At 38.9% G+C, this 68,877-nt stretch overlaps 1 protein-coding gene across 1 annotated transcript; it reads right to left on the minus strand.

Moving 5' to 3' along the window:
• Window positions 1–7,052: 7,052 nt before the first annotated feature.
• On the minus strand, window positions 7,053–36,294 carry VCPIP1 (valosin containing protein interacting protein 1). Its single transcript, XM_004011714.5, has 3 exons — window positions 33,339–36,294; window positions 23,491–23,577; window positions 7,053–12,219 (listed from the first exon to the last, which is right to left on the minus strand). The coding sequence occupies exons 1-3, from the start codon at window positions 36,049–36,051 to the stop codon at window positions 11,348–11,350; spliced, it is 3,672 nt and encodes a 1,223-aa protein (XP_004011763.2). The 5' UTR covers window positions 36,052–36,294; the 3' UTR covers window positions 7,053–11,347.
• Window positions 36,295–68,877: the final 32,583 nt, after the last annotated feature.

Here is a 68,877-nt window from a genome sequence, read left to right on the forward strand (position 1 = left end):
ACAGGAGCGGACTGGGAATTTCGCCCAGATAAATGAGTAGTCAACGGCAGAAGGTGACCTTCTCTCGCAAGAGAGACGAGAGGAAGTGGGGAACCGCCCTGCAGGACCTTCTAGCAGTTACAACTACTCTAGAGGTTTCAAGTCTAATACCTACGAAATGCTCAGTTCAAGCAGCATGAAAGTAGATTACAGTAACGATTAGAAATGGTAAAGGATGCAAATTTGCAAGGTAACATGCTCTACTGCATAGAGCACGAAACCACATGTTAATATTGTAACAGACTTATATTTTGCTATTTTGAAAATTTACACATCAGTTTTTGCAAATCAGAGATGCAGGTGCAAATGTGTACCAAGAAGAGCTTGCATGCACTACTTTCAAAACTTAAAACACCTGCCTTTTTATAGTTCCTTTTTCTCAAGGTATGGATTCTGGTAAGGTAAAACAGTCTTTCAAATCATTCCTTACTATGTCGCTAGTTCACTTAAAAAAGAAAACCTAATTTAGAAAGTAATGTCTTTTGAAAACAATGTTTTCTTTACTCCTGGGCCATGCATTACTCCGCTTATTTACATCCTAACAAGAAGCAGAGTTTCTGCTATATTTTAGGCTGTAGTCGGTTTTATACAGAATACTATTTTAGAGCTTGAAGAGAGTTATTTTAGATTTTGACAGCAAAGCGAATTCTTTTCATGTTAGAGATAGAGAAAAATATAATTCCTCAGAAAGATAACATTGCAGATTCATTTAAATTAGTTACAAAAAAACAAAATGTGGGCTTCAAGTGATTCACAGTTGTTTGAGTACACATACTCAAAGATACCATAACCTGTGACTTGGGTTTTTTTTTTAATCAAAACATATCTTTAATAAATAAATTTTACTTCTCAAAACTCAATAATGAGAAAAGCAATAAAAAATGGGAAGTTAGGGCAGACGCTTCACCAAAAAAGATATACAAATGGCAAATAAGTAGCATGGAGAGGTGCTCCACATCATTAATCATTAGAGAAATGCAAAATAAAAGCTCAGGAGGTACCACTGAAAAGCTTTTAGAATAGGAGGGGGAATACTGTACTAGTGTTGGTGGAAATGAAGAGGCTGAGCAAATATTAACTTTCATACATTGCTGATAGGAACACAAATGAAACAGCCACTTTGGAAAACGGATGTTTACAGTGGCTTTATTTGTAATCACCAAAAGCTGAAAACACAAGGAACACTGTCACACATGTACTCCTCAGCATCCCAGGAGTTCGTTTTGAATAGTCTGTAAATGCTTCCCAAGTCTTTCCACAGAAATACAGGGGAAAATACCAAGGGGGGCAAAGGCTGGGGACAAGTGCTGGAAATTTCCTTGAAAACTGTCTTAGTTTTAAAAACTCATTTGTAACTATAAAAATGAGTTTAAATTGTGAAAGTAAAAATGAGTGATTTACTTTCTCACTCCAAATCTTTAAATAAATCACCTCATTATTACTAATAGTAAATAAATGAGCAGAAGGTACACCATGCTTATCTTTCACATGACTGTACCAGCTTCTTATCCTAGAGGGGCCAAGTACCCCCAAAGATTTGCCAGTGTTAGTGTGAAAAGCTTATGCTGGTTTAATATAGTACCTAATACACTGTAGTTTCAGTAGAGCTGTATCAACCATTTCCATGATTAGATTTTTGTCTAACTATTGTTAGATTGTCCAGCCCTTAGAATAGTGATGCAGTCAGATGCGCAATATAACTGCAAAATGAATGGAAAAATATAAATAAGTACATAAGTAAATATGCTTACCAGAATGCAAAATGTACAAATTAAACCAGATTTGAAATACCATTTTATGACTACTAAGATAGCAAAATTTTTCTAAATCCTGCCAACAAAGTTTGAATAATTCTTTGATGTATTAAAACTGGTATAATCCTTTTGGAAAGCAATACAGAGCAAAACCCATAAATGTGTGCACAGCCTTTGACAAAAACTTAGCTTTAGAAATATAATTCAATACAAGCAAAAAAGATGGGCTTCAATGCTAATAGTAGTATATTCCATTAGAACCCCAGTTTGGAAGCATTCACATTTTTAGACTAGTTTAATGGTTGTTGGCAGAAAAAAAAAAATTGTATAGCCAGTAAAAAATAGTGTAATATTAAGGCAGTGCCATTAAACGGCTACTACACTACTAGGCCCTCCTTGGTGCTTCACATGCATTAGTCTTAGGTAACATCCACAACTGCTATAATCGTAACAACTCTGAGGAGAAGGGGACGACAGAGGATGAGATGGCTGGATGGCATCACTGACTCGACGGACGCGAGTCTGAGTGAACTCTGGGAGTTGGTGATGGACAGGGAGGCCTGGCGTGCTGTGACTCATGGGGTCACAGACTGAGCGACTGAACTGAACTGAACTGATGAGAGAGTTACTGTTATTTTCAACCACTTTATAGATAAGGAAAATTGGGTACCAAAAGGTTAATTTGTCCAGGGGCATAACTTGACAGAACCAAGATTTAAATTAGAACCCAAACTCTAAATCACTCTACTACCTTAATATCTATGGGCATTCAACTATCAATATAGTGTAGGTGTAGAGACAGTGTGATATAGTGCAAAGAAATAGCAGCAGAACTGTATAATTAGTATGACATCATTTACATAAACAAAAACTCAGGGGAGTGTATATGTGAAGATGTGTCTAATAGTCTGGAAGGCAATCTGTGCAGCTCTATGGAAATCAAACTGTTGAACAGTGTTTTATTTTGCAGAGAGGAATGAAACAGGAACAGAACAGGCTTTAACTTTTTACCACATGTACTTCTGTATGATTTGACTTTGTTTTTAATCATAAATTCCATGTTTCTTTTTTAATTTAAAAAATTAGTTGATGATAAACTCTAAAAATTGCTGAAAATCCTAGAAAGAAATAGAACAAATATGGTATATAAAACTTGTCCCAGTATTGATAATGCTAAATAAGCAAGCTTTGGCAGAATAATGAAACCGTATATTATGTATTCAATATGAAAACCAAATCAGGTTTAGAACTCTATTTTGAGGGAACTTCCCTGGTGGTCCAGTGGCTAAGTCTATGTATTCCCAATGCAGGGGCCTAGGTTTGATCCCTGCTCAGGGAATTAGATCCCACATGCCCCAACTAAGAAGCCATGTACAGCAACTTAAGACCTGGTGCAACCAAATAAATATTTTTTAAAATAAATCTGTCTTTAATATGTACATGTATTATGTACGTCTATCTCCCCACTTTACATTTACAAGTCTCTACTGTACATTTAGGGTGCTATTTTAAATTTAATGGAAGTTATAAATAGAAACCATACTAACATAAGCAGCTAGAGAATTCTTAGTTTGGCTTTGAAAGGCAAAAAATAAGGGTGGTTGAACTGCAAGAAAGAAATACTATAAGAAAAAAAATATTTTAAAGTATCCCAGTTTCAACTCTGTATTCCTTGCTTCTATCCTTTTCTGGTAGATAGAATAATGCACCCCCTACCCCCTGAAGAATTGATGCTTTTGGACTGTTGTGTTGGAGAAGACTCTTGAGAGTCCCTTGGACTGCAAGGAAATCCAACCAGTCCATCCTAAAGGAGATTAGTCCTGGGTGTTCATTGGAAGGACTGATGTTGAAGCTGAAACTCCCAACACTTTGGCCACCTGATGCAAAGAGCTGACTTATTTGAAAAGACCCTGATGCTGGGAAAGATTGAGGGCAGGAGAAGGGGACAACAGAGAATGAGATGGTTGGATGGCATCACTAACTCGATGGACATGGTTTGGGTGGACTCTGGGAGTTGGTGATGGACAGGAAGGCCTGGCATGCTGTGGTTCATGGAGTCGCAAAGAGTCAGACACGACTGAGCGACTGAACTAAACCCCCCAAATATGTCCACTTCCTAACTCCCAGAACCTGTGAGCATATTACCTTAATGGCAAAAGAGCCTTTGCAGATGTAATTAAAGATCTTGACAGAGTTTGGAATATCTACATGGACCTAGTGTAATCACAAATGTCTTTTAAGAGTGGAGGACGTAAGCAGAAGAATCTGAGAAATTGAAGATGTTACACTGTTAGCTTTAAAAATGAAGAAAAGGGTCATGAGCCCAGGAATGCAAACAGCTTCTAGGAAGTAGAAAGTCAGGGAAACGGACTCTCCTTGAGGCTCTGGAAAGGAACACAGGCCTGCTAAAACTCTGATCTTAGCCCAGGGACATGCTGTCTGTACCTCTGATCTCCAGAACCTTAGAATAGTAAGTTTGTATTGTTTTAAGCCACTAAATTTGTAGTGATTTGTTACAGCAGCAGTAATACAATAAGAGAAATAGGAAACTACCTGCTCTGAAATTTTCAACATTTTTGACCTGGCATAATAAAAATGGTGCTTTCTCTTCAAAGTAATCTTTAACAGTGTGTAAATTTTAGCCCTTACAGCAAATGAGCCTACTAGCTGAGGATTTTAAATGAAAGTTAGGAATCCAAGATAAGGGAGAGGGTACTTCCCAAAGGGAAGTGAATTTAGAAAATTTGGGGAAATCTGTAGTGATTGAAGGTCATTACTGCCATTCAGACTGCCAGGCCTAGAAACAGAAAAATGAGAGTGAACAAGGAAAAATTATGTTGAGTTCTGGTCAAAGTTCAAACAGGTAGTTAAGTGAAAAACCTGATAATTATTTAAGCCTGGAACCAACTCCCTTTTACTTATAAACACAAGTATTCAAAGTATCAGAGGATTTTGCACACTTTTAAAATACACCGACTATATCCAGAAGCACAACTACTATGTAAACCAGGGCAAGACTGTATTTTACTTTATTCAGACTTAAGAGTTATTTGCCTATTTTAGAAAATCAACCAGTGAAGCTATTAAGACACTCAAGATTTTAAGACATTAATACAGCCCACCGATCTGTATTTGCAGCTATTGTCTACATATATATCAGTTGGATTAGTTGTGCTTCAGAGAGGTTTTATTATAAATCTCTTGTTTCTCATAGGTAGAGCATTCAACTGGCTTTTTAAATTATCTGAATTTTATTTCAGTAGGATATAAGGACTAGAATATATTATCATAAAATGGGGATACTGGCTCCAGTTGAAAATATTGATCTAAATATTATCTGAAATCCATCCATATTCCTCTTGTATCTGCAGTATTTTGTTCTTTCCTTTCAGTCAAACATTTTGTGGCAGGGAGGGAAGCTCCTATTGCTTAAAAGGTGTCTCGACTACCCAATTAGTCTTAAGTCTTTTCACAATCTAACCTTTACCACCATCACACCATTGAAATTGTGGCTGTAAAAGTCACCAACCCCTATTAAAAACAATGGACACTTGAAGAAAGGAATCTGTTTTGCCTGAACTTTCTATAGGATTTGACATCATTACTCCCTTTTGCTTGAAACTTTGGAAAGGATGGGCTTATACCCGTGTCATTTGTGTCAATAGCATATGCCGTCAGCAAGTGAGACCACGATGACACAGTCAACAGAACAAGACAGTAACAACTGTTAACAGGTTGTAGTAGAAATGGAGGTCTTCAGAGGCTCCACGACTCGCCTTAGGTCAGAATGTGTTAGTCACAGAGCACAGACTGTCAGTTCAGATTTCCAGTGTTGTGTGTGGTCATAAAGCTCTTGCCTAAAAACTGAAACATATAACCATTCAGTTTTTAGCTCATTTATTATATACCTCAAATAAAGCAAAGTTTAACATAATGTTATGCCCTGAAAGTGAATTCACTCAGTCGTGTCCAACTCTTTTGTGACCCCATGGACTGTAGCCTACCAGGCTCTGCTGTCCATGGCATTTTCCAGGCAAGAGTACTGGGGTGGGTTGCCATTTCCTTCTCCAGATCTTCCCACCCCAGAGTTCAAACTCGGGTCTCCCAAATTGCAGGCAGACTCTTTACTCTCTGAGCCACCAGGGAAGCCCTAGGTGTGATTTATCCCATTTAAATGGCAACTGAGCTCGAGTTACATTGATGAGTAAATAACAGTAATAGCAAACATTTTACAGTTTACTATATATCAGAGAAAATCACTCAGTCGTGCCCAACTCTGCAACCCCATGGACTATACAGTCCTTGGAATTCTCTAGGCCAGAATACTGAAGTGGGTACCCGTTTCCTTCTCCAGGGGATCTTCCCAACCCAGGGATCAAACCCAGGTCTCCCACATTGCAGGCAGACTCTTTACCAGCTGAGCCACCAGGGAAGCCCTTACTATGTCAAGCACTGTTCTAATCATCTGTTATGAGTTCACTGGTTTTTATCCTCACAAAAACGCCAGGAGCAGATGTTATTATTATCCTTCCAGAGATGAAACTGAAGCACAAGGGTCACATAGTAAAGAGTTGCCAGGGCTCAGATCTATAAGGCTGTTCACTGACTACTAAGTTAAACAATCTAACAAAATGGACATTAAGCATATACCTTAAAATTTAAAATATCAGCTGTGTTGATTGTTAAGCTATACAACACAAAAACAAGTTCTCTTTATTAGAAAGTCTTTAACAAATGTGATTTGTTAAATCATGTGATTCAGTAAGCATCACATGACCCAATTATGTAATATGTCTAAGGAAACAAAGCATCACATGACCCAATTATGTAATATGTCTAAGGAAACTTTGCTTGCTCTTTTCTAATTGGATCCATTTCATTTGCACTGAAATCTGCATTAAGGGGAGAAATCCCTGTCCCTATATGATATTCCACTGAAGGAAGTTTTTTTTTTAAAAAAACTTTATTATACTAAGAATTCCTTTATAAAACTGAACTATATTTTCATGCATTTTAATAATTAGGTATGATTCCAGGAAACTAAAGAATAAAAATTATTTTAAAAAGTTAATATGGAAAAGTTGAGGGGGAAATCAGTATGTATTATAGTTTTATTACTGATATAAAATTTTCAAATACTATACAGTGAGGTGTGTTGTAGAACTCTATATAGATATCATACACTATTACCAATTATTACTCAAGTATAATATATACAGCAATCACAAAATCAGAAAATAATGGATAACAGCCAGTGCCTTAGGGATGGTAGAACATCTATACTATTTTATTCAGCAGTTAAAGCACTTGCTACTTAATTTTTTCTAAATATTTACACTATTACACTTATTTTTACATATTCTAAATAACATTTCCCTCCAAAAAGCAGATCCTCCAGCTCTTGGCACTAATTCTCAAAGTCAAATGAACCTAAAAATACTGACAACCTTTTCAGGCTTTTATTGCTCTACCACAGGCATAAAAGCTCAGGAAGGGACTTGTGCATTCTAAAGAAAAGTATGCAATACCTTAAAATTTCAAATACTAAGTAATTGATACTCACAAGCACATAACATCAACTAAAACTTTTTACTAGTTTTCCTTTTCTTTTACAAGAGAATAATCATCGTATTAATATTATACTACAAAAGCATGTAGATTCCATAATTTAAAAAAATTAAATGTCAGATATACAAGTAATGGCATTTTCTCCAATAATTCACAATTTTTACAATTTCTGCTATTTTGGAACAAATGTTAAGTATCATTAAATATGAACTGAAACACTTAGCATCTCAAAGAATTATTAAGAATGGCAGAACTTACAATTAACTATAAATCTTACATTGGTAATATAGCTCCCCTTTTGTTAAGTAAACATTCTCCTGTGGTGTTTTCAAGTGAATACTTCTGGTTTGCAAAACTATAATGTGAAGAGCCTGAGGTTATGCAATTGTGTTAAATTACATGATAACCTTGACATGTAGGATATATCTATACCCCAGCCTAGAGTATGTATCTGTTACTCTTATAAAAGGTGATTTTAAAGTCATATTAAATGATGAATGGAGTTTAATTCAGTTCTGCAAAAGCTTTTATGAAAATCTTAATATGGAAACTTTGTTCTGAGAACCATGAATCTTAAAATTCTGCTCTGCGGTATTTTATGTATGGACCAATTAAAATTCTTGTTGAAAAATAAAAACAAAATGGTACTGATATTCTGAAATAAACATTTTATATTGTTACTGTATTGACGAAAGCTTAATTAAAACAGAAATTACAAGTTTATTTCATACCTAAAGGTTAGTTATTAGTGAGGTCTAAATTTTTTAGAGAAATGTTCACTAGCAGCCAGTTAGTAGTTAACTACATAAAATAATACTGTTATAAATTCTGCATTTAGTAGCTAACAAGTGATGTCAGTACAATTCTCAAAAACCTGTCATTAGTAGTGAGTTGCTAGCAAGTGATCTTCCCTGAGGTAAGAGATCATATGCAAAAGTTTGCTAATTTCCAATAAAGTTAGATTCTTAAAAATAATGGCAATGAGGACCTGTGTGGCTAGGAACCATAGATGCATTTCAGATTGACATCTTAATTGCAAGTAGTAGACTTGATTGCAAAAAACCAAACTAAAACTCATCAGAAGATTTAAAGCAAATTTCACAGTCAATAGCACTTGCTAAATGTCTCAGGTCTTTAGCTTAACTTTTCCAATAAAATACCTGAAATACAGTGAAAGGAGGGGAAATGGGCCTTAGACTTGCTCTTTAGTTCCTGAGTAACCCTTCCCTGGGTGTTCATTATATTCTAGCTCATATTTGACAGTGTCTTGTTTTCTTCGATTTCAACCAGTTTCTCACACCAGTATTCTAGAGACACATCATCTTCAACTCTACCTGGACTGTGGGTCATCAATTCAATCTTGGTATGACTAACTACGCTTCAACTTTCAGTTAAACACTGCAAATGTAATTTAACTATAGGATTGAATTACAGTTATTATGTTTCATGGAGAGCTAAGAAAATATTTTAACTAATTTATGATCCCCAGTTTAGACTCAAAGTTGTGGCAATCACAAAAGGTAGTTCTAAAAATCATTTCTGTAATTTATGTATTTGATGATGGTAACCATATGGAAGGACAAATAATGAGTCTAGAAATTAAAGAAATTCTAAGACTTTTTTGTGAAGATGATTCCTGGCCCACTTCTCAAATCCATTAATTCCTGCAACCATATTTCAGTTGATTTAAAATAATGTCAAGAAACCTGACCATTCTCAGCATCAAGCCTTTTATTCTTTATCAAGGGAGAACCCAAACTATTATTAAAATATTCACACCTAAACCAGCTTCTAAACAGCACTGCCGTAGCAAGAGAAATTAACACTGTTGTCAGAGATTGAGCCTGCCTTCTACTGTCCACAGGTGCATTCTAACTTGATAAAGGGAGATTTAATAGGGAGATAAAATGTGTAGCTTATGTTTTTACCTTATGCTATTAAATGTATTTGTCAGTTATCAAATATACTGAGCCACAGGTGAAGAAAATATTTGTTAAAGAAAAGGTGATTATATCGTTTACCTGGAAGCAATGCATTTGTTTGTGAAACAGTTTTCCTGTATTTAAACTAAAAAAAAAACAGGGGAGGTGTTCAGTGGCTGAAAAGGCCAAAAATAATTATAGTGGTTAGTGATATCTGTAATTTTTAAATTTAATAGAGAAGTCACCTGCATTAACTAAATGGGAAATACTATTTGGGAGCCACAGTTGTTTATGTAAAACTAATATACAATATAAAAGTTCTAAAATTTCCTTCTATTTATAGACATAGAGAAAGGTATTTGAAAGCAAATTTAGAAGAATGGAGATAAAATTTGATTTTAAACAGGTGATAATGTGATAAAACCCAAATGTGTATCTTGCTCAGATATCACCTGCAAAATGTCTATAGTTTCCATTCTTTCCCTAGTGGATTCAGGCAGAGACATTTTCATAGAAAGAAACCAAAACCTCCCTTATTTGGAAACACAAGTACTGTCTATATTCCTTATGAGTCAATTGGCTGAGATTTTTAAACACCCGATAATACAATTTCTGATGTACATTTTCTTAAAATGCAAACGGTCCTGCATCTATCACACGAGCAAACAGAGAGAGCCAGGCTTTGAATGCTCTAGATAAGAGATTGTATTAACATACATTTTGTCTTTCATCCATTCAAATTCAACTTAATTTCAGTGAACAGAGGAAAAAGATGTATTAACGTGTACATTTCAGAATACAGATTTGCAGAATAGGATAAAATAGTGCGATGCCAATCTCAGGATAAACATTCTTTAAGGAGTAAACATGAAAGCTGCTTCTTGAGGAAACAGGCACTAAAGGTTTGATGAATACACTATTTAAGCAAATGCCCAGTTGATCAGGGTATGATGCAGTCAAGTTTGCATCCAAATCCAAGTGAAGCTAACAAATGAAGAAAATCTAGTGGATTCTAAGAAAAAAAAAAAGGAAACACTTTTGGTTCAGAGGGGCTCAAAGACATTTAGCATATACAAGCTTAAATACCATTGATCAAAATTGTAGAACAATGTAACCCATTCATAAAGATAAATTCTTATTTATAAATTCTCTGTGAATCTGACAAACTCTGAAAATTAGAGATTAACTACTGCTACCATTATTTTTTTAATTATTTTTCTACCACACTTTGCAATCAACTTTTCTGCAAGATTAAAGAACAAAAATTTGGTGGTACTTGACCAGGCCAGGATTCAAATAATGGTAACATATTATCAACACCAGAGCACACAATTGGCTGTGCTGGCTCAGACAGCAACATTACTGAATCACATTGACTTTATCATTCTAGAATAGATACTTTCCCCCAAGCTTGCTCAAATCAGCAAAATGTTATATATCATTACACTACATTCTCAAGATATTTTCCAAAATGTTATATATCATTACACTACATTCTCAAGATATTTTCACAAAGAATACATATCTCTATGAATGTGTTTACGTTCACAGAAATGTCAGGATCCCAGTGTCTAACATATCCTTTATGAATTTCAAGATACAATTTAGTTCAGATAACCTTCAAATTTACATAAATCTTTTGACACGCTAGTAAGTATGTGGAATGGTTATCCTGATGACATCAACATTAGCAAAATCTTATCTTCCCCCAGTTCTAGCCTTTTCAGAAATCAAACAGATATAGCAAGAGAATCTTCATGTTTGCAACATTAAGACTTTCATGGAATTAAAATTACAAAGAACTTCCAATGAACCACATATATGGAAGTAACTCATTTTAGCAGATCTAATAACTATTTTACAGGAATTCAGAGCCAGCCTGGGCAGCAGTATATTAAAAGCTATTGCCAATCACACACTTGCTATCATGCACTGAATAACAAGATATAATCTTTGAATTATATACGTACAAGATTTTTTAATGACTAATCAAGTTATGTGGCCCAGCCAACAAATATTACATATTCACAATAAACATTCTGCCTTTATTAGCCTCTAATTAAATCAAGAGTGATCCATTGGCTCAGTTGTGTTTGTCATCTCAGCATCTTGACTATCCATCTCTTCGGGCTCCTCCACGGAACTTCCCTTTTGTGCTTCTGACCTTTCAGCAAACGCTGCTTCCAGTGCCTCTGCCACACAGCCATCGGCTGTTTCTATATTCAAATTTTCAGTGTCACCAGTTGGAGAAAAAGATTCAGGTAAGCCAGTCTGAAGACTACCAGACTTCACAGAAGAACTCACAGCTTCCACTTTCTTTTGAGGAGGATCAGATGGTGACTGCTCTGTACTCTGATCCCGCAAGTGCTTGTCCATTGACGCCTGAATAGAAGACACCATTTCCTGCAATTTTTTCCGCTGGGCCTCAACCATATCAGGATCAAGCTGCCTGCTGTCTCTCATTGTAACTACTCCAGGAGCTATTCGAATAAGCTCACTGTTACTAGGAGCAGCTGTGAATACAGAAGGCTCTGTTTTAATGGAACTACTACTAAAGTCTGTCCCTGTCGTATGCTTCCTTACAACTGCAGTCTCCCTGGCTCTTGGGTCAATGTGTGGGGTACTGGATGCAGTTCCTAGAGAATGCCCTTTCCCCTGAAAGGCTGTTACATTGTGAAGTTGCTCGGATTTCTTTTTCACTACTCCACCACTACCTAGTTTTAATAACCCATGTGAGGGGCTTGATTCCCTACTTCTTGTAGTAGCCTCTGCTCGAACCTGACTTACAGCCTCTTTAACTAAATCTTCAACATCAGGACCGATGGGAAAATGTCCTGCAGCGTCCACACACAACTCCAGTCTATCTTCAGAAGCATTGTAGACAAAGGTTTTGCCAGGCAGATGTGGGAAAGTACAATGCTTGCCATCAGCCATACCTTAAGAAAGGAAAAAGAATTTAACACATTAAAATCTTACTTTAAAGGTGAAGTAAAGACAATTATAATTGAAAGAGTAAACCTCCAATAATAATTTACAGGTAACAGCTTTCAAAACAAAATTAATTAGCAAATAATTTATTATACTTATTAACAGAATTTAATACATTACAAAAAAACAAAGAAATACCACCATAAACCTTAAAGTAGTTTCCCAGAGGGTCTGAAATATATATATCATTAACCTATTACAAAGTTAGGAAAGTTAGCCTTGAAACAAACAGCTGAGTTTAATAAAAACACTAGCACTAGTGTTAGTAAAGCATTTGCTTAGAGTAAAGCAATAAGAAAATGGACTTTCATTTAATAAAATTCAAATTATAAACTTTAAAAATTCCTATAAGGGCAAAGTGTTACATACACATGTTGCATAATACTGAATTAAAAATCATAGTAATTCTATTAAATTACAGAATGCCAGAATAAAAAGTTTCCTCTGTGTGTATATATGTATTTTTCACGAATATAAAAAGTATAACTTTCAAAGTAAGATATTCCATAATTAAAGTAGTCGATGTGGGGGCACATTTAGGAAAGTTAACATTAAGGCTTAAGTATAATTGCAAAGACTTATGTATAACTGCAAGAACTGACATCTGGTCACAATAAATTAATAATATCTTCTTCAACTCCTCTGAAATAGCTGTATTTCATGTTACAACTCTTATTCTCCTCTGGCAGATGAGAACCACCAAAGTAAGAGTGAGCTGTTGATGCACCTCAAATGGCCCAGTGTGATACACTTTCTCATAGTCAGCTGATGCAGCGGTATAGGGTAAGGACTTTAAAGCAGGCTTCCCTTCATTTTCCAGCTGAAGAGTTTGGTCTCACTACGTGGTATTTCGAATGTTTACACTTTTCCCAGCCTGGGCATAAAAAAGCTGCATATGTGTTTTAAGCTATCCAATATCTTTTTACATGTTAAGTTTGTACACTGTAAGTATACTCCAAATATGCAAAAATTAGAGTTTTCAAATTTTATGAAACCATAGATTTTTCTATGTTTAAAAAAATGAAATAGAGAATTTATAATAACATATGGGTATGTTTATAGCAAAATATAAAGCCAAAAGCAAACTAGTTTAAAATGAAGGAGACTGTTAGCAAGCACTACGGAAATTCAGAGAAGGGAAGGATGAGTGATATCTGGAATGCTTTGTGGGCATTAGGTAGTCTTAGAAGTATTAAGAATAGTTTCTTCCTTTCTGAAAAAAGCTACAGAATGAGAGTAAGTTCAAATAAACATTCATTTTGGTGGTAAGTTAAAGATCCAACGAGAATTTCCCCTTAGCAACATTACCTCTTAACAACATTTTTGGCAGAGAGAACTGACAAAAACAGATGGACAAACTTTAAAATCAGAGATGTCTAAATCGTACCTTTCAGAGTACAACCCTGAATTCAGTTTTACCTTCTACCAATCCCCTACCTCAGAGAGCTGTAAACCATGGCCTAGGAAACAAAGGTAGCAAAGAAGACAGACTTTTGAACGGTAAGGCCAGGGATTCCCTGAGGCAAAGGTTTCACACAATTATTTCAACAGAGAATAGCTACTGAGTCTCACTGTGCCAGGAACTAAAGTAAACCCTGAAGATTAAAAAATAAAACATAATTATTAGGAGATGGATATAAATAGATAATAACACAATCAGGTAAGTATAACAATGGCAGTACTTCAGTTCAGTTCAGTTGCTCAGTCGTGTCCAACTCTGCGACCCCATGAATCGCAACACACCCTGTCCATCACCAACTTCCAGAGTTCACTCAGACTCACGTCCATCGAGTCGGTGATGCCATCCAGCCATTTCATCCTCTGTCGTCCCCTTCTCCTCCTGCCCTCAATCCCTCCCAGCATCAGAGTCTTTTCCAATGAGTCAACTCTTTGCATCAGGTGGCCAAAGTACTGGAGTTTCGGCTTCAGCATCAGTCCTTCCAATGAACACCCATGACTGATCTCCTTTAGGATGGACTGGTTGGATCTCCTTGCAGTCCAAGGTCTCTCAAGAGTCTTCTCCAACACCACAGTTCAAAAGCATCAATTCTTCAGCACTCAGCTTTCTTCACAGTCCAACTCCCACATCCATACAAGACCACAGGAAAAACCATAGCCTTGACTAGATGGACCTTTGTTGGCAAAGTAATGTCTCTGCTTTTCAAGATGCTCTCTAGGTTGGTCATAACTTTCCTTCCAAGGAGTAAGTGTCTTTTAATTTCATGGCTAGAGTCATCATCTGCAGTGATTTTGGAGCCCCCCCCCACCCCGAAAAAAGTCTGACACTGCTTCCACTGTTTCCTCATCTATTTCCCATGAAGTGATGGCACCAGATGCCATGATCTTTGTTTTCTGAATGTTGAGCTTTAAGCCAACTTCTTCATTCTCCTCTTTCACCTTCATCAAGAGGCTCTTTAGTTCTTCTTCACTTTCTGCCATAAAGGTGGTGTCATCTGCATATCTGAGGTTATTGATATTTCTCCCGGCAATCTTAATTCCAGCTTGGGCTTCTTCTGGCCCAGTGTTTCTCATGATGTACTCTGAATATAAGTTAAATAAGCAGGGTGACAATATATAGCCTTGATGTACTCCTTTTCCCATTTGGAACCAGTCTGTTGTTCCATGTCCAATTCTAACTGTTGCTTCCTGACCTGCATATAAGTTTCTCAAGAGGCAGGTCAGGTGGTCTGTATTCCCATTTCTTTCAGAATTTTCCACAGTTTATTGTGATCCACACAGTCAAAGGCTTGGGCATAGTCAATAAAGCAGAAATAGATGTTTTTCTGGAACTCTCTTGCTTGTTCCATGATCCAGCGGATGTTGGCAATTTAATCTCTGGTTCCTCTGCCTTTTCTAAATCCAGCTTGAACATCTGGAAGTTCACGGTTCACATACTGCTGAAGCCTGGCTTGGAGAATTTTGAGCATTACTTTACTAGCATGTGAGATAAGTGCAACTGTGCGGTAGTTTGAGCATTCTTTGGCATTGCCTTTCTTTGGGATTGGAATGAAAACTGACCTTTTCCAGTTCCGTGGCCACTGCTGAGTTTTCCAAATTTGCTGGCATATTGAGTGCAGCACTTTCATAGCATCATCTTTCAGGATTTGAAATAGCTCAACTGGAATTCCATCACCTCCACTAGCTTTGTTCGTAGTGATGCTTTCTAAGGCCCACTTGACTTCGCATTCCAGGATGTCTGACTCTAAGTGAGTGATCACACCATCGTGATTATCTTGGTCATGAAGATCTTTTTTGTACAGTTCTTCTGTGTATTCTTGCCACCTCTTCTTAATATCTTCTGCTTCTGTTAGGTCCATCCCATTTCTGTCCTTTATCGAGCCCATCTTTGCATGAAATGTTCCCTTGGTATCTGTAATTTTCTTTAAGAGATCTCTACTCTTTCCCATTCTATTGTTCCTGACAGTACTTAATTCACTAATTACTTGAGGATTATATAACTCATGCAAAGCACATACCACAGTGCCTAATATACATCAGGCAGTCAATAGTTTTAATTTCTCTTAGATCAAAAGGTTTTGTAATTGCTTCCAGGTTTCTACTGTAAAGCTTTCCCTTGGCTATTCCTAGAAAGAATCATAGCCCCAACACATTTATCACAGTATTACTTAACAATGAAACAATGGAAACAATCTAAGCTTTCAACAAGAAGAGAGGGGTTAAGAGAACTGCGGTCTATCTATGTAACAAAAGTAATACGCAGCTACTAATACTGATATAAATAAGTAACCTATGATGCCTCAGATAGTAAAATATGCATGATGGTAAAATAGCAGGAAAGTACTGTAATTACAATCATGCCAAAAAATGTATGTATAAGAGGAATATTTAGCAATTTTAGGTCATGTTCCCCATTTCTATACTTTCTAGACTTCTTACACTGTTAAAAAACTTTAAAATATATATCAAAAAATCAATGCAAATACTGTGTTGTGATTAAACATAATCATTTAAGTTTTACATAACTTACATAGTCCTCTGAATTTTAGGAATCAAGGTACATTAAAATTTCTATATCTTATATCAACAATTCCATTGGACGTATATACCAACAGACATGCATAATTGTATTTATAGCTACATTCTTTCTTACATCAAAAAACTGGAGACTACCTAAAATGAATCAGAACAATGGATGAAGTATATTAAAATGATAATAGAATACTTTGCAGCAGTGAAAATGAACAAACTAGTTGAGCCCATGAATTTGAATGAATCTGAAAAAAGAGCTGCAGAAGAGAAAGCCACAGAGAGAATGTACACAGCATAATTCCATTTTTATAAAGTCCAAACAAAGCACTAAACATTGTAAGGTTAGATACCTATAAAAGTATTAAAACTAAATTTTCCATTCATCTCTGCATTTATCTCTGTATAAACATCTGCAAGGAAACTTACTACAGTTTAAGCAAATTAATTTAAAAACACCTTTCCAAACATAAACACTAGGAATATTAAAAGCTGATTTGTTATATTAGGTAATATGTCTGTTCAAACATAGATACAACCATCTATCTGTTAAGAGTGGATTTGAAAGTAAGAAAATTATGTTCTTTTTCAGTTTTTGGAGGGTAGTGGGTGTATGTTTCGGGGGTAAGGAGGGCATGTTACACTTTTGAGTCTTTGCTCATGGGATGAGGAAAATGATCTGTCAAACGAATCTGTCCTAAAAATACAGATAATATTTTACCACAAATATCAGATGAAATTATATTTGAAAGGTAAAATAATTTTCTGATGGTGGCCTATTTCAAATGGCTATGTGATGGTCAAAAAATAATTCTGCAAGTTACAGCTGGGATTAGCTAAGTAATTATTAGGTACCAGGCGTTGGCTAACTGCTTTATGTGCACAACCTCAGTTTATCCTGGTTACAATCCCAAGATTATCACACCTGCTATACAAACAAAGACACTGAGGCTTAGAAATCACACTGGACTAAGCAGTAGAGCCAAAATTTGACGTTAGATGTTCTTACTCCAGAGCTCTAAACTACCTCCTAATAAGAACAAACACCGCAGGTAACATTTGAAAAAAATATATATAATGACTCTACTGACATCTAACCCAAACAAAATTCGCCCATTTTTAAGTGTATAGTTTAATTTTTTTTTTTTAGTATATTCAGAGTTGTATAACCATCACAACAATCACTTTTAGAATATTTTCATATTTCAGAAAGAAACCCTGAATGCATTAGCAGTCCCTTCCATTTCCTTCCCCCATCCCATTCCTGGCTCCAGGCAACCACTGACATATTCTCTAGGTGGACCTATTCTGTCATTTATATGACTTTTCGTGTAAGTGAAATAATACAGTATATGGCCTTTTGTTTCTGGCTTGTTTCATATAGCATATTTTTAAGGTTCATCCATGTAGACTGTTGGAGAAGGCAATGGCACCCCACTCCAGTACGCTTGCCTGGAAAATCCCATGGATGGAGGGGCCTGGTAGGCTGCAGTCCATGGGGTCTAGAAGAGTCAGACACGACTAAGCAACTTCACTTTCACTTTTCACTTTCCTGCACTGGAGAAGGAAATGGCAACCCACTCCAGTGTTCTTGCCTGGAGAATCCCAGGGACGGGGGAGCCTGGTGGACTGCTATCTATGGGGTCACACAGTGAGACACGACTGAAGCAACTTAGCAGCAGCAGTAGCAGCATGTAGACTGTATCAATACTTCATTCTTTCTACTGCCAAGTAGTATTTCATTATATGTATATGCCACATTTTACTCATCTCATCATCAGCGGATAGACAGTATGCTTTCCACTTCTGACTATTGTGAATAATGCTATTATAAACATTTGTGTACCAGTTTTGTGTGGACAGTGTTCATTTCTTTCTGGTACACATGTGAAAGTGAATTGCTGGGTTGTACAGTAACTCCATCTTAAATCTTTTGAAGAAACTGCCAGACTTTCTCCCCAAGCAACTATACCATTTTATATTTCCACCACAATGTCCTTGCCAATAGATCTTATTATCTGTCTTTTTGATGACAGCCTTACTAGTGAGTGTAAAGTACTAGCTCATTGTGGCTTTGATTTGCAATTCCCTATGGTTAATGATGTTGAGCATCAGTGTATGTGCTTGCTGGCTATTTATATATTTTCTCTGCTGCTGCTGCTACTAAGTCGCTTCAGTCGTGTCCGACTCTGTGCGACCCCAGAGATGGCAGCCCACCAGACTCCCCCATCCCTGGGATTCTCTAGGCAAGATTACTGAAGTGGGTTATCATTTCCTTCTCCAATGCATGAAAGTGAAAAGTCAAAGTGAAGTCGCTCGTGTCCGACTCTTAGTGACCCCATGGACTGCAGCCTACCAGGCTCCTCCGTCCATGGGATTTTCCAGGCAAGAGTACTGGAGTGGGGTGCCATTGCCTTCTCCAATATATTTTCTCTGAATAATGTCTATTCAGAGTCTTTGCCCATTTTTAATCAGGTTGTGTGTCTTTTTACTGCTCAGTTCTTTATATTTTGTATACAAATCTATTACCTGATAGACAATATTCAAAATCTTCTCTCACTCTGTGGGTTATTTCACTTTCCTGTTGGTGTTCTTTGCAGCACAAAACTTTGCCTTTTATCTACTTTTTTCTTTTGTTGCTTGTACTTTTGGTGTCGTATCTAAGATTTTGCCTAATCCAAAAGCAAGATGTTTTATGCCTCTGTCTTCTTCTAAGAGCTTTCTAGTTTTAGCACTTATACCCATTTTTTACACATTTTGAGTTAATTTTGTATTTGGTGTGAGGCAGAGGTCAAATTTCATTACTTTACATGTGGATATTCAGCTGTCTCAGCACCATTTATTGATAAAACTATTCTTTCCCCCATTAAACTGTCTTAGCATCACAGCTAACATTTTTAAAATAATTTCAAACTGAAAACAAAAAACTATTTAGAAAACAATCAAGAGAATCATCCTCATACCACCCACAACCCTCCTACACACAAAAAACAACTGAGGGAAGTTATTTTCAGTTCTGTGAAAGACACTGCATAAGGACCCCAATTACTGGGGGCCTTATGATCAATTACAATTAAATAACAACTTAAAAAAAAACATGAACGGGTATCAGTATATTTCAAAAGGTAGAAAAAAGTGACAGATGAAAAGTTAAAAAGAAAAGGATGCCAAAAAAAAGGCGGGGGGGAGCAGGGGGATGCTCAGAGAGAAATCTATAGCTTTAAATGATTATAGTAGAAAAACAAATTTTAGAATCAATAATCTAAGCTTCTACCTAAATAAGCTTGGAAGTACAAATTAAATCCAAAGCAAGCATAAGGAAGGAAAAGGTATACATAACAGCAGAAATCAATGAAAATGAAAATGAAATCAGAGAAAACCAATGAAACCAAAGTTGTTTCTTTGAAAAGATCAATAAACTGATAAATCATTAGCTGGACTGGTCAGCAAAACAAGAAAGGCAGAAACTGCCAATATCAGAAATGACAGAACTATAGACCTTACAGACATTAAAAAGACAGTAAGACAGTATTATAAACAACTTCATGCCAATAAGACTACTAACTTAGATGAAATGGACAGATTTCTTACAGGCAAAACTAACAAAGCTTATTCAAGAAAGGGATTAACCTTAAGAGCACTTCATTAAAAAAAATTAAACTCACAGTTAAAAACTGTCCTATAAAGAAAACTCCAAGAACAGATGGCTTCACTGGTGAATTCTACCATTTAAGAAAAAAATAATATCAAAGCTATAACACTTCCCAGCTCTATTTTCTGAAGCCAGAATTACCCTGATTAAACAGTCATTACAAGAAAACAAGAAAACGAGATGGTTAGATGGCATTACCAACTCGATGGACTTGAGTTTAAGCAAGCTCCATGAGCTGGTGATGGATAGGGAAGCCCGGCGTGCTGCAGTCCATGGGGTTGCAAAGAGTTGGACACAACTGAGCAACTGAACTGAACTGATAAGAAAACCACATACCAGTATGCCTCATGAATATGCTCACAAAAACACTCAACAAAATACTAGCTGTTGGAATCCAGAATGTGATGTTGGTTCAACATTCAAAAATAAATCAATGTAATTCACACTATCACCAAACTAAAGAGAAAAGCCTTAAAATGTTATTTCAATAGATGTAGGGAAAGAGGATCTGATAATATTCAACATCCATTCACAATACTATGAACTCATTAATGAACTGATAAAGGGCATTTCTGAAAAACCTACAGGTTTGAATGCTTTCCCCCTTAGACCAGGAACAAGGCAAGAATATCTACTCTCAACCCAAAATACAGTAATCCAGACTGTGGTATTGGTGGAAGGAGAAACATACAGATCAACAAAATAGAAAAGAGATCCTAGAAATAGACTCACATGAATAAGGTCAACTGATTGCTTTAAAAGTAACTTTACTGATTATATAATTCACCTTTTGCAAGTGTCTAATTCATGGTCAATTGATTTTTCAAGTGTCTAATTCATGGTCGATTGATGTTTGAATACAAGTATCCAATAATTCAGTGTATAAAGTATACCTTTTCCAACAAATGGTGCTGGAGCAACTACTGGATATGTACACACACACACACACACACACAAAATGAACCTCATCTCATACCGTACAACATATTTAAAAAATCAATTCAAAATGGATCATATACCTACATATAAATTAAAACTGTAAAACTTCCATAAGAAAATACAGAAGAAAATTTCTGTGACTTTGGATTAGGCAAAGATTTTTGGATAGGACACAAAAAGTATAAATCACAAAAGACTATTAAATTGGTTATCAAAATTATAAACCTTTGATATTCAAAAGATAATGCTGAAAGAATGAAAAGACAGGTTATAAACTGGGAGAAAATATATCCAAAATACTTATCTGATAAATGATATGTGCCCAGAATATCTAAAGAACTCTCAAAATTCAATTAAAAAAAATTTAAACCAATTTTAAAATGGGCCAAAAAATAACAAGATGCAAATAAGCACAGGCTCCCCTGGTGGCTCAGACGGTAAAGAATTCACCTGCAATGTGGAAGACCTGGGTTTGGAAGATCCCCTGAAGGACGGCATGGCAACCTACTCCAGTATTCTTGCCTGGAGAATAATCCCCATGGGGTTGCAGAGTCGAACATGACGGTCGACTAAGCACAGCACAGTACAAATAAGTACACAAAAAGATGCTCAGTATCAGTTATTAGAGAAATGCATTTTAAAACCATTATGAGAGAATAATATAAATTTATTAGAATAGTTTTAAAAATAAACACCGATACTACCAAGTGCTAAAGAATACAAAATGATCCAGTCACTTTGGAAAATGATCTGGAACTTTCTTATAAAGATGAGCATATACTTACCACATGACTCAGCAATCCCACTCCTAGGTATTTAGTATTTACCAAAGAAAACTGAAAACATCCGTTCACACAAAGACCTGTACACAAATGTTTTCAGTGGCTTTCTTCACAGAAGCCCAAAACTAAAACCAAACTAAATGTCCTTCAACTGGTCATAGGATTTTTAAAATGTGATATATACACACAATGGAATACTACTTGGCAATAAAAAAATAAACAAAAATGAATAACCTATTAATACATGCAACCAGACAGATGAATCTCAAGCATTACATTAAAAATTGAAATTAACAAAAATTTTTGGTAAAGAGGCAAGATGATAAATATTCTAGGTTTTGCAGACCATATAGTCTTTGTCACAACTATTCAACTCTGCCAGTGCACTGTGAAAGCAGTCCTATATAAGCATAAGAGTGGCTGTGTTTTAATAAACTTTATATACAATAGGCAGTGAGTCTGAAATAGCCCACAGGCAGTAGTCTGCCAACCCCCATGTTCAATCAAAAAGCCAGATACAAAAGATTAAACTATATGGCCCTATTTGTATGGTGATATGAAAAAGGAAAACAAATAGGGACAGAAATCAAATCAGTGGCTGTCGGGGCCTAGGGACAGAGGTAAGGGATTAATTAGAAGGGCACAAGGCAACTTTTTGGAATGGTAGAAATATTCTCTATCTTACGTGTAGTAGTGATTACATGACTGCATATGTTTGTCAAAATTCATATGCCCATGTACCTAAAAAGGATGAATTTTATTATATGCAAATTATGTTTCAATTATCTTGTCAAAGAAAGGAAGGGAGGGAGGGAGAAAAGAAGCAAGCCAACTGGCCATTTTCTGGTCCCTGATTCAATAAATCAAAAGAAAAAAAAAAAAACACTTTTTTTTAAACAATCAAAAATCAAGGGAATTTAAATACTGCCTGGTGATATTTTTAAAGACTATTGTTCATATCTTTTAGATGTGATAATGGTATTAAGGTTAAAAAAACAGTTCTTACTTTTAGAAATACATACTGAAGTCTTACAGATGAAATTATGTCTGAGATTTATTCTGAAACAGTCCATTTGAGAGGGGATGGATAAAAATGTACTGATAATTACTGAACCTGGGTGGTAGGTAAATAGGGGTTCATTACATTATTCTTGCTACCTTTATATGTGTGAACATTTCTACAACAGCCAAATTGGGTTTTGTTTTTTAACAAGGAATAAAAAGTACATGAGAAAGAAAAAACATAAAATAGAGATTATGCACTTGGTCTAAAGAGGTCAGGTAGGTAAAAAAGTGAGAAAGCCAGACTGATAAAAGTCAGAAGCCAAAAGCATTCACATTAAATCTTTGAAAAAACATATGGTGTCTAAACATACACACTAGCAATCTCTCTCTTAACACCTTAAAACTCTGAAGATAACAGTTACACACTTGCACATATCTTTATAAACAATACATATACAATGTGAAAAGAAGTTATATATAAAGCGAATTATTTCCTAGACTCCAGAAAATACTGAGGTATATAGTAATCACAGTCCAACACAACAACAGCAAAAAAATGCTGCATTATCTGATTCTGGGATGGACACTAGCACTGTAAATAAACTGGCCTCTAATTCCACAATTTAAATGAGAAAATAGGAAAAAGAAAGTGATAGGAGATTTTTAGTAATATTATAGCAGAAAACAGTTGACCCTATCAGGATAATTCATTCTAACTAGGCAGACTGATAAAGAAGAATATATACCCTAACACTGGAAATCATTTTAGAAGAATATTATCTGAACTTTCTTAAAACCTTATAATAGCTTGAGTGGAGATATTATCCAAGAATAAAATCAGAAAGCAACTATACCCATGGTTTTCTTCATAATATTGTAGAATACGCCACCCTGCTGGAACATGTGAGGAAGACCTTTTGCATAAGACCATACATCTTCTCCTGTAAAATAAAAAGATACAGTATTAGCAGAAAACCAGAGAGTTCAACCCAGGTTTGCTTTAATATGGATGAGCCTCAAACAGAGATTGTAAGGCAGATATTCTAAATGAGCAATGCAGTCTAGTATAATATATCATCTAGGGAGCAATGTGAAATGAGGGACTATGGCTCCTCTAAATGCGACAGCCATTGCCAAGTGCTGTCACAGAAGAATATAGGTCCAATGGTTCAAGAACAAATGGCATTTTAAGAGAAGCCAGAAATCCAAATTTCTAATGTCAATTCTCCCAGTTTTTAAACACAGGAACTAATTCAAAAATGACTTTAAAACTGCATGAGTCAATACTGGGCATATTAAACAAAATATACATGAAGACTCAATCCAGTTTAAAGTAAATCAGTACGCAACTATGGACTAGAACAACAGAAAAGGTTATAGAAAGATATTTATGTTTTAAAGTAGAATATAAAAAATATATTCTATATTTATGTTAAAACTAATAAAAGCAGATGGAAAGGGCTAGGGAGTAAAGCAAATAGGTAGACTGAAGATAAGTAATTAATGTATTTTGTTGTTCCAAAGTTGACTTTTTAAAACAGACATTTGGTGGGGGGGGGGGGGAATGATGAGATTTAGATTAAGTATCAGAAGCCCACAAAATAGCCACAAGTAAACCACCATTTCACAGAAACATATTTTTCAAGAACACCCTTTGAAGTGCCTATTATCAATAAGAAGTTTCAAATAAAAAGTTAAGAATGATAACCACTATCCCGGAAGTTAACAAAGAATGGAAGGAACATAAAAGTTATTTTGGTTTGTGGAATATGGTTTTTGTGTGTGTGTGTGGTTTCATTATTTTCTAATCTGATAAAGTATATGTAGTACTGCTTTTATACTCAAGACTTTTTAAAGTTGATTTTTACTAGAAGATGATATTGTTGGATCTGAGCTTTGAATGGAGGTTATGATGATGTGAGTTAAGCATTCTGTACCTACAATCTCTCAGAGCTCTAACCCCTTCCCACATTCATAAAAAGGAATATGAAAATCTGCATGGGAGTTGGTGAAAATATAAAGTTTAAAAGTATACAACAAAGCCTAAAATATATAAAAAGCCTCAGCACTTAGCATTTCCGTTAATTAGAACATTTGCTTACACATAAACACTTCATTCACTAATGATACAGTGCAACCAGAATATGGCAATATTTAAGGGTGAACACAGAAGTTTAATTTAAAATTTTGAATATTAATAAGAACCACCAAATATAGAAGATTAACAACTCTGTCAGAAGTTCTGACTGCTGAATTTATCGTTGAACTTTACTTGGATTATTTCTCTGGTGGTAACCTTTCATTTAGTTATTATCAATGTTATCTTAAAGGTACTTAGTATTTTATAAAATACTCTAGGATATCGTCAAATATTCTAGAATATCAAAGCATATCAAAAATTTTATGGTAGCACTTAATTATTTGGTCCGAATCTAGAAATGAAGTGAAGCTGCTCAGTCGTGTCCTACTCTTTGCAACCCCATGGACTGTAGCCTACAAGGCTCCTCTATCCAAGGAATTTTTCAAGCAAGAGTACTGGTGTGGGTTGCCATTTCCTTCTCCAGGGGATCTTCCCGACCCAGGGTCGGAATCTAAACATGTGCCAAAATAATAAACTGCTCAGAACTGACCACCCAAATACTAGTAAGAAAAATGTGTCTTAGTACTACTTTATAAACCTGATGATTCCTTACTTAAGCAGGCAAAACTCTAAAAAGAAAGAATTCTACTTAAGTGCTTATCAACCCTGTGTTTTCATCATCTCCCTAAGGATTGTTTTTAGACATTATTTTCCTAATCTGCCTTCCTAATGACATCTGAATACTACAGACACACTGTTTATCTGGTTATGTATTATGTGTATATCCTACACTTGTTTCATTAAACAGAGTAAGATTTATTTTACCCTCCCCCAAGAACCAAGTTTCACCCCCTTCAGACTATATGGCCCCAGTAAGTATGCATACGCTATTGCTTTAAGGAAAGGATAGATACCATCTAAATTCCTCCCAGATGGCTCAAGTGGTAAAGAATCTCACTGAAATGCAAGAGCCTCAGGAGCTGCTGGTTCAATCCCTGCGTCAGGAAGATCCCCTGGAGGAGGAAACAGCAACCTGCTCCAGTATTCTTGCCTGGAAAATTCCACTGACAGAGAAGCCTGGCGGGCTACAGTCCATGGGAGCACAACAGTCGGACACAACTTAGCGACTAAACAACCACCACTCAGCTCTGAGCAGGTACCTCACATGGCTTCGTTTTCTCCTCACAACTGAGCCCTATTTCACAGAAGAGACAAGCTCAGAGAGTGTAAATCATTCTCCCAAGATCAAATAGCCATTAAGTGGCAAAGCCTGGGTTTGAATCCTGGGTACATTCTACAGCTTATACTCTTTCCACAGTTACTAAACCGTTGCTGCTGCTAAGTCACGTCAGTCGTGTCCGACTCTGTGCAGCTCCATAGACGGCAGCCCATTAGGCTCCTCCGTCCCTGGGATTCTCCAGGCAAGAACACTGGAGTGCGTTGCCATTTCCTTCTCCAATGCATGAAAGTGAAAAGTGAAAGTGAACTCACTCAGTCGGGTCCGACTCCTAGCAACCCCATGGACTGCAGCCTACTAGGCTCCTCGGTCCATGGGATTTGCCAGGCAAGAGTACTGGAGTGGGATGCCATTGCCTTCTCCGGACTAAACCGATACTAAAGGTCAATCATGTTAGAACAAATTTGGCATAACCATCAACACACTCTCTTCTTATAGAAACCTACAGCATCAACGACTGATTGGAAGAAAAAAAAAGGCAAATTATTGCCTTTGGTGTTAATATATACACTTCCACTGAAGTCATGTTTGTTGTAAAAGAACCAAGGAAAGGGACTAGAGATCAGAAAGCAGGAACTGTGACACAGCGTAAGTCTCCCATCAGTCACGGACAGTTCCGCATCCCTTCTAGAACTACCCTGGTTTAGGCCTGTCTCCTGCCTGAAGGGCTGCCACTGCCTCATCCTTGGTTTTCACTTTAATCTTCTTCTCCCCAAGTCCCTCCTCCACACAGCCTTAAGAGTTAAACCTTTAATGGTTCCCCCATACGATAAGGCAAAAGGTCTAGTCTCTTTTCATGGCATATAAGTCAGCCTAAGATTCCTTGTCCTCACTCTCGCCTCACATCTCTCATTAAATCTTGATTTACACAAAGCAAACCACCAAAGTGCTCCATTTCCCCAAAGGCCAATAATAGCTATGCATTCTTTAAAACTCAACTTAGGTGTCACTTCCTCTAGGATTCTTCAGTGGTGGGTAGGGAAGTTCCTTCCTTGCTGCTCCTGAACACCACAGCCCTGGTCACAAGGCAGGCTGAACTAACTTTTCTGTTTCCCTTTCTATATCAGAAGCTTTTCAGAGTCAGGAAAAGGTCAGTGGCCCATTCGACTTTCTACTTCCAAGGCCTGGCACAATGCTGCAGAGACAGGAGCACTTAGAATTCATGTAATGAATACATAGTATAAATGAGGCTTTTTCTTTTAATAATGCCTGAGAAGAGTCCATGAAAAAACTTAGCTTAAGCACTATAATGACAACTCTTCTATAATGCTATCTGGATAAAATGTTAACTAACGGTACTATCTGTATACTTCTTCATGAATTTAATAAAATTATAGCAAAAACAAAGGTAAAGACTTTTAGGTACAAACTTGGAGTTAAAAAATAAACAAATCACAGTAATGTAATGTATATCATGGTGACCATAGTTAATAATACTGTATTTGAAAACTGCTAAAAGAGTAATCTCTAAAAAAAAAAAAAAAAAGCGGGAGAGGGGGCATGAGTAGAATTACTTTCTACCATTTCACTGGAAAGCAAATTCTTAGAGAAGAGGACTAGTCTCATAAAGCATCTACCAAATGTTAATTCATATTCTTCTGATAGCCTCCACTTATTTTATTTTAATTCAGCTGCTTCTTCATAGTACAATAGTAAAATACTTACGTTGAACATACTGTGCATAACTGTACAAAAAAAGACTATAACACAACCATAGAAAACCTCTGTTCATACCCTGTCTTCCTCAAATCCTTCCTAATAATCTTAATTCTCCCACCTGACAGTAGTTATTATATATGGCAGTGACAGTATGGATGATTTTCCCTTTGGTTGTCTAATTTTCTTCCTCTTTAAAAAGAAATAAAAATTTTAAAGAATGTTAAAATAAATAATTTTTTAAATGATTTTTTTCTAGATTTTAGAAAAAAAATCAGTTAATCACTAACAATAAAATAATGAAGCTAAAAGTGAGTTTAAAAGGTTATCATTCCAATTTTCTAACTTTAGATATTTAAAAAGGCAATTTGAAGTTTCTACTTGGCAATTTATAAAGCAAGTAAGATTTTAAAATCTAACATATATGTGAAATAGTTATTAAAATAAGAAAAACAAAATCAATTTTGAAATACTATTTACAGTCCCCCCTCCCCAAATATCTAAATTAATTCTGAACTCGAATACCTATTACCATAAAACAAACTGACCAAAATGTACATTTAAACTAGGAACTTGGGGCTGTTTCTACTAGAAAAAATTCTAAAGGTATTCATTAGCTGAAAAAGTTGTTGCCATCTCTCTACCCTTCCTGCAGATTCTGCCATCTAAAATTGTCTCTACCTTGGTGGCTCAGAGGTTAAAGTGTCTGCCTCCAATGCGGGAGACCCGGGTTCAATCCCTGGGTCAGGAAGATCCCCTGGAGAAGGAAATGGCAACCCACTCCAGTATTCTTGCCTGGAGAATCCCATGGATTGAGGAGCCTGGGGGCTGTAGTCCATGGGGTCACAAAGAGTTGGACACGACTGAGTGACTTTACTTACTGAAAGAAAAGTGGAAGTGAAGTTGCTCAGTCCTGTCCCACTCTTTGCAGCCCCATGGACTATAGCCAACCAGGCTCCGCCATCCATGGGATTTTCCAGGCAAGAATACTGGAGGGGGTTACCATTTCCTTCTCTAGAGGATCTTCCCGACCCAGGGATCGAACCTGGGTCTCTCGCATAAGCAGATGCTTTACCGCCCACCATCTACCTTACCAACTGTCAAAACCATTTCTAAGAAAGGCATGCTTGTTTCTCTCCTTGTATTCAGTCCCTTATGCATGTCTCAGTGTAATCATCAGCATTAAAAGATATATTTATCACACACATACATGCACACAAACCTAACTGTGTGGAAACGTGTGCACAAACATACAGAGTCTGAGTCTCTGGGGAGTAAGAGAACTATTGTATTCTACTCCCTACATAAATGAGTTCTTTGAATTTTTAAAAGTAATATTATCTTATAATTGAAAAAATATGAAGAAAAAAAAATAGAATCATGTTTAACTTAATCTTCAAATTAATTATAAAAATCACCATTTATAATATACATATTTACCTTAAGATACATCTATATGCATTCCTTTTATTCAATTTTATAACTGTTCCCCCATTAGAAATATGCTGTTTATAAATCAATTAGAAAAGTTATCTGATAGTATGTTAAGAATAATAGATGCATTAAGTAATATCTAGATTTGAAAGTGTCCTTCACCCAATATTTGAAGAAAAAATTCAAGAAGCAATAATGATATTCAGACTCCAAGTCATCTTAAAAATAAGTGCCTGAATACCAGATGCGATTCTGAAAATACCCAAGGCAGCTACCACATCAAGAAGTACTATGAAATTATGAAAAACTGTGTTAAAAAAAAAGAAGCTGTGTAATTTAAACTTGTATATTAAAAACTCATGCCATTCTTTCAGGAAGATAGAAAGTAGTTTCTCAACTCCTGAAAGGATGCTAATCTTCGCAGTAAAGTGGAGTACATATAACAAGTAGCTTAATTCCATCAAAGCAACTCTGACAACGTATGTATAAAACTCCCATAAAACTGACCAACTGTTTTTCACAAATCTGTCTTTATCTCTTGAAAAAGAAAATTAATGAAAAGTTTTGTGGAATATAATACTAAAAAAAAGAAATTAGCCTAGTATTTACAGTGGATAATGTACTGTCTATCATATCTACCACAAAAAGCTGGCCTGTAAGAAAATTTAATTACATATTTTGAAAAGCCAGCGTTAGAGTCACTCACATATTGTATAAATAATGAAGAGAACAGTGTAAAAAACTGTTTAATAACATCCAAGTGGTCTGGATAAAGAAGATTAAAATCTGTGAAATATTACAGGTAAGAACACTGTTATTCCTTTTTTAACTAACGTTAATCATTAGATTCAAAGTGACAAGTTCCATGAACTGAGCAAAAGACTGATGCACTCACTTACTGTTTTTATACAAATAATAGATATAAATTCTATTTAATAAATATCCTACTTAAAAAAACAATAGAGAAACCCCATGTCTCTGGCTATCAAGAAGTCAGCCTATTTAATGAGGATACACAATCATTATACACACATATATACATAGATATCTTATATCTTTATAGCTTTTATCAACAGGTCTCCAGCTTCCTTTTTCTCTATATATAAAAATTATAAATCAAAGCTATAAAAGTATGGGAAGTCCTCAGTTGAGACCCTACAGGTAAATTTACGGAAGGCAAGGATCATGTGTGATTTATCTTTGTATCTACAGCACAGTCTCTAGCTCATAGCAAACATTTTGCTGAAAGAATCGGCATTCATTCATTCAACAAGCATGTACTTAGCACCTAGTAAGTGTGAGGGCCAGTACTAGGTGATAAGGTAGTAAGTAAACCAACATATAAAATCAGGAAAACTTGTAACAGGTGCTATGAGGGAGATGAACAGGGTGCCATAACAGAGGGAACCTACTTGGAGTGGCTTAGCAAAGGTCTCTGAAACCCTTACCCCTGGGTAAGGTGGTCAGGAGGAAACCTCTTGTAACAAAGTGGTATCAAACCCTAAGCTAAATGAGAAGGAGCCAGCTATTTGAACAGCAGAAAGCTTGATGAGCTATTTGCTAAACTAACACACAGTAATTCACAATTTCTGCACTTTGAAATTTACAATTTTCTTAGTAAACCCTGTCATTTCCCATTTTCCAGCCCTCTCCAATCTAAACATCAAGAGTTGCCAGCACTCATTCACATAAGGTTGTGTGTACTTACTTAGCTATCCCCATACTGAGATTTTTTACAAACATAACACTTTTAAGAAAATCTTCCCAGGAATTCCCTGGCAGTAATGTGGTTAGGACTCCATGCTTCCACTGCCGAGGGCATAAATTCAATCCCTGGTTGGGGAACTAAGATTCCACAAGCCCCACAGCATGGCCAAATAAAGAGAGTATCTTCTACATAATTCAAATAGAGTTATGAGAGAATTAGAGGTAGAAAACTAATCCTTACAGAGGGACTAATATACGGGCCAGGCACTGTTTTTGTATTTTAAAGCAGAAAGTCAAGTAATACCACCATGAAATTAGCAAAGCATTACGCTTAAATTCTGTGTCAGGAGTAGAAATGGGAGAGTTAATGAAATGTGTGGGTTTTTAAGGGCAGCAACATAAATGCCAGAGGTGGAAAGAGAAGAGATCATTAACAAGAAGACATCATCTTAGTAAATTCCTCGCAGTCCACAGTCCAGTACTCAGACACTAAGGTCCAGAAACCTCAAGTCAAACTCAAAAAGTGACTAACTGTAAACAAGAATTATATTTTACTGATTTTCATTATGAAATAGTAATATATTATTATGCTGGCCAGAATTTTAGACTACTGATCATAATCTCACCGGTGCCACTGCATTTTTAATCTCCATGGAGAACACAACCTCCAAATGAATATAAGCCTCACCTCACTGTCACCTCCACATCAATACTTACAATCAGAAGTTAAATGAGTGATTAGACTAGAAGTTGATGACTATGGAATCGGTAAAGGGATACAGATTTTTCAGCCAGGCCACGGTGAGGACTGATCAAACAGTCCTGTCCCTCAAAAGAGATTACCTTTCAGTTACCAGAATTTTCATGAGCCCCAGTTGACACATCTTTCTCCTTTGTACAGCACTGTATAAACAGTGCCAAATTCTGCTTTTCAACTGTTTTTCAATGTTCAATGCTGACCATCCATTCCATTTCTGCTGACATAGCCTTTCTTTAGCTATGTTAATGTCATCTATTTAATTCAATCAAAAAAACTTCCAAAGTGCCTACTACCTGCCGGGCACTATACAAGGTGCTGAGTATCCAAGGCTGGATATGAGCCACATCCTCTTCTATTGAGAAAGACCTCTCTTCCTGACCAATCTATGACCTGGAGATTACTGGTTTTTTAAAAACGTGCCTTCAGCATACATCTAAGTTTACCCATTCTGTGCTGGTATTATTTAATTTACAGAGTTCTGGGAGTACATAACTGTTACCTAAGTATCAACTACAAGAGGTAATCCTGCCTATAGGAAGCAACTGAAGGCCTGAGCAGTTAAGCAGCTTGCCTAAAACCACTAAGTTAATAAGTACTGAAGCCAGAATTCAAATTGTAGGACTTTGTGACTCCAGAAATCAGTCTTTTCCTTTACTCCACACAGTCTCCAAGAAACTAAAAACTCTTAAAAGACAGAAAAACGTAAAGTGCCCCTAGTAAGTACATTTCTTGACATATCCCCCAATTCAATAATTACGTCTGATAAAATAAAGTCAGCAATATTAAGCTATAAACTGGCATAGATAGATCCCCTATTAATAGATTCCCTATTAACTAGGCCCCCAAACTTAAGCCAGAAATAAATTATCTTCATTTTGGAAGGTCAAGGCCCAATTCACTGATATTTAGTACTCAGAAAAGACAAAAAAAAACCCAGATCACTTTTTTACTTGAAAGATATCATCTCAGCAAAAATAAGGCCCCTCTAATATGTAATATATTTCAGTTTTACTTCTACTTTAAGCCTCAATAAAACATACTAACAGTAATTTAAAAACAGATTAGCCAATAAAAATAATGTAAAAAGTACACCATTGGATCATTTCCCAAATCATTTAAAGCTTTAAATCACCTATTTGGTTGACAATATATTTTTCTTTATGTTGAATTATTAAAAAGAAATGCTTCTTAAGGAATCCCATTAACATCTACCTCTGTTGATTATGTTTTTCATCAGTTATAATATAATAGTTCATTATAACTGATGGCAAAGAGTCACCGAGCAAATTACTTAAAACACAAATCCTGATGTACAAATAAGAAAAAGCTGATGGATTGGGAAAGGGAGAACAGGAAATGGATAAGAAATTATTAGGTGGGAGTGCAATGAGCATGTAACCCAGAAACTGCAATTCATCAAACAGGAAGTCCTGAAATCACATGACATACAGGAAAATGAAATTTAAAAATAAATGACAAGGGACAAGGTGTGCACACTCGAAAGAGCCAAAGGGGTAAAAAATGGAAAAGGCTGTAAATGGAGTTATTACACTACGATTTTTTAAAAATAACAAGCAATACATTATACTTAAATAATCTGGTGACAGTAAGGGACTACTTTCACTTTCTTAGTTATGTTTTCCCAGTATTTACTCAACAGAGAATCACACTAACATCTATCCACTGTCAAAAAACGAAACAAAAGAATTTTCTTCTAAAATATATAATGTTTTTACACTGACCAGATTTTTTTCCACAAAGACATGAGAAAAACTCAGTATATTACATTCACAGTTATGAAACACCATCTGAGTTAAGCTGATCTTACCCATTAACGTTGCTAAAAGACACAAGGAGTACATTTCTTTGTCAGCTTGCTCCTGAAGCTCCTTAGATGGCAGCCTGCCGGCGACAGCACTATCTTCTGGTTTCACAGTGTGGGCCGAGTGGGCAGCAGCAGACTGACCCCCTTCGGCTTTACTTTTCAGAATCTCGATTGTGATTCTGTCACCATGCTGTAAAGGAACTGGCTCCTTTTCCATTCCTGCCTGGGGTGGCATTAACTCTTTAGGAGGAAAGCCGTATCGAATACACTGTAAATATGGCGGAATGTTGAATTCTCTGGCTATGCTTTCCTGAAGTTCAAAAAAGGTTGTTGAAGACTTAAGTGTAACCATGGACTGCCGTCCGTCATTAGTTGTGATTCGGATCTTTTTCTCCTTAGAAGTGGTTGGCGAATAGGGAGCCTTGGTAGGGGTGGCAGGTGCAGAGGATGGGCCATCACGAACAGTACTGGGAGAAACAGTCCTGGGCTGCCCCTTCTGTTCTTGTTTTAACTTCTCTGTTTTCCGTTTCTGCATTACAGAAGCCTGTTCCGCAATATTCTGTTGAATAGTTCTTTCAGTTTTACTCATGTTTAACTCCTCCTTGTGCAAAGTTTTTGCTTTCTGTCCAGTAAGAATAATTTTAGTTGGGAGCGGGGACTCCGACTCTTGTCCTTGTACATCTCCAAATCTTTGGGCATGAGCACCATCTATATTTACAGGAGTATAATCATCAGGATTCTTTTTGGCAGTCTGATGCAATATAGTGTGGACAACTTTCTGAACTAAGATTTCACTCCCGAATTCACCTGGAAAGTGCTTGGTAACAAGTTTCATCGCAACGTCATACACATTGCTATTCAAAGATGCATCACTTTCATACTGGAACCAATACACTGTTTCTCGGACCACTCTTCCACCCCATTCCAAAGTAATAGGAAAAGCTTCTGGTAGATTGTCATACTCTTTCCCATCCCAAAAATGTTTGAATCCACAACCACATTTGCCACCAGTGGACCTGGAATTAGTTCTGTCCCCATCCAAATAAACAATAGACCCATCTCCTCTAACTCTTCGCACAGATGTGCCATGGCACCAATTACAAGCTGTAAGGTTACTCAAGCCGTAGTCTGGTACCAGGACATCTCTCACTGAATCATATGAGCAAACCAAATTGTTCAAGGGAAAGCTATAATTTTTGTCAGGCCTCAGCTGTCCATGAGTACTTTTTGCCAAGTTATACAGTTTCCCTCCCGGAGCCAACCACTCTGGAGGAACATGAAGTTCAGAAAGGGCACCACAGAGCAAACATTTGTGAAGGCGATTATCCATTACTGCTTTTTTAGCAGCTGCTGTGACTTCTTCAGGCTGAACTCCTATCACCCCGGTCCTCCTGTAGAAATACTGATGGACATCAGCCACCAAACTAGGATGGATACCGTGCTTGTCCATAAAGACTTCTTCCATAGCAGCAACAAGCCGAAGTAAGTATTTATCCTGCAAACTTCTGTCTCCTCCAATAACGCAACCACCATCCTCCTCAAGTTTGATGTACTTCTTAATGAGGTCCTGAGGCACACCCCATGCTTTAGGAAGCAAATTCATAGGCAGTTTAGGCAAAGCAGCCCCTTTTATGCCTACCAACGGGATATAATGGTTTCTACCAGAGCTACTCCAAGCGATACAGATTGGTTTGTTCAAATGACCATCTCTGCCGGTGCACTTCTCTGCAGGGATGAGCCCTGGCAGAAAGGTGGCTGAATAATCACCAGAGCTTCTCATGCCACTGAGCGAATCTAACAAAATAATAGGGCGATGAAGCACATTGGCGAGGCCAAATATGTGGATGTTCCGCAGACCCAAGGGAACCCCCTCAGGCGGTACAAACAGAGGGTCACACTCGTTGATAATGTCCTCCCACTCAGCAGCATCAATGAAGTCATGGAACAGCGCTTGATACCGGGCCAAGTGCTGCTGGAAGTGCTGTTTAAGATTCTCTCTCAAGGCATGCCAGAAGAGCTCCCGGCCCACTAGGGCCCGGGACACAGCATGCACCAGGCAGTGCCCGTCCCCGTCCACATGCACGGGAATGAGGCATTCCTGACTTTTATTGGCCCGCTTGATGTCCTCGAGGGTGTCATGCAAATACAGGAGGCTTCCGGAGCGGTCCTTGCCGTAGCCCACCGTGTTGACATGCTCCGGTTCGATGAGGAAGGCGCGGTCACCCAGCAAAGCGCAATCGAACAGCTCGCCCTGGTTCATGTCCCGGAGCAACTTAGCCCGGCCAGTCTGTTTGTCCATTCCGTAGCGAGCTAATATGGGCGACAGCAGTTTGCAGTGGTAGTTTGAAAGGCCCATCACCTTTACCAGTTCCGTGTTCTTCTTGGGTGCCCCCGTCACCCCGAGCAGCGCGTTCCGCAGCAGGTTGTGAAGCACTACGTCCGGGTCGGTCACCTCCTCCACCCCCAGCAGCTGTTGCTGCTCGTGCCGCTGTCCGCACTCGGTACACTCGATGCTGACGGAACCGGAGGCCGGGAAGAACAGACGCGCCTGGCACTTCGGATCCGGGCAGCTCCCGGAAAGGATTCTCCGGTCTCTCCGCTTTGAGAGCCCCCCCGGAGTCGCCGCCGCCGCCGCTGCCAGAGACGGCGGAGTCTGCGGAGCCTCTGGGGGAGGCGGCGGCGGCGGCAGCGGAGGCGGCGGCGGCGGCTGAGACATAGCTCTCGGCTCTCGAGTCTCGCTCCGCGTCCCAAGCGACCCTCAAAGGCTCATAGCCCAGACCCCCGCCGGCCCGACTCGGTCTCGTCCAGGCCCAGGGCGAATCACTTTCCTTTCCCTACCAGCTCCTCCTCCTCCTAAGCGAAGGCGGAAGCGCCGGACGTTGTTTCTCTTCTTACTTCTCCACTGCCGTAGCCGTTGCCCCGAACGTAACGGCCACCACCCTACCCCGCACTCACACTCACTCACTCTCGCTCTCTCTCCCTCAGACACACAGACATACACGCCCTCCCTGAGACTGCGCAGGCGCAGCTTTCACTCTGCCCTCTGGGAATTAGAGTCTTTCAGCCTTTCGCCTGGCCGTCAAGTACTAGGAGCTTGGGTCCACAAAGAACTACAAGTACCGTGAGGCAAAGCGGTTCGGTGCCCGGAGAGAGGAGGAAGAGGAAAGTAATAGGAATGGGGGCAGACAGGAAGAGACTCACTCACGTTGTCTTCCGGTAGTTGTAGTTCTAGCTCAATCTCTTTTGTCGTCGTCCCCATTCTAAGGCCCAAGCGAAATGAGTATGAGAGACCACATTTCCTAGGATGCCCTGCGGTGCGACCAAGCTCACTTCCCCCTTAGGCGGAGGGAAGGATGCAGGGAAGCTTGGTTAAAAACAGAGTTAAAGGGAATGGGTGTCGGAAGCAGAGGGTCTGAAGTTCACGACTGCTAGAAGGGGAGGGGAATGAAAGGCTCTCAGTGAAGAAGGTACAGTAAATATATGTCCAGCGACATGGCGGGCTGGGAAGCTGAGTGAAATGGTCTAATCAAGGCTGGAGGTCATGAGAGAAAAAGGCGGAGAATGGTGAATTGATTCTCGGAGTGTTACTTAATTTTTTTTCTGTCACACTCCTTTCTTCTTATTCCCGCCTCTATTACAAGCCGCTGAGGCTATTGAGTCCCCTTTACTGCCTTCCCTCCCCCGCCATTGGGAAGCACAGGCGCCATTTGTTTCCTCGTTCCATGTACGTCTTTGCAGTTTACAGTGCAAATAAAAATACCTTGGATGTGTACAGAATTTAAGTACATATCCAAAGTCTTTTAAGTAGTTTTGTTTGCTCCTTACCCTCAGAGAGTAATAACGGCTATCATTTATTACGTTCTTGGTATATGTTTGTCATAGCATTTACATACACGATAACATTTGATCTTCATAATGTTGCTCCAATACTTGGGCAACCTTGCTAGGAAACACTTCCGAAAAGGAAATGACTTGCTCAAGTTCAGGAGCTCTCAGGCCTTGGTCTGTACCCATTTTACAGACAAGGAACATAGGCAGGAAAGGTTAGGCCAGTCTTGTACAAAATAGTAACTAACTTTTAGTCGCTTATGGTTTATAGTTTACATAACATGATCACACGGATCATCCCACCCACACTCCTGTAACTCCTCTACCAGGTATTGTTGACTCCATTTACAGAAACAGACTAGAAGGAATTAAATTACTTGTCCAAAGTCAAATCACCAGGATCTCTCAGATCCAGAGAGTGCTTTTTTTTTTTTTTTAACTTTATTTTACTTTACAATACTGTATTGGTTTTGCCATACATCGACATGAATCCGCCACGGGTGTACACGAGTTCCCAATCCTGAAGCCCCCTCCACTTCTTACAAGAGAAAAAAGAAACTTTTAACCCCAGACCTTTTGTTAGGCCTCAGGCTCTGCTCTTAGTGACTCAAGGGGCTGTAAGGATGTTTACTGTGTGCTAGGAAACTGTCTCCTCATGCAAAACACATTCATATATTAATTGAAAGCTAGTATTTTTTTGAATATTGTACAGTCAGCCCCTTTCTCTTATCGTTCTGGAAACTCTTGCTTTCTGAAACCTTAGATAAGTGCACCACCTCAAAACTTCTGAAACATTTGGCACAAAATAGATACATCAATACAGTCCATGACCCCATTCCCATTTTCTGTAGCTGCCAAGGCTATATTTACCACATTAGGTTTTTCTGAATAAATAAAATTTGATGCTCTGAAATGAATTGTCTATAAACTAGACATTCCTAAAAGGTATTAGTACTGACTTTCACTAATTATCTACAATTTTCTTCTAAAGAAATGCATTTTAGGAATCCTTTAAATGTTAATTATTTTCTTGCTCAATTCTACCTGGCCTGTGCAAAAATAATGGTATCTGTGTATAAGAGAAATAATGTTACTTAACTTGAAGGGAATAATCTTCAATAAAGTTTTTCATAATTGATTAATGCAGGAAACTATTTTAACAGTATTTGGTGGTACACTACACAAAAGGTCTTGGAACTGATTTTTAGTTCTAAGGTGAGAAACTAGATATGCCTTTTAAATGCAAATTATTTTATACCTTGACAGAGAAGTTACACCTGTGGTGAAATTATATTTTTCTTATGATCAATGGTGAAGCTCCAATACTTGGGCCACCTGATGCAAAGAGCCAGCTCATTAGAAAATACCCTGATGCCAGGAAAGATTGAGGGCAAGAGGAAAAGGGGACAACAGAGGATGAGATGGTTGGATATCATCACTGACTCAATGGATGTGAGTTTGAGCAAACTTCAGGAGATACTGGAGGCCAGGGAAGCCTGGCCTGCTGCAGTTCATGGGGTCACAAGGAGTCAGACATGACTTAGCAACTGAACAGCAACAACGTGATGAAAGCTTAGGTGAACAAGAAAGATAATGCCAGTGTGCAGTTCTAACATTGTCGTGTACTTTCATGTCAGCATCACCAAGTCACATTTTCCTTGTTGATGATATGAACAGTGAAATGAAAGTTTTAAAAATTGCATCTGAATATTTCATTCTAATTTGTGCCTTCACAAAATAACTACTTCTTTCCTACTGAAGACTGGCTTGTCAATCATAATCCATTTGACTGGTCCAGAGTTTCTTTATCCATATGGAACCTAGATTAGTTAGAAACAAACTTCCAAAACTAAATTTGATATCTAAACCCATTTGTTACCGTAGTTGTCCTACATTTAAGGGTTATAATTTTGAAAGAAAAAAATAGAAATACCCTGGATTAAAGCATAGTTAATGGGAGGGAGAGGAGGTAAATTTTCAAACAATTCTAAAATGAGATCATTTAACCTGAAAGTCATTTATTTAATGAATCTATAGATGCAAAGTTCAGAAGGTAAGAAAGCTAACAAATAATATATTAAAATTATTATATGTTTTGTATTAAATTATATTAACCAGGCCAAATCCAATATATGAATTCTTTACAGGCACTTAGGCATGGATACCTATAAAGTAAGATTGTTAAGACAAAACATAAAATCATAGGAGTTCAGAAAGCCCTTAACCTGCTTATATGCAGGCAATACACGTGTGTCCTTCCACGTCCCCTAATGCCATGATCTAAATTATGTAATAACCTGCTTTATAGGATGCATAATAGTTCTTTATTCTTGCCTCAGTATTCCAGATGGGAAAAATGAGCTGGGCACCTAATGTTAGCTGTTCTAATACCCACCTCTTCTACCAACATCATCCCAGCATCACTTATATCTGAATTGTCAAAATTAAAACTGAAACCCTCTTTTTTTTTTCTTTTCATAATTTCTAGTATGGCTCGTCTAAACTTTCTGTATTGCTTTTAACAAACCTGGTAAATGTAAGGAGCAAGAGGCCTCCACTTGACAATGGAACAATCATCATTGTTTGTTCTCTTTTATGTGGAAAAAAGAAGGGAAGCATAACTTTGGGGATGATTAGAAGTGGGCCTCATGTTTTTGCCTATGAAAGATACATCTCTACTGAGAATTGACTATGTCACTTCAGATACCTACCCTGGACATTGACAAGCTTTCGTTGGGGTGGATGTGAGAGGGACTTAAATTACTGAAGTAGGTATTATAGGAACTTAAACGGAGAAGATTGCAGAAGTTAATCCCTGTCCCAAAGAAACATCCCAAAGAAACTCAAAGTCTAGTAGAATGAATGTTATTGTTTAATTGCTAAGTCGTGTCTAACTCTTTGTTACCCCATGGACTGTAGCCCACCAGGCTCCTCTGTCCATGGGACTTCCCAGGCAAGAATACTGGAGTGGGTTGCCATCTCCTTCTCCAGAGGATCTTCCAGGCCCCAGGATCAAACCACATCTCCTGCAGTAGCAGGTGAATTCTTTACTGCTGAGCCATGGGCTTCCCCAATAGAATGAATTGTTGTTCAGCTGCTAAATCATGTCTGACTCTTTGTAACCCCATGAACTGCAGTACGCCAGGCTTCCCTGCCCTTCACCATCTCCCAGAGTTTGCTCAAGCTTGTCCGTTGAGAATAAGCAGGCTAAACTAAATTGTTCATAAATACAAGCAGAATAAAGAATATAATCAAAATAGTATAACTGATTTACTTTGCTATACAGCAAATTGGCACAATATTGCAAATCAATTATATATTTTTTTTAAATCACAAGTGCTATGAAAAATTTACTGAGGACTTATTATAGGGCAGGCATTTTAAGTATTTTAATCTTTAAAACAGTCCTATGAAGTAAGTAAGGTTGTCTTTATTATACAGATGAGAAGACTTAAAGCTGAGAAGTTAACATTATTTTCGTTATTACCACCCAGCTAGCAGTTAGCAGAGCTGGGCTTCAAATCAAGGTTTTCTTCCTTGTTCAGCACTCAGTCTTTCCACTGCATCATAGCTGCTTAGTGATCTGAGAGAGAATTCGCCAAGACGCAGAGTGCAAACGGTGGCCAGGAGCCAAACTTGGCTTAGATGTGTTTTTGTTCAGCCAGAGGCAGTTTAACTTTGCAAAAAATGTGGACATGTTTGGGCAGTGGCCAGCACTTCACTCTTTAAGGTCATGCACCAGGCCCTCTTGAGACAAATTACCTGCCTGGCTCCAGGAAGCATTTGCATTTTCTATCACTGGGCAGTCACTGAGGATCCGTAGAAGCAGTAGCTCTCAAGAGGCTCACAAAGAAGATATGTCCAAGGGTAGACATTGTACACAAGAGCTGCAGAATATTTGAGGAAGAGTGATTGGCAGAACTTATCACTATGTGAACATGGGAGAGGTCAAACATAGAGCCACACGTTATGCCTTAGCACAGTCATTCTCAAACTTTTAGCGAGCTTCAGAATAGAATATAAAGCTAACATATGAATTGCTGGGCTCTACTCCAAAATGAATACATCTGGGCTGGAACTTGAGAATTTACATTTCTAGCAAGTTCTCTGGTACTGCTGATGGTACTCCAAGATCACACTTGGAAAATCACTGCTTACCTGACTGCAGGGCACTTTGAGGGAAGATTTCAAAGCCAAGATTTTGTGTCTTGGTTTCTATTGTTTTCAGTCCAAAAAGAATCACTTGACATAGAATGTCTAGTAAATAAGTAAAAAAGAAGAAAATTACAGGGAACTCTATGTAATGCATTGTGGGGGACCTGAATGGGAAGGAAGTCCAAAAGGGAGAGGATGAATATGTATATCTGATTCATTTTGCTGTACCGTAGAAACTAACACAACATTGTAAAGCAATTCTGCTCCAATAAAAATTAATATTTAAAGGAAGAAAATTAAGTCTGTTATCAACTAGACTTCTCAGTTGTTAACATTTTTGATGGACTGTTCAAGTCCTTTATTTCTTAAAAAAAAAAAAAAAAAGATGTGGAGAGAGGATATCCTTTTTTTAAGAAGCCAAGATTGTATCGTTCTCAGCCTTATCGTAATAGCTATTAACACTGAGTGTCTACTGTGCGCCAGGCTCTCCACATTTATTTAGCTAATCCTTACAGCGTCCTTATGAGCTAGGTACTGCTGTTATCTTTTTTATATTACAGATGAAGAAACTGAGGCACAGAGAAGTTAAGTAACTTGCTCAATGTCTCATTGCTAATAAGTGCCATGAAAGTAAAAGTGTTAGTCGCTCAGTCATGTCCGACTGTTTGTTACCCCACAGACTAGCCCACCAGGCTCCTCTGTCTTTGGAATTCTCCAGGCAAGAATACTGGAGTGGATAGTCATTCCCTTCTTCAGGAGATCTTTCCAAACTAGGGATCGAACCTGGGTCTCCCACATTGGCAGGTGGATTCTTTACTGTCTGAGCCACCAGGGAAACCCAATAAGTGGCATAATTAAGGTTAAAACCCAAGTAGTCTAGCTCCAGAGTACACTCAGCTGTTGTCCTATACTGACCCTTAGGCTGTTCTGACCATTGTACTATATATACTACCACGCACACAGTTCTTAACTTGCATTCATTCATGTCATGAACAATCTTCATAACGTTAAATATTCTTGTCCAACATTTCAAATGAACACCTCCTTTAAAAAAAATATTTCAAGCTTTCAAAGATGTACAGAAAAATAATATAAAAACCACTACTAGGTTTAACAAATGTTTCTATTGCAGAATATTTGCATCCGAATACTCCCTTCCAAAACACACACACACACAGACATAGACTTAGTAAGACTATGATTTTGAGGTTTGATTTTACTTAAGATTGTGCCTTAGAAGTTATAAGGGAAATCATTCCCCTTAATAAAAATAGGACATCCCTTAAACTTAGTAATGGAGGAAGGATTTCTGTGTAGTGAGCAACTCCATTGTTACTGTTACCATTATCATAGCACAACCATACCATTCCCCTTAAGCACCCTAGGCCAAACATGGGTTTATTGACTACTTATAATAAAGGTAATAAACACAGTAACATACAGCTGGGTTATGCGAAATGTATGGCTTACTCAGCTTACAGGCTGCTTGGCCTGCCTCTGTGTGGTGAAGGTCACATTCCACCAGTGTTTCAACTCAGTATTGCCCAATAGAACTGTCTGCAGTAATGGAAAAGTCCCTACCTGTCCTGTCCAATATGGCAGCCACTAGCCACATGTGGCTATTAGGTACTTGAAACAAGGCTAGTGCAACTGAGGTGATGAATTGTTCATTTAATTTGATTTACATTAAAGTCCCCACATTCGGATAGTGGCTGCCATATTGGGCAGCCCAGATCTAGGTCCTTAAAGCCCACACTAAAAATAATGAGTCCCCCAAGGCCAGTGAGTTCCTGGCTCTGGTGGGGGTCAGAGAATGAGCCCTGACTGCAAAAGAGAACAAGGGAACTTTGGGGGATACTGTAAATAGTTTTCATCTTAATTATGGTAATGGTGGCATGGATATGTACATTTGCCAAAACTCATCTGATTGTGCCCTTGACATGGGGACATTTTGTTGTATGTAAATTATACCTCAATAAAGTTGATTTTTAGAACGGGGAAAAAAAAAGATTTTCTGAGACAGGAGTTCTACCTCTTGTCTATCTCAAGCATGCTTTCTGCAGTCCCAGTTCTTTCCCCAACAGCCCCCAAAGTCATTACTGCGACATAATAAGACCTTGTGTGATCTGACCCCGGCTACTTCTCTGACGTCATTTCCCTGGCTTGTGATTCAGCCACACCAGCCATTTTTGTTGTTGTTTATTCACTAAGTCGTGTCTGACTCATTTGTGACCCCATGGACTGTAACCTGCCAGGCTCCTCTATCCATGGGATTTCCCAGGCAAAAATACTGGAGTGGGTTGCCATTTCCTTCTCCAGGGGATCTTCCCAACCCAGGGATCAAACCTGTGTCTCCTGTGTTGGCAGGCAGATTATTCACCACTCAGCCACCCGGGAAGCCCAACCGGCCATCTTAATGGTCCTCAAACTAACACTCCAAGTGCATTCCTGTCTCAAGGCTTTTGCATTTGCTCTTCTTCTAAACCTTCCCAGACAATATTCATTTAGGTATCTGCTCAAATGTCAGCTCCAAAAAGATGCCATTCGTGCCACCTCTCTTCAACAGCACTTCTGTCCTTGTCACTGTCCATTCCATTATCCCTTGCACTTTCTTTACAGCACGAAGCCCTATCTGAAATTATATAATTACTTGTCTATTGTCCTCCTTCCCCATCAGACTGTAAGGCTGTTCATAAGGGCCGGCAGTTTGTTGATTGTTGGATTCCCAGTACCAGGCACACAGTAGCCTCAATAAATCCTGTTGAATGAATGAATGGTTATCATCCATGGCACTTTCTCAGCCTGAGATCCAAGTGTATGTTCATAGAAAACCCACAAATTCTCTACAAAATTTAAAAAACCAGTGTTATCATTTTGATACAAATCTAAGTAATATTATGATTTTTCTAGATGAGCACCTCAAAACATGAAATTTCGAGTGCTGAGTTCACACTGACTTAGGGTTTTGTTCGGATCCGATGAACACCGAAGGACATCCTGACAAAGTGTGTGAATACAGAGTTCACGTAATTTTGAAAGTTGAGTCATCGCATGTCACTGAGAAACCTCAACAAAAGAACCAGCATGTTAACTGTCAGTGCCACATTCCAGTTAGAAGCAGAAATTGCACAAAACACACAAACGTGCTTATATTCACAACAACTTTAGCTGTGAGTGAACTAGTTACACACACAGAACTTGCTCTTTGGTTCCCAGCAATAATTAAATTATGTTGTGTAGTCTCTTAATTGTGCCCAACTCTGTGTGATCCCGTGGACTGTAGCGCTCCAGGCTCCTCTATCCATGGGATTTCCCAGGCAAGAATACTGGAGTGGGTTGCCATTTCTTTCTCCAGGGGCTCTTTCTGACCCAGGGATCTAACCCTTGTGGTCCTACATTGACAGATTCTTTGCCACTGCACCAACTGGGAAACCCTAATAATTAGATTAAATACTATTTAATCCAGATTACAAACACTCAAAAATACTAACCCTATCTTATAGTGAATAAGACTGCTTTACAGAGTTATTAAGTGATACTCAATTAAAATTGACATTCCAGGATTTTGTAGCTCCAGAATTCTTATGAAAATATGAAATCTGATTATCTTGCACTAGCAGCAAAAATCTTGGAAGTTATTAATATTTTGTGCAAACAGGTATCATTTGCACTGCCATTGTTAAACATATAGAGACACATAATATGGATCATAAGTTGAGTCTTATACTCACAAACCGAACATTTTACAGTTTTCATGGACATTAATTTTAAATGGATGGACCGAGTAACCATCGTCCTTGGGGCAGGAGAATGCTCATCACTGTGGTTATATTACAGTTTCCTCTTCTTTCTTTTTCTTTTCCCTCAATTTAGGACCTGAAGAGTAAAAGAAAGTTCAAGAATGTACTAAAAGAAAAACGTGTATCTTCATTCCGGGAACAATTTTGAGTTTTTCTAGAATGGTCAGACCTCTCTCTGAACCTTCTAGCTCTATGCCCTAAACACAGTCGTGCCGTTCATGAACGAAAAGTTAGAGCAAGAAGTACTTGACGCAGTTTTCGTATATATAGTTTCATAAGACCTATTTTAAAAGGCAAGGGAAGAGCCAAAGTATAAGCCAATACACATTTTTAGCCCTGTGAATCATGTATGTAAATTTATAATATTCCAAGATATAAATGCATCATAATGGTGATGGGCAAGAAGTTAAATCCAAGGCAGTCTGCAGGAGGGGGCTTTTATGCCAGTGAGTAGCAGTATACTGAAGAAATTACATGCGTGTTCTAAATTAAAGCATCAGCACTAGATGTCAGCAAATCTCAACGTGGAGAGAGTGATTAAGTGGATAGCATATCCCTGACAAGGACACCTCAGCCAGCATTTTCCCATATGAACATTTATTTTCAAATAGCCTGGCATTTGCTAAGGTGTGCTCCCCAAATTCTATGGCTATTAATAGGTATTGTCCAGGGAAGGATTCTACAGTCAGATACGTTGAGGAAAGGTTGAGTAAACTAAGTCTTCTTTTTTCTGCTGAAGAACTTCTCAGAGCCTTTCTAAGCTGATGACAACGTTACTCTTTCCAGAGAGCAGTGCTGACAGCTCCGAATGCCTAGGGAGAGGAAGGGCTTAGTGACCAGAGTCTGCTGGTAGCCCAAGATCCTAAGTTACACTTACTCTTTGCACAGTTTTATTTATTTACTTTTTTTGGTTTGTTTTCTTTAGAGTGTATATTTCAAGGGTGATTTGGGGATGGTGAAAGAAGTAATGGCCTATGCCACCTGGACCCTATTATTGACATGGAGCGTTTCTACACTTCTTTGGCTGCAAAACCATTTTGAATCTGTGTCAGAGGCACACTCTTTAGGAAAAACCAAGACAGACAAAGTTTGCCTCTCATTATGGTCTACCTTTATCTGGGTGCTTGAAAAAGAGTAAACTGCTTGCCCATATTTTCTGCTAGGATATGGAGGCTTTTTCCATTTAATGTTATACTCTAGTTAATATGTGGTTTTGTATAAGATGTGGGCAAAAGATTCACCTTATTTTATTTATCTCTTTATATTACAGAATACCAGTTGTCCCCAAACCTTGCATTAAGTGTGTTTTTGGTTTTGTTTTCAGGTCCAGAATCCTTCAGATCTACTTAGCAATAAGTTCAATATGTAAAATAGTTAAATGTGGATGAAATGAGGAAGGATGAGAGTTATTCCAACCGACAACACTCCCTATACCTGTTCCCACCCTCGCTATCTGGGAGGCTCCAGGGAGTATTTTGAACGTCATTGGAGTAATTCATCCCCCATAAATGACTTTAAAACACTATGTCTGTAATATGCTCCACTAAAATTTCTACCCATTTCATTTTTTTTTCTATTTTACTGCCAATTTCATACTTTAATTAATTTAGAACCCAAGAGCTTTATAATATAACAAAGGAAGAGATTGAAACATCTAATAGATGAGTAAAATAACAGTATGATTTGGGGGGCTACAACATTAGCATATTTCTTTTTAAAATAATATTTACTATTGGCAAGAGTTGACTAGATACCTTCAACATAGAGAAGACTAACTTGGTAAAACCATATATTGATCGATAATGTGATAATGTGTGTCACAAGTTTACAGGGTTGACATTCTTTTCCCTACCACATCACTTACAGAATTTAATCCTAAAGAAATTACCATAATGTATAGGAAATTTTTGCTGTTGTTTATATTACGGATATATTGAAAATGGTCCAAATGTTTAACAATGTGGGGCTGGTTGAATGAATCCTGGGACAGCCTTGAGACAGGATACTCTTCAGCCATTACAGTGATGTAAAAATAAAAGAATTTTATTGCTTACTGGTGATACATATGGCCCTGTACCAAGCACCTTAATCATATTGTCTCACTTAAGCCTAACAATATCCTTAGATGATAGGTATTAGCATTCCCATTTACAGATGAGAAAACACAGAAGTTCGAGCAGCTAGTAAAGTAGTGTTGCTGGAATTCAATCTCTGTCTGCTGTTAACTCTCATTCTTAATCAGTGTCCTAATGATGGGGGAGAATACTCACTTCTTACTTATAAGTTACTGTTTCAATGCAGTATAACTGACCTTAACAAACAAACAAAAGACCACACCCTCCTATATGCAACTCCTTCTTCCTAACTTTGGAAGTTACTTATCCTTAGTATTGTCCCCTTCATTCCACCCCCATTCCCCTTCCCCCAGTGAATCGACCTTTGTGGATGTATGTGAAGTCACTTCAGCCACTCCAGCTCTTTGTGACCCCGTGGATTGTAGCCCACCAGGTTCTTCTGTCCTTGGGATTCTCCAGGCAAGAATACTGGAATGAGTTGCCATTTCCTCCTCCAGGGGGATCTTCCTGACTCAGGGATCTAACCTCAGCCTCCTGCTTCTCCTGCATTGCAGGCAGACTACCACTAAGCTACCTTGTGTTAGGGGGCTTCCCAGGTGGCAGTAGTGGTAAAGAAACCGCCTGCCAATGCAGGAGATGTAGAGACTCATGTTCCATCCCTGGGTCAGGAAGACCCCTGGAGACAGGAATGGCAACCCATTCCAGTATTCTTGCCTGGAGAATCCCATAGAGAGAGGAGCCTGGTAGGCTACAGTCCATGGGGTCACAAAGTCGGACACGACTGAAATGACTTAGCATGCGTGCACACACCATGTGCTGGGCTTTAAATGCCCACTGAAGCCCAAGAGGACAAAGAGGACAGGAAGAAAAAGCCTCTTCCCCAGAGATTCCTGGAGCATTCTCTGCTCTAACCAGGAAGGTCTGGAGCAATGCCCTTTGTCCTAGAGGAGGTACTTTCACTTACTCATCTGTCCAGCATGACTCATGCCCAAGAGTGTGGAGTAAATGAAATTTTACAGTATTTATGTTTTTGTGACTTCTATAAACATGGCAGTGTGGAAAGAGCATGCATGGACTTTGGAATCAGACAGACCTGAGGTGAACTCCTGGCTTTGACACTTAGTAGTTGTGCAACTTGGGGCTAGTTAATAACTTCTCTGGGCAACCTCATCTGTAAAACAGGAATAATGAAGTCTGCTTCACAGAACTGGGTATGAACATGCAATGAGCCAGCAAAAATGAAAGTGGACCCTGTAGCCCCTGGCACACATAGACACTCAGACCTTTCCTTCCGCTCTCAGATTGTGGTTTGGGGGGCGAGCATCTGCCAAGTCTTGTGTTTATTTTTACACTTTTCTACTATATAAAGTACAGTGCTTTGTTTACAGAAGCGTCCTATAAATACCAGCTGAACAATGTTGGCATACATGAGCAGAAACTAAATCATGGGTAGATAGATTTTAGGTGTGGGTTTTTTAAAAATACTTATTTATTAATATTTATCAGAACTTAGTTGGGGCATGCAGGGTCTTAGTGGTGGCCCATGGGCTTAGTGGCCCTGCAGCATGTAGGATCTTACTTCTCCAGGGATCTAAGCCGCATCCCCTGCCTTGGGGCTTCCCTGGTGGCTCAGATGATAAAGAATCTGCCTGCCGTGTGGAAAACCTGGGTTCAATCCCTGGGTCAGGAAGATCCCCTGGAGAAGAGAATGGCAACCCACTCCAGTATTCTTGCCTGGAGAATCCCCCATGGGCAGAGGAGCCTGGTGTGCCATGGCTTTTACAATCCATGGGGTGGCAAAGAGTCAGACACAACTGAGTGACTGAATCTTTCACTTTCTTAACCGTTGGACCACCAGAGGACTCCCCTAGGTGTGTTTAAATATTTAATAAGTGTTTATCCTATCATAGAGAAACTGCCAACTGGAGATAAATGGGATGTGGAGTCAGGGCCTAAGCGTCAGCTAAATGGTTTCCTGCATGGAGCCACCAACTCCAAAGGGGAATGGGAATCAAGCTCTGGGCTCTAGACTCACTGAGCCCCTGAGAGCGCCATGTTTCATTGACTCAAAGGTAGCCTTCTGTGGGTAGATGACAGCCTGCCCTGGCCTATCAGTGTCTCTTTTGACATGAGGGGTTCCTCTTATAAACAATTTGCTATGCCCAGTTTAAATGTTTTCTTTTTATCTTTTAATTATAAATTCATGCAAGAAAGATATCATGTGAAACTCCTTTACCCATAAACTGACATTGCCATACTTGCTATAACTTTAAAAAATTTTTTTAACTTAATTTCAGACTTTTAGAAAAGCCAGAAGAATATTACAAAGAATTCCCATGCACCCTTCACAGTTTCCCAAGTGTTAATGTATTTGCTTATCCTTGTCTTTCTGTTAGATAGGCAGTTTTGGTTTTTTTTCCCCCTGAGCCATTTAAGATAAATTTCCCTCCCTCCCACTTTTTCCTTCCTTGTGTGTGTGTTAGTCGCTCGGTCATGTTCTCTTGGCAACCCCATGAACTGGGGCCCTCCAAGTTCCTCTGTCCATGGAATTCTCCAAGCAAGAATACTGAAGTGGGTTGCCATTTTCTTCTCCAGGGGATCTTCCCAATTCAAAGATTGAACTCAGGTCTCCTGCATTGCAAGCAGATTCTTTACCATCCGAGCCACAAGGGAAGCTCTCCTTCCTTGCTTGCTTTCTCTCAAATAAAACATTTAGGTAGAGCTGAGCTCCCCATTCCTCACCCAGCCCCTTTCCTCCCTCCTTGCCTTCCCTCACCTTTGTCAGGGAACCTGCTGGCTTGCGTGTTTCTGTCCTTTTGCTGTGTATGATTAGACCTAGAGATGAATTTTTGTTATTTTGAGACTTGTTTTGCAATCCAGAACTTGATCACTTTTATGAATGTTCTATATAAACCGAGAATTCTGCAAATGATCCAAAAGCTGTAAACTACTTACAACAGTGGCTAGCACAGCAAAAGCACCATAAAGTGTTAGATTTTTAATAAATAGCCATTTGGTTGTAAGTTATAAATAAAGCCCACTAGCTCATATTTTTATTATTGAAGTATAATTGATTTATAATATTATATTAGTTTCAGGTGTATAACATAGTGATTCAATATTTGTATGGATTATACTCCATTTAAAGTTATTATAAAATATTGGCTATATTCCCTGTGGTGTATATTATTTCCTTGGAGCTGATGTACTTTATACTTAATAGTTTGTACCTCTTAATCCCCTACCCCTATCTTGCCCCTCTGGCTCATATTTTTTAACTGTCTTGTTCAAATTGTATGTGTACAAGCTGTCAATTTTTAGAGAAGTGGGTTGAAATCTCCCTGTGATTTTAGAGCTATATATCTTCGCCTGTATTCTTCCAGCTCTTCCTCCTTGGCACAGAAGTGAGAGCTTCTAGTCATTGCCCAAATCCCAGCCCCTGATCCCTCCCATTAGTGAAGGCTGTGCCTCAGTGCACAGCAGAGACCTAGGATGAAGTTAGGACACTGGCTGAACAGCAGAGATATCACAGGGAAATGTAAGTTCATGAATTCAAACACGCCAGGAACCACAGTGGTATCATCTCCCCCGCGCAAGGTTTACTCTGCAACCAACTCATCACTTGCTCTACTCTGATGCTTTTCCTTTCAAATTCCCCCTGCTCCCTCAATCCTAATTCCTCGAAATCTTCAGTTAACTTTTCAGATGATACTCACCATACTCCCTTTTTCCAAAATTCCAACTCTAAACTTCAAGATTCGTATGATACTTACAGGACTAGCAGCTTAGTAAAAATGATTCTTAGCTAATTCAACAAAAATGGAAAGTCATTGGCTATACAGCGGTAAACAGAATACACATGGAGAAGAGTGCGGTAAAGAGACAAAAGTATAAACCCTAAGCAATTGTGAAAATTGATAAAAGAGGAAAGAACTGTTTCCATTAGGGAGAAAACAATGGGTTGGGGAGGATGTTCCAAGACAAACGACAAACTCAGGGAAGGTCATGGGCCAGGACAGACCTCGGCCATTTGGAGGGCTGACGGAAGTCAATGGGGCAGGAATATAGTGAGTATAGGTGAGTGGCCCAGAGGAGGCAGGAGACACACACAGGGACTAGCTCACATGGGCCTAGTGAGTCACGAGCATTTGATTTCACTCCAGGAACTGGAATCCACTGAAGGGTTTCAGCAGAGAGTGAGATACCTGTATTTACAGTTTTAAATATAACCCCAGCTGGTAGGTGGAGAGTGAGTAGAGAAAGTCAGACATGGAAGCAGGGATATCATTCAGGGCATCTTTGACAAAGGAAAGTTTTTGTGACCTCAGATTATTCTTCCCTCTTGTCAGAGAGTTTAAAAACCACAATGGCAAATAAAACAGACTTACAGTAACTTCATCTATAAAGAACTGTTTATGCAGTTTGCAAATAACTATCATAGACTCTTCACAGGTCTGGAAGGTTGAGACTGATAACCAAAACTCCCTTTCCCACTTTAAAGTTTAGAGGGTTTTTTTAAAAAAACATTTTATTTTTAAAAATTTAAACTTCATGAAAAGGAAGAGTATAATCAATTCCCATTACCTTGGGAATTACTGAATGAATATTAAGTCTGCTGACATTTACTTCATCTATCACTTTTTTCATCCTTTGTTGAAGTAATTAAAGTGAGTGAAGTGAAGTCGCTCAGTCGTGTCCGACTCTTTGCGACCCCATGGACTGTAGCCCACCAGGCTCCTCAGTCCATGGAATTTTCCAGGCAAGTGTACTGGAGTGGGTTGCCATTTCCTTCTCCATTAAAAGTAATTGAAAGCAAATCCCAAATACGTAATTTTATCCCTTCACATATCTTCTCTAGCTCTAAAATATAAACATTTCCTACATACCACAAAGCATAAAATAGAAACATAAAAATTTACTGCTAACATCTAGTATCAATTCTATTAATATAACCAAATTTCTCTGTTGTCTCAAAAATGTCTTTTCATAGTTGGTCCACACCATGTATTTTGATCTCAGATCTTTTAAGTCTCTTTTAATCCAGGGCATTGCTTTTTTTCTCCCTCCTTTTTCCTTTTTAAAAATTTATGTCATTGACTTGTAGAAACTGGATTAGTTGTCCTATGTCTATTTCATAATAAAAACTTTAAAGTTAAAAAGTAAAAATAAGAACAAACTGTGGAGTTTGAGCCTTTCAACTTCCAATAAGTTAGCCCATCTCTCTGGAACGTTCTTTGAAGTGTTTGGCATACAGTCAAGTCCAGTGAACCATAAACACTCACCACGCTTGGCAGGCATACACAGGCTGTTAAACAAGAGAGCTTGTGCTGAATGTTTTAATTTTATCATTCAGCCTTCTCAGGTTCTTGACCTGTTTCCTCACTGTGATTTGTCTACTGTTACTAAATTAACAGCATCTGAAACATAGCACCGTTTCTGAAGTACTTAAAAACAATTAAGATAGTGCTTGTTTGCTAACTTCAGTCTTCTCTACTTCAGACGTTAGAAAATTAAAAATAGTTGAACTGAAGGTAGCATCCTGCCAGTATGCTAAGTCGTTTGTGACCCCATGGACCGTAGCCCACCAGGCACCTCTGTCCATGGGATTCTTCAGGCAAGAATACTGGAGTGGGATGCCGTGCCCTCGTCCAGGGGATCTTCTCAACCCGGGTATTGAACCCGCCTCTCTTATGTCTCCTGCAAGGCAGGTGGGTTCTTTGCCACTAGCGCCACCTGCCGGGGAGGTAGCCTCACTGAAAACCACATTTGGTTCCAATTTAAGGATGCACCGAAAAAGCAGCGACGAAACAATGCATGTTTTCTTTACCTCAGTGTCAGCTTCACCTTTGATTTCTTTGCTATAATTAGCTTCTGTGGCCAATGATGCCAAGAACTTACCTGCAGTAACTAGAATTAGATCACTGGTTCTTTTGGCTTTGTTGTTTCAACAGGTACATGAATGTTGTCAATTTTAAAGGACTTTTTTTAAAAAAAATATCCATCTTATGCTAATCATTTTGAATCATTTAGTAGTTTGAAGATTCAAAGAAAAGCTACAATTCCAAACTGAGCATAAATCTTGTATTTTAGAAAACTAACTATTTGATATCATTTCACTTCTGTAAAACAAAGGTAATCTCTTCATTGAACCTGTCTCACACATTCTGATCTTAATCCTGGCCCTACCACAGTACATGCTAGAGAAAACTTATAACATAGTTTTCTCCTGTAAAAGGAACACACCCTACTTAATTTATAGGGACTTAGGGATAATAAGTGAAACAGAGTTTAAAGTGTAACTTGGGTAATTCTGGGTGTGTCTTTTAGATCTTAAAATATTAGGCCTTAAATTAGGAGCCATTTGACAGGGGTACATATTAGTTTTTTGGGGGGAGGCACTTTTTTTGCCTGTACCATGGGGCATGAGAATCCTAGTTCCCAAACCAGGGGTTGAAACCCACAACCCCCTGTGGTGCAGGTATGGAGTTTTAACCCCTGGACCACCAAGAAAGTCCCTATATTAGTTATTTTAACATGAAAGAGAGTTGGGAATCAGGATCGTTGAAGCCTCAACCAGACAGCTACTATGGTTTCTGCTGCCCTCTCTTGATCCATATATGAGATACGTGTGTAGAGAACCAGGCTGGAGCCTTGACATACTGTCTGGGATGAATTGGGTGGGCAGTGGATGGTCTTTCCCACAGTCCACTGATCATTAGTCCCTCTTTTCTTTGTGCTCCTGTAGCTCTTTGGATTGATCATATCCTACCTTGTATTATACTTACCATCTACAAATATATATCCTCCACTGAAATATAAGTATCCTAAGAGCAGGGATCATAGCTGTCTTTCTAGTAAGCCCTCAGTAAATGTTTATTTAATTAAATTGGCCTTCTAATGGTAGAAAATGTTGATGCTTCCTCATCCTGCAATTCAACTAGTTGTAAAGTAGCAAAAGCAACTTAAACGAAGCCCAACTACACTAACAATGAGATTGACATTAACAGATAATATTCTAGGAGTTATAATGGACCAATTGTTGAACCAATTGTTGTCATCCATTTATTTAGCAAATGTTTATTGAGACCTTGATGTATACATCAAGTGTCTGGGAATGATTTTTTATAAGAATAAGAGAACAATAGGAGTTATAAGTCACAAGAGTCCTAAAGGGAAGTAGTTTACAGTGCTGTATGTAATTACAGTAATTTATTGAATAGCAGCTATATGCCAGGAGCGATACTAATTGTTTTTCTTACTGTAGATAATTGAATCTTCACAAGAGTCCACTTTACTGATGAGGAAACAAACTTGAAGAGATTATGCAATTTGCCTGAAGTCATAATAGATAGAATGTAGATTTAGAATTTAACTCTTGCCTTTATTAATCACTACTGAATACTGGATCACCAGAGGCTTGCCAGCCCTTATGAGAAAACCAGCTTGACAGACTGTAAGAATCACAGTGACTTCTAAGTATATAAAAGTTTAAAAATCTTTCCAATGAAGAGGGTCAGATTTCCCTACCCTAACAAGCCAGAGCCTCCACTCACTCCAGAATAACATGAGTTGACCTGTCCATGTATGCAGGTTCCCAAATCACTGCATCCCATGCTGGTACTTGTCTTTATTGCCATGATCAAATGCAATATACAACTCTAATTAGACATCTCTAACATTTTATCCAAAGTGAGATTTATTTGAAGTGTTTTAATCCATTGCCATCCTTGTTCTTTTTCAAAAATTGTGAAAGAATCCACATAACAGAATTTACCATGTTAACCTTTTTAAAGCATCCAGTTCATTAGTATTAAGCGTGTTCACATTGTTATGCAACCATCACCACCACCCATCTCCAGAGTTCTTTTAATCTTGCAAAACCGAAATTCTGTACCCATTAAACAGCAAGTTCCCATTCTCTTTTTCCACCCCAGCCCTTGCCAACAAGTGTTCTACTTCCTGCCTCTGTGAAAGCGGCTTCTCTAGGAACCTGACATAAGTGGAATCATACAGTGTGCCTGTCCTCTTGTGACTGGCCTGTTTCACTTAGCATAGCATCCTCAAGGGTACTTCCCCAGTGGCTCAGTAGTAAAGAGTATGACTGCAATGCAGAAGACGTGGGTTTGATCCCTGGGTTGGGAAGATCCTCTGGAGAAGGAAATGGCAACTCACGCCAGTATTTCTTGCCTGGGAAATCTCATGGACAGAGGAGCCTGGTGGGCTACAGTCCATGGGGTCAAAAAGAGTTGGACATGACAGAGTGACTAAACCGCCACCACCAGCATCCTCAAGCTTCATCCATATTGTAGCAGGTGACAGAAGGGGACAATCTTATAGTCTGATCATGAGAACACACCAGGCAAACCCAAATGGAAGAACATTTCACAGAATATTAATACCTGATCAGTACTCTTCAAAAGTATCGATGTTCTGAGAAACAAGGCGAGACGGAGACTCTTGCCATGTATTAGAAGATGCTAAGGAGACATGGCAGCTCAGTGGGGTGTGGTATCTGAAACTGGAGCCTAGAACAGGAAAAGTTTACCAGTGACATATTTTAGAATTGCTGGAGCATAAGATGAGAAGAGCCAACCCATTAGAAAAGACCCTGATGCTGGGAAAGACTGAAGGCAGGAGAAGGGGACGACAGAGGATGAGATGGTTGGATGGCGTCACCGACTCAATGGATATGAGTCTGAGCAAGCTCCAGGAGTTGGTGATAGACAGGGAAGCCTGGCGTGGGCAGTCCTTGGGGTCACAAAGAGTCAGACTCCCCCTGCACTGGAAATGCAGAGTCTTAGCCACCAGGCAAGTCCCCCTTTTTTTTTAAAACAGTTTTATTGTTTCAGTTTTTCCATTTAGATCTTTAAATCTCTGGTAAATTATGGGTAGCCAGTTATCCTTGTGCTGTTTGTATTTAATAATCCAGTTTTCCCTCATTGACTTGAAATACAACCTTGAGCATATATGAAATCCTCTACATAAAAACCCTCATTATTTTCTGGACTCTGTTCCACTTCTACGATCTACTCATGTTTTCTTGATCAGTACTACACTATCCTATTTACCATGTTCGTTTCAGTGTCTCGTGAGCCAAGTCCTATTTTGCTACAGTTGTTTTTCAAAATTTCCTTGGCTAGTTTCAAGCATTTACTCTTTTAGATAAGCTAGAGAATCAACTTTTAAATTTAAAAATTCCATTGGGAATTTGATTAAAATTGCATTTAATTTACAAATCAGCATGAGAAGAATGGGCTTTTATTTTTATTATTTTTTTAAGAATGGGCTTTTAAAAAGTAAATATTGAGGTTTCTTATCCAGATATGTCTTTAAATTCTTATCTGAAAATTCTGTTACCAGCATATAGAATACTATATTAGGTTGTGGTTACATAGAACACATCATCTTATCAAAGTAGTAATAGTATTGCTAGTACCACTAGTAGCAGTATTAGTGGGTAATAATAGCAACTTTTAAATACTGAGTGTTTACTAAGTGCTAAGGACATGATATATATAAAATCTGATTTAATCCTCACTATAATCCAGTAAGCCAACTTTTTCACTCTCCTCTTTTACTTTCCTCAAGAGGCTTTTAGTTCCTCTTCACTTTCTGCCGTAAGGGTGGTGTCATCTGCATATGTGAGGTTATTGATATTTCTCCCGGCAATCTTGATTCCAGCTTGTGTTTCTTCCAGTCCAGCATTTCTCACGATGTACTCTGCATATAAGTTAAATAAGCAGGGTGACAATATACAGCCTTGACGTACTCCTTTTCCTAACATTCAGAAAACGAAGATCATAGCATCCGGTCCCATCACTTCATGGGAAATAGATGGGGAAACAGTGGAAACAGTGTCAGACTTTATATTTTTGGGCTCCAAAATCGCTGCAGATGGCGATTGCAGCCATGAAATTAAAAGACGCTTGCTCCTTGGAAGAAAAATTATGAGCAACCTAGATAGCGTATTGAAAAGTAGAGACATTACTTTGCCGACTAAGGTCCGTCTAGTCAAGGCTATGGTTTTCCAGTAGTCATGTATGGATGTGAGAGTTGGACTGTGAAGAAGGCTGAGCGCCGAAGAATTGATGCTTTTGAACTGTGGTATTGGAGAAGACTCTTGAGAGTCCCTTGGACTGCAAGGAGATCCAACCAGTCCATTCTGAAGGAGATCAGCCCTGGGATTTCTTTGGAAGGAATGATGCTAAAGCTGAAACTCCAGTATTTTGGCCACCTCATGCGAAGAGTTGACTCATTGGAAAAGACTTTGATGTTGGGAGGGATTGGGGGCAGGAGAAGGGGACGACAGAGGATGAGATGGCTGGATGGCATCACTGACTCGATGGACGCGAGTCTGAGTGAACCCTGGGAGTTGGTGATGGACAGGGAGGCCTGGCGTGCTGCAGTTCATGGGGTTTGAAAGAGTCGGACACGACTGAGCGACTGAACTGAACTGAACTGATAATCCAATAAGATATTATCCATGTTTTACAGATGAAGAAATAGGCTCAGATTTGTCAACTTGCCAAACTTAACAAAAGGAAGCCTTGTCATATTTCAAAACCATGTTTTTAATAACTACTATCTGGCCCTTCATTACATATAAAGTTAACTCTTTCTTTGGAGAAAAAAAAAAAAAAAGAGGAAACCAAAAAGCTCTTTATGGTATTAAAGATAAACATACCAACCTGTTTCTTTTTTTAAAAAAAGTTCTTTTAGTTATTTAGAATGAATTTTTAAATTGAGATTTAATTGACATATAACTATTTTCAGATATATAAAATAATTCTATATCCATATATATTATGAAATGATCACTACAGTGTCTGGTTAACATCCATCACCACACATAATTACAAACTCTCATGTCAATTTCCTAAAGGCTTTTAAATCAGAGGGATTTTAAATTGTATCACATATTTTCCTAGCATTTCTTGAGAACCTTGCCATCTCCCTTGCCTCTCCTAGTTTCTCCCTGTTGGGGTCTCTGAGCATTGCCACTCTGGCCTCCAGGGGGCGCCATTTCCCCTTTAATATTGTGGCTCAAGCATCAGACACTCAGGAATTCCCTGGCATACAGATAAGACCAGGAAAAATATTTAACAGAAGTTTACAAAGGGCTCTGGAAGAAAAAAAGACAAATGAGTACAGGGAGTAATAATACGCAACTAGATCATTTGTTCACTGAATGAAGTGCAGGCATTTCTGCATTAGACACCATAAAAGGATTCCTCCCTGCCTTGCTTCCTACTACCTGCACAAAGCAGAAGCCACTTTTTTCTACCCTGTGTTATGTCCTCAAGGGCTTCCCAGGTGGCTCAGTGGTAAAGAATTCACCTGCCAATGCAGAAGAGTTGGGTTTGATCCCTGGGTCAGGAAGATCCCCTGGAGAAGGAAATGGCAACTCGTTCCAGTATTCCTTCTTGCCTTAAAAAATCCCACAGACAGAAGAGTCTGGTGCGCTATAGTCCATGGAGTGGCAGAGTCAGACACGACTTATCAACTAACCGACAACAACAGCGAATTATATCCTCCAGCAAGTAAAAAATTTCAAAAACAGCTCTAAGATTGGTAAGATGAGTTTCAGCTCTAGGCTTTCTTCCAAACTCTAGTTTCCAGTTTCAGTATCTGCTTCTTTCCTACATGCTGGACACTAAGCTTGCCAGCCTTATTATTATTATTATTATTATTTGGCTGTGCCAGGTCTTAGTTGTGGCATGTAGGATCTTCAGTTTTGGAATGTAGGATCTATCTCCCTAACCAGGGATAGAACCTGGGCCCTTTGCATTGGGAGCACAGAGTCCCTGCCACTGGACCACCAGAGAAGTCCTGCAAGGCTTCATCTGGGAGGATGGCATTGCTGACCCCTGATTTGTCTGTTTACCCTGTTGCTGGGAGATGGTTACCTGTGAGTTTCTCATGACCCTGCGTGTCTTGCTCATTATGCCCAGAATGCAAGACCCTGACTGTATTACTTACATATTACTACACAAGAGATTACTCTAAACCATAGAGGCTTAAAATAACAATCATTACTTTCTGACAATATCTGTAGATTTGGAATCTGGGAACAGCTTGGGTGAGTGTCCCTGGGGCAGGGTCTCTGACAAGGCTATAGTCAGGGTGCTGGCCAAGCCTGCAGTCATGTCCTCACTTGAATGGGGGAAATTCTGCTTCTGTTGGCCAAAGGCATCCTTTCCTGACCATCCAGGTCTCTCTGTAAGGCAGCCCACAACCTGACAGCGGTCTTTCTTAGAGTGAGTAAGTAAGAAAACAAAAGATGGTGCCCAAGACTGAAGCCACAGTGCTTTTAAAACCTCCTCTCAAAGGCAACATCCTGTCACTTCTGCTATATTCAGTTAGTTAGAAGTGAGTCAGGAAGTCCAGTCCATAGTCAACTGTAGGGGGTCACACAAAAGAGTGAATACTGGGAGGCAAGAACCACTATGGGCTGTCTGGGAGGTGCTCTGGGGTTTCCTGGAGGCTCAGTGGTAAAAAATCCACCAGCCAATGCAGGAGGCGCAGGTTCAATACCTGGGTCTGGAGGATCCCATGGAGAAGGAAATGGCAACCCACTCCAGTATTCTTGCCTGCAAAATCCCACAGACAAGGAGCCTAGCAGGCACAAAAGAGTCGGACAGGACTTAACAACTAAATAGCAACACACAGCAACAGAGGCACTCTTCCGCTCACTCTACCCACACCATTTCCCATGATTGGGTTTGCAGTGGGCAGTCTTGAGAGATGAAGTAATGATCTTCCTCTGGGACAAAGAGCAGGCTTAGCTTAGTGCTTGCTGGAAAAGCAGTGGGTTCCCCAGGCTTACTGTTCCCCAGCTGCAACACCAATCCACTGCATGTGTGGCATCTCTCTGGGGCACCCCTATGTTACCTGTGTGTAACTTGGAGACAAGAGGAATTGATACAGACATTCTGATGCTCATGCTTTTTTTGCTATAGTTTTTTTTCCTCTCACTCAGGGGTCTTGTGTCTTCTTCCAGCATCTGTGAGACACCAGTTAGCTAACTTGTTGCCTTGTAAATAGGATAAAATCAAATCACGGACCTGACAGTCCGACTGAAGAGGACAACCTCATCAGAATTGTGTACAGGCTTGTGAGACTGGCATTCACAGAAGAGATCCACGTACATACCCTTCATTTTAATTGACAGCTACTTATGTACCAGGCAGGCATCATTCTAAGAGTATATGAACATAGACTCGTTTCAGCTACGAGGTAGCCTCTATTAAAAATCCCTGCTTGACAGGTGAGGAAGAAGAGGCACAAAGATGTTAATTAAGTAACTTGCTTCAATTCCTGTGGCCCGTAAGTGTCAGAGCCCCGTTATACAAACGGATACAAAAACAACACGGCTACAGCATCCACTGATCCACTGTATCATGCTGCCTGTGCTTAGTGTTAGGGAGGTACAGAGCAGAGAGATGAGGGAAATGATAAAATTAAAGACTTCTTCAAAACATTTATTGACACCATTGGTACAGAGTTCTTCATTCCTAATGTAAATGTTACAGTTTCTGTGACTTCCTTGTGTACTTGAAGGGTAATCCCTACCAGTCATATTGGTTAATGATGTGATTTTATGTGCTCCATTTGGCTCATTAGAATTTGATTTAGAAAATGTGCTCTGTATTCAGACTCAGACTATGAATGTAAAAATGCATTGTCCGCACAAAAATCTGCACGTGAAGTTTTTAACAGTTTTATTCACAGTCACCAAAATTTGGAAGTAGCCAAGATATCCTTCAGTAACGGAATGGATAAACTTGTGTATCCAGGCAAGGGAAGATTATTCAGTGCTGAAAAAAAAATGACTTATTAAGCCAGGAAAAGATGAGGGGTGGGGGTGTTAAATGCATATTACTAAGTAACAGAAGCCAATCTAGAAGGGTTATATACCGAATGATTCCTCCTGTGTGACAGTCTGGAAAAGGCAGAACTATGGAGACAGTGAACAGAAGCGTGCTGGGGGTGGGGTGAAGGAAGAGATGAACAGGCAGAGCACAGAGGGTTCGCAGGGCAGTGAATCTATGCTCTGTGATACTGTGACGTTGAACACACATCATATGGGCTCCCTGGGTGGCTCAGACAGTAAAGAATCCACCTGCAGTGCAGGAGACCTGGGTTTTATCCCTGGGTTGGGAAGATTCCCTTAAGAAGGGAATGGCAACCGCCTCCAGTACTTTTGCTTGCCTGGACAGAGAAGCCAGGCGGGCTACAGTCCATGGGATCACAAAGAGTCGGACACGACTGAGGGATTAACACACACACACATACACACACACGTCATTATACATTTGTCCAAATCCACAGAATGTACACCACCAAGAATGAACCTTAATGTAAACTATAGACTTTGTTTAGTCACGATGCATCAGTGTAAGTTCATTGATTTTAATGAATGTACTGCTCTGGTAGGAGATGTCAATAGTGGGAAAGGCTGTGTATACGTGGGCTATCAGGTCTATGGGAGCTCTCTGCTATTTCCTGCTCAGGTTTGTTGGGAACCTTAAACTGTTCTGAACAATACAGTTTATCTTTTAAAATGCTTTGAAAATTACAGTGTGCTTTAAAATGGAAAATATTGTTAATAGTGTCAGTGTGTGTAGCAATTTTTTTTTTTAACCTTACTCTGTACCTGTTCAAGTTCCCTACATCCTTGGCTGCATTTTTCTGCTTGCAACTTCCTCCTTTCCTTAGCAAGTGTAAAAGGCCTGGCTCCCCATATGGGCTGTCTTCCTCTGCCCTGTTGACCCTCTTTTGAACCTTTCCAACCCAGGTTCAATCCAGGTGTCTACATTCTCATGGCTACATTGGAACTGTACAGCTCTGCTGAAGAAAAATCACAACAGTGTTTTGGTTTTGTTTGATTTTTTTTTTTTTCCACACTGCATGGCATGTGGGATCTTAGTTCCCCAGCAAGGATTGAACCCGCAACCCCTGCATTGGAAGTTCAGAGTTTTAATCACTGGATCACCAAGGAAGTCCCCCAAAATCATAATGGTGAACATGCTGTCTGCAGTGCAACCTGCAGTCTCCTCTATCAGCTTATCCCTCAGTGTTTTCTGCAACTGTGTTTCTCAAATCAGAGCTTTCTAGTTCAAAATGCCTATCAATAAGTTTTAACTGTCGTTTTCTTTTTTTGATATTGTTTTATTTTGATTAAATATTTTCAAAGCTTTATGCCATTTACTCCTGTGCTAGAGATATATGTCAACTTTTTGTATATGTATAAAATGAGTTCACCTCATTAATTAATCCATTTTCTATTAAAATAATTGATCGAATCTGGCTACTAATTATCACATGCAGTAATATGGCAGAAAAACATATCTATGGATGAAGCCTCACCCAAAAGTGCTTCTACATTAGCAAAGAGGAGAGGGGAAAATAACAGGTAGGTTAATGTTTAGAGCTGTTTTAATTCGTGGTTAGACAGGTCTCTTTAAGAAGGTTCTGTGGAGAAGTTGAGTCATACTCCCTTATCCAATGTGCCTCAATGCCCTAGAATATACCTCCCTTGTTCTCAGATTAGGGCACCTTCCTTTCTCAAGTTACTCAGTCAAAATCCTGTCCAGTCCTTTCCACATCTCTCTTGTAACTTGACCATGGACCACTCTTGGGGGAGTACTGACCCCTAGGGTCTATGCAGTGGTCTCAAATTGACAGTCCCTGAGGCAGATTTGCTAGATAGATATGGCTTATTGGCTTGCACAGTGTTTTAAGAAAACCTAAATTCGTTCCTCTTCTTCTTATTACTGGCCATGATGCCCAGCTTGCAGGATCCTAGTTCCCTGACGAGGGATGGAACCCCTGCCCCCTGCAACAGAAGCATGGAGCCCTAACTGCTGGCCCACCAAGGGAATTTCCTTTTCCTAGAATTTTAAAGTCATGCCATTTCACATGAAAATGTATATTGCTAGTTTTTATTGAAAAATGAACTGACCTGGCAACACTGGGCCTGTGTGCTTACATATAGCAGCTGTCAGCCGCTCCCTGGAGAGAGGGCGCCCCCACCTGCCACTCACCAAGACTGTGTCAGTTGCCACCCACGTCACTTTCACCAGCTCCAACGCTCAGTACCAGTGGTGCCACACTGGTGCTTCCAGTGTTTGTAAACTCTCCTACACCTGGTCCCTGTTGCCTTTCACCCAGCACTACTTGTTGTCCCTGGAGGCTCTGTGATGCTCTACAAAGATCATGGGCTTGGAATCAAATGGACTTAGCTCTGCCACTTTCCTACTGGGTGACCTCTGAGCACTTCCATTTCTTTATCTGTCAAACGGTGTGATTGGCATGGTTATGAGGATTAAAGGCAATATGTGAATAATGTGCTTCTGATAGAAGCATGAAGCAGGCAGTGAGTGTGGCCTGCCTCCATTGACAACCTCTGTCCTCACCTCTGATGAGGTGGCCACTCCTGAGGGTGACAGGGTCACTCCTGTGGTCATCAGCTTGTAACTGATTTGTACAATACTCTCGATGTATAGACACAAGTGAGAAAATCACAAGAAATGAGGGCATTCTTCAGTAAAATTTATCTCCTGTAATTGTCAGCTGTCATCATCAAGGACAATTCCAGGAAATAAATTTTAACTAAGCACTCCCTAGTTTCTAGCTGCTTCCAGAAGGGCTAGCCCTTCCAAGAAGGGCTTCCCAGGTAGCACAGTGGTAAAGAATCCACCTGCCAGTGAAGGAGACGTGGGTTCGATTCCTGGGTTGGGAAGATCCCTGGAGGAGGAAATGGCAACCCACTCCAATATCCTTGCCTGGAAAATCCCATGGACCGAGGAGCCTGGTGGTCTATAGTCCATGGGGTCACAAAGAGTCAGACTGAGCACACGTGATAAGGAGTTAAGCAGTTAGCCAACAGCACTTCCATTACTCACAGGATAATCTTACAATTGCAACTAGTTCTATAAAGAAAACAAAAATGAAAATGTTTTTGAATTAGCATAGTTTCCAAAACTGGGGAAAACAAAGATAATTCTTCATATCCCAAGCTTAGCTGCATCTCTGCAGAGCTGCTTATAAATCTAACATTCCAATTTGTTTTCCTTCTGCTGCTGTAACAAATTACCACAAACTTAGAAACTTAAAACAATAGAAATGCATCATGTTACAGTTCCGCAGGTTAGAGATCTGACATTGGTGTTACTGGGCTAAAATCAATGTGTCAGCGGGCTGCATTCTGTTTTGGAGGCTCTAGGAGTGAATCCATTTCCTTTGCTTTTCCAGCTTCTTTTAGAGGCCACCCACATTCTCTGACTCTTGGCTCATTTCTCCACCTTAAAAATATATATATTCATTTGACTGTGCCAGGTCTTAGCCGTGGCATGCAAGATCTAGTTTCCTAACCAGAAATGGAACCCAGGCCCCCTGCTTTGGGAGCACAGTCTGAGCCACTAGACCACTTGGGAAGTCCCCTTCCTTTATCCACCTTTAAAGTGAGCCGTGTTGCATGTCTCTGAACATTCTCCCAGAGTCACATCTCTTTCTCTGACTCTTTTCTGTTGCTCCCCTCTTCCACTTCTAAGGACCCTTTGATTCCATTGGACCTACCCAGAAAATCCAGGACGTTCTTCCTATCTGAACCTTGTTGTTCAGTTGCTCGGTTGGGTCCGACTCTTTGCAACCCCATGGACTGCAGCACACCAGGTTTCTCTGTCCTTCACCATCTCCCAGAGTTTGCTCAAATTCATATCCATTAAGTCAGTGATGCCATCCAACCATCTCATCCTTTGTCATCCCTTTCTTCTACCCTCAATCTTTCCCAGCATCAGGGTCTTTTCCAGTGAGTTGGCTATTCACATCAGGTGGCCAAAGTACTGGAGCTTCAGCTTCAGCATCAGTCCTTCCAATGAATATTCAGGACTGATCTCCTTTAGGAATGACTGGTTTGATCTCCTTGCTGTCCAAGGGACGCTCAAGATTCTTAAGATTAGTAATGTTAATTCCACCTTCAACCTTAATTCTTTGCCAGGTAATGTAGCATATTCACAGATTCTGGGTACTAGGACATGGACATCTTTAGGGGAACCACCATCCTGCCTATCTAAATGGGTATTTTATATATGTAATATATATGTAATTTATATACACTAACAGTTTACCCTTAAACAACACAGGTTTAAACTGTGTGTATCCACTCATGCAGATTTTTCTCAATAAACACATACTACAGCAACACACGATCGCAATTGGTTGAATCCATGGATGTGGAACTGTGAATATGAAGAGATGCCAAACAGTTAGTCACAGATTTTCAGCTGGGGTTGAGACAGGGATCAGCACCCCTAACCCCTATGTTTTTCAAGGGTCAATTATTCATACATATATGTGCATACATGCTCAGTTCTGTCCGACTCTGTGATCCCCTGAACTGCAGACTGCCAGGCTCCTCAGTCCATGGGATTTCCCAGGCAAGAATACTGGAGTGGGTTGCCATTTCCTCCTTCAGTGAATCTTCCTGACCTAGGGATCAAATCTCCATCTCCTGCACTGGCAGGTGGATTCTTTAGCATTGTGTCACCTGGGAAGCCCCTATGTGCTGCTAACAGGTTTCTAAATGGAATTTTATATTATCACAGACTTTTGTAAGAAATCTGACCATTCATACCATGCCAAAGTTTCTGAATTGTTAATAGGGCTTCCTTTTTAAAAAGACAAATGGGTATAAATTCCTCCAAAGGTTGTGAGCTTTAGGATTTTGCTTATTTGCAGAGTTTAAAAGTAAACAAGACCTCAGGAAATCACATGATCCAGTTTCTTGCCCTGAATCCCTCAAATCACCACATTTTCTAACTATGTAGGGAAATGGTACAGGATACCATTTTAAGTAGATAGGATCATTCTATGATCTTAGTTTCCAGAAGTATTTTCCTCTACTTGCTTTTCATGACTGTTCTCCAATGAAGATAAGTAGCAATTAAAAATAATTTACCCCAATCATGTGTTAAAATTACAAGTAACGAGATGAAATTTGAAAGACGGGGTTGAAGCCAAACAATATGCCTGTAAAACTTCCAAACACATGGTACTAGGCTTGAAGAAACAATACAAGGCAAAAGTGGTAAAATAATTTAAAATGCAGTATACTGAGGAATATGTTCAATAGTGAAGGCAATCTACACTGCATAAGAAAAAATTAAGGTGTTTTTCTCATTTTTTCTTTTGTTTTATCAAGGATATAAAATCCTCCCTGCAAGTACAGTATATCTTTGTCTTTGTACCTGGAAATTTCCCCCTGTCTTAACACAGTGCTTTGAAGAGGAAGTGTTTGTTGAATTAGTAATGTTTATTTACACAAGATTGCATTAAAAGCACCTTGCAGATATTAAGAAGAGAAAATGAGTCATACATGGTTTATTTAAACACATAAAAACTAAGTAGGTGTTCAAATGGCCAGTTTCAAATTAAATTCTCAACCTATGGGGAATCATTCCCTAGGTAAAAGCCCTGATTTGGAGGTCAGGGAAGGAATTGAGAAGCAGGTGATAGTTTGGAGTTTAGTCCTTTTATATTTTTATATATTTCATAAAGGATTTAAACTACTGATGTGGGTGAGGATTACATTTTTAATTTCTGCCTCTCTGTATCTAGCACAATACCTGGCACATATTAGGCACTCAACAAATAGTTTTGTTGTTTTTCTAAAATATTTATTTCCTTGGCTACACCAGGGTTATAGTTGCAGCATGAGGGATCCTCAGTCTTCTGAATCTTTAGTTGTGGCATGCAAACTCTTGGTTGTGGGATCTAGTTCCCTGACCAGGAATCGAACCTGGGCCCCTTGCATTAGGAGTGTGGAATCTTAGCCACTGGACCACCAGGGAAGTCCCAACAAATAGTTATTGAGTGAAGAAAGAAGAGAACAAAAGTCATTAAATTCTTAGATGACACCAAACTAAGGAACAGGGATGATGAAAGGTAACTAATATCTTGCTTTTTGAATTGCGCACCCATCCTTAAGAATGTTTCTGCATACACATGAATTATGTATTTGTGACCCATGGTAACAGATTGTACACAATATAAACCCAAAATTTAAAAAGTAAAATAATCAATATATCTAAAATAATTTAATGGTATGTTATTCCATATAAGAGCCTTTTGCTTTTACTTGATGCTTTGTTTTCAGCACATTATTACTCTTTTAAAATCTTGGCTTAATATTTTATGATATAGTGATTTGCAGATGTGGTGTTAAGGTTAGATTATTCTAATACTACATTTGAATAGCTTTCCCAGCTGGAAAAGATATTTCAAGAGAGTATTTCGATTTAAATAGAAGAAATGTTTTATTGTTGCCTCTTTCTATTAAAATACTCATTTTCTTTTTTATCTCATCAACCAGTTCTGGAAAGGTTTATGCTGAAGCTTGACAAGGAAATTTCCATCTTCCCTGCTATCAATTAGCAGTTCTGGCAAACTTCAGGCATACCTCATTTTATTATGCTTTACATTCTCATACTTTGCAGTTACTACAGTTTTTACAGCTTGAAGCTTTGTGGCAACCCTGTGTCAGGCGTCTCTGGCCACCATTTTTCCCACAGCATTTGCTCACTTCACATCTTGGCAATTCTTGAGATGTTCCAAACTTTTTCTTGCTATGGTGATTTGTGATCAGTGATCGTTGATGTTCCTGTTGCAAAAAGACTGTTGAAAGTTCAGATGATTATTACCATTTTTTTTTAGCAATAAAGTATTTTTAAGTTAAAGTATGTACATTTTGGGCTTCACTGTTAACTCAGCTGGTAGAGAATCCACCTGCAATGCAGGAGACCCCGGTTTGATTCCTGGGGGGATGATCCCCTGGAGAAGGGATAGGCTACCCAGTACAGTGTTCTCGGGTTTCCCTGGTGGCTCAGATGGTAAAAGGAATCTGCCTGCAATGAGGGAGTCCTGGGTTCAATCCCTGGGTTGGGTAGATCCCCTGGAGAAGTAACTGGCAATCCACTCCAGTATTCTTGCCTGGAGAATCCCCATGGACAGAGGAACCTGGTGGGCTACAGTCCATGGGGTTGCAAAGAGTTAGGCATGACTGAGTAGGCACAGCACATGTATATTTTTTAAAGCTATAATGCTATTACACACTTAATATAATGACAGTAGAGTATAAATATAACTGATCTATGCACTGGGAAACCAAAAGTTTTGTGACTCTGCTGAGATACTCATTTTATTGCAGTGGTCTGGAAGTGAACCTGAAGTATCCCTAAGGTCTGCCTGCAGTTTAAAAGCATTGCATTTAATCTTTTCAAGAGATGAGTTTCAGTTCAGTTAAGTCGCTCAGTCGTGTCGTGTCTGACTCTTTGAGACCCCATGAATCGCAGCACGCCAGGCCTCCCTGTCCATCACCATCTCCCAGAGTTCACTCAGACTCACATCACTCGGTGATGCCATCCAGCCATCTCATCCTCTGTCTTCCCCTTCTCCTCCTGCCCCAATCCCTCCCAGCATCAGAGTCTTTTTCAATGAGTCAACTCTTCGCATGAGGTGGCCAAAGTATTTGAGTTTCAGCTTAAGCATCATTCCTTCCAAAGAACACCCAGGGCTGATCTCCTCTAGAACGGACTGGTTGGATCTCCTTGCAGTCCAAGGGACTCTCAAGTCTTCTCCAACACCACAGTTCAAAAGCATCAGTTCTTTGGCCCTCAGCATTCC

This window comes from Ovis aries, chromosome 9 (assembly GCF_016772045.2).
Source record: "Ovis aries strain OAR_USU_Benz2616 breed Rambouillet chromosome 9, ARS-UI_Ramb_v3.0, whole genome shotgun sequence".
In the NCBI taxonomy this organism is placed as follows: Eukaryota; Metazoa; Chordata; class Mammalia; order Artiodactyla; family Bovidae; genus Ovis; species Ovis aries.

What these genes read in the sequence shown, in the direction of transcription:
- VCPIP1 (XM_004011714.5), bottom strand. Translation starts at nt 36,051, where the DNA reads ATGTCTCAGCCGCCGCCGCCGCCTCCGCTGCCGCCGCCGCCGCCTCCC. An exon ending in TCTTTTAGCAACGTTAATGG is followed by an intron (nt 23,578 to 33,338) that starts GTAAGATCAGCT and finishes TTTATTTTACAG; the next exon opens with GAGAAGATGTATGGTCTTAT. An exon ending in TATTATGAAGAAAACCATGG is followed by an intron (nt 12,220 to 23,490) that starts GTATAGTTGCTT and finishes TCCTTTCTTAAG; the next exon opens with GTATGGCTGATGGCAAGCAT.